At 33.5% G+C, this 72,089-nt stretch overlaps 7 protein-coding genes across 7 annotated transcripts in view; 3 read left to right on the top strand and 4 right to left on the bottom strand.

Moving 5' to 3' along the window:
* Positions 1–23,677: 23,677 nt before the first annotated feature.
* On the bottom strand, positions 23,678–29,095 carry LOC130648533 (52 kDa repressor of the inhibitor of the protein kinase-like). Its single transcript, XM_057454588.1, has 2 exons — positions 25,466–29,095; positions 23,678–25,413 (listed from the first exon to the last, which is right to left on the bottom strand). The coding sequence occupies exon 1, from the start codon at positions 28,850–28,852 to the stop codon at positions 26,042–26,044; it is 2,811 nt and encodes a 936-aa protein (XP_057310571.1). The 5' UTR covers positions 28,853–29,095; the 3' UTR covers positions 23,678–25,413; positions 25,466–26,041.
* Positions 29,096–35,997: 6,902 nt separating this feature from the next.
* On the top strand, positions 35,998–37,969 carry LOC130623322 (uncharacterized). Its single transcript, XM_057438827.1, has 3 exons — positions 35,998–36,002; positions 36,915–37,433; positions 37,531–37,969. The coding sequence occupies exons 1-3, from the start codon at positions 35,998–36,000 to the stop codon at positions 37,967–37,969; spliced, it is 963 nt and encodes a 320-aa protein (XP_057294810.1).
* A 2,688-nt stretch (positions 37,970–40,657) lies between these two features.
* LOC130648522 (E3 ubiquitin-protein ligase TRIM56-like) lies at positions 40,658–46,366 on the bottom strand. Its single transcript, XM_057454578.1, has 6 exons — positions 45,639–46,366; positions 44,815–45,097; positions 43,439–44,358; positions 43,314–43,362; positions 43,015–43,067; positions 40,658–41,287 (listed from the first exon to the last, which is right to left on the bottom strand). The coding sequence occupies exons 2-6, from the start codon at positions 45,069–45,071 to the stop codon at positions 40,830–40,832; spliced, it is 1,737 nt and encodes a 578-aa protein (XP_057310561.1). The 5' UTR covers positions 45,072–45,097; positions 45,639–46,366; the 3' UTR covers positions 40,658–40,829.
* Positions 46,367–51,347: 4,981 nt separating this feature from the next.
* On the top strand, positions 51,348–52,414 carry LOC130623220 (uncharacterized). Its single transcript, XM_057438727.1, has 2 exons — positions 51,348–52,012; positions 52,087–52,414. Exons 1-2 carry the CDS (start codon positions 51,348–51,350, stop codon positions 52,412–52,414), a joined length of 993 nt encoding a protein of 330 aa, XP_057294710.1.
* Positions 52,415–61,491: 9,077 nt separating this feature from the next.
* LOC130623118 (uncharacterized) lies at positions 61,492–62,280 on the bottom strand. The gene is made up of 2 exons (XM_057438641.1): positions 62,243–62,280; positions 61,492–61,945 (listed from the first exon to the last, which is right to left on the bottom strand). The coding sequence occupies exons 1-2, from the start codon at positions 62,278–62,280 to the stop codon at positions 61,492–61,494; spliced, it is 492 nt and encodes a 163-aa protein (XP_057294624.1).
* A 100-nt stretch (positions 62,281–62,380) lies between these two features.
* LOC130623022 (ATP-dependent DNA helicase RecQ-like) lies at positions 62,381–62,944 on the bottom strand. Its single transcript, XM_057438557.1, is given in 1 exon segment — positions 62,381–62,944. A coding segment is annotated over 1 exon segment (519 nt). The 5' UTR covers positions 62,900–62,944.
* Positions 62,945–72,038: 9,094 nt separating this feature from the next.
* Positions 72,039–72,089, top strand: part of LOC130648513 (glutathione hydrolase 1 proenzyme-like) — an 11,655-nt gene continuing 11,604 nt past the window's right edge. Inside the window, exon 1 of the mRNA XM_057454568.1 lies at positions 72,039–72,089. This exon is cut by the window's right edge and continues 203 nt beyond it. The gene's annotated coding sequence lies outside the window, so the exon portion shown is untranslated.

Below are 72,089 nucleotides of genomic sequence, written 5' to 3'. Positions count from 1 at the left end.
AGTAGAAAAAAAGATAAGAAAATAAATACATTCTTGCTTGTAACAAAAGTTACTTCCTTGCAATGATCCCCTTTTAAATTATATGTTATGTTTTTTTAAATTGTCCACCATACACTTTTGTTCTGACAGTTGGATAATGAAAGGCGTTGCTTCTGCAGTAATAGTGATAACGCATTTTTCTTAGGGATCGGCACGTGAAAATAAAAAAGTCGCCTTAACTCGAGCTAATATCATTTTTGTCTAAATTTGAATTAACGGGGGCTTCGTTTAAGTCGAACATTCGTTAAGTCGAACTGTTTTCTCTAGCCCCTTGGAGGTTCGTGTTACCGGGATGTAACTGTATTATTGTAACACAGAAGTATAGTTATTATAGTAATAGAAACGCTTGTTACAGAAACGTGTGATACGTCACAAGCTCACACGGTCACAAAAAGCCGTAGAATGCAAATTTAAAATAAATACATCTCCGTTCTAATTATATATTTTTTAGCGCGTGAGAAAGTTTGCAATATTACGGCGGATGAAAATGGTTTTAATAAATAATCAAGGAAGACAAAAAAGGATCAATCAGGACAAATTAGCCGAAAATGATAATCCTACATGCTGTTCATAAAAAGGCGCTAAAAGACTCATAGAAATCCATTTGAACAGAAATACTTTAAGAACTTAAGTATTCAATTCAACAACTGAAATGGACAATTCTGTCTGTTTTAAGATAAATACGGCTTTGTTTGTGTTTTAGCTTTTGTAACTAGCTGCAACATCTCCTATTGCATCTAGTGAGAAAAGGTTTGATAAACATTGTTTGTTATAACAAGATCGAAACATGGAGACCCGCAAGGTTGCAAATAGTAAAAATTTCAATAGAGGAGTTCGACCAGTGTGCCCCAATGTTTGAGAAAAGCTGAATTTTTTTGAAAATAATAATTATTGTGCGCTGTAATATAAGTTTAGTAAAATCGAAACTGCTAATTCTTCTTTATGTTGAAATTTTAATGCCCAGTTATCAAAGGGTGATTAGCTAAGCATTTGACAGCCATACAGAACGGTACATAATGATTCTATTCTATAGTACTGGAATCAGAACACCTAACATCGTGAGCGCGACATTATAACAGCAAAACCGGTCTGGACGTCAAAGAATTTTGAACATACCACATTTTGATTTATAGACAGATGCTATAAACAAAATGACAAACTTGCATTTGTTGGTACGATTTTTTTGTTTACTTAAAAGCCAAGCTAATATTTGCATTCTTTCTTGGTTTATTACGTACTTTCGTTTAGATCTTCGCGAAAAGCAAAACAAAAACTGAGATGGACCTTTACTGGCGTAAAATATTTCCAATTAATCATGGAAGCCTTTGACGACGTTATTTTTACGGACAAATCCGATATTATAATGAATAACTACGGAAAGATATCCTTCCGAAAAAAACATCAACTTCCCCGATTAAAGCCTGCAAAGAACACAAATTTACGTTGCAATTTTAATAAATACGTTAGTATCGTTCATCTGAGCAGTATACTATGATTCCAGTAAAATAATAATCCAAGGCATGAAAGCAAGTTTTTTTTATTAATTCCATGATTACAAACCTTTTGCAACAATAGAAAACAGTATTAACATTTTGATATTTATCGTTGAATATAGTATTAATTCTATTGTAAATTGCATTTCTCAGAATACACACGCGCTAAGAATTTATATGCAAGTATATTGTATAAGCATCAATCATAGATTTTATATACTTTAGTTAGTATATTGCAGTTTGGCAGGCGCGCACCTATTCACTGCATTCGATGCGTAATGTATTAGAAATTAAAAAAACATATACAGCAATCCAGAATTTGATTCCAACCTCTACTAGGTTCCCTCATTCCTTTTTCCACCTCTCCATAAAATGCTGCTAAACCAACATAAGTTGACTAACCATCGTTCAGTTTGACATATTTTCTATTCTTGCTTCTAAGTTTCTTTGGTCAATCTATAAATGAATTAAAAACAGATGCAGCGTTCTTTGAATCAGGCAAAAGAAAAAAATAGATGATAAATCAGTAAAAGCGCAACTTACCATCGGTTACTCTAACTTCTATCCAACCAATCTTGGTTTTTTTAAGAAAAATTTAGAAACTATTTCTCTCTCACACAGCGTGGCTAATCTCGAAAAGACGTGGAATTAAATCGTTCTGTTTAATTAATTTCTTTTCTTAAAATGTCATGGGATATCAGTGACCGGTATGAATTCCTATATGAACAAGATAAAATGTCATATTTAATTCCTTACTGGGTAGTTTTAACAAAAGCAAAGAGTCATTAAACTTAAAACTAACGCTTGGGAAATATTTCTTTATAATGTAAAAAAATATAACTAGAAATTAAAAAGAAAGGTTGCGAAGCTTTTTGCAAGTTACATGCAAAGTTAAACTATCCAATACTTTGTCCCTACCGCTTCTTGTTTCTTTGACGCTAACATATTCCGAAATATATCAAAATTGAATATCATAGCGTAGAAGAACCCTGGGGACGAGGTAGGAAAATGAATGCTCTGCAGAACAATTCGTTGCGCAAAAAAAGTATTTTTTGTATGTACGTGGGATATTCTTTTCAAAATGGGCGAGAAAATTAGATTACGCGTGTTAAAATTTTGTACCGCATTTTCCTACAGAATGATAAAAGTAAAGACTGCAATACAAAATTACACTTTCCGTAGTACAGTATTCCGAAAAATATGTAATACATCGAGTTGTACAACCCGCAGAAGTTGGTCCTAACGTTAACGATTTCGTAAATGACGTTACAACAAAACAGTATTTTTTTTACGTAAAAATACCGGCACTAGAATCCACAGAATCTGCTGGAACGAATTTCGAAAACTCACGGGAAACAATTAAAACAAAAATAAACAAATCAAAACAGTTTTTTAACTTTATCAAGATTTATTAAATAGCTTAAATTTTGGGCAGAAAAACAATAACGGTTTCGCTTTCTTTTCACCACGAGCATTGGAAGATTACATCACTCACTCCCATTGCACACAATCTAAAAGAAAAAGAAAAGATTTTCATATAGTGAAGCTTCCAGTGCCTTTAAGGGATGGCCATGTCAATGGAATTGAATGCGTTGTTTTTCATCTCATAAATAATTAAGGTTAATTCAGAAAAGTATAAAAGAAAAAACTAAACAATTTGGCAAGTTTACTAATTTTGTATGCAAAATTCCAACCATACCAACAGTTTCCAAATATGACAAAATCATTTTAAAAGTCTTTATTTTTTCAGAATTTGATTGATGCAAGGCCAAGGGAAATTAAATAAGTTTATTGTCCTTGACCCATTCAAAAACACATGCTTCTTATCATTCAGGTTTCTTTCAACCAACATTAATGTAATCACCCAGAGGAGATTAAAATGTCTCTTGTCTGTGTTTTAAAATCTTGAATAAAATGGTAATTTTTACGCAAATAGTTTAAAAATAATGAACCTTTTTATGTGGGTTCTTCTCAAACACACTTGGGCGTTAGCTTATTGTATCTGTACCATATTTTTACTACTTTGTACATCTATATATACATATTAACTAGAATAATCCACTTTCCTTAAAAATATGCTTTTCGTTACTAAGAGTAGGGAGCACCCTTAATCACGTGTCCAAACTTTACAGAAAAATCTTTTTTCCGATTATAAGAATTTAATCGAGATTTAAGGGGTAGTACATTTCCCGTTCCATGTTACCTTTTCTGCTACTTCGGATTGATAAAGTTTGATATCATAAGTTACTTCAGTTTTACTAAAATCTTGTTAGAGAAGATGATGTAAATTTATTAGTTCCTAGGCCTAACTACCCATATACTTCTTTGTGAATCCTTGTATAATCGCATAAGTGTTGTTCGTCTCAGTTGAGTGTTGAGTGTTAAACTAGAACTTAAAATCTCGTTTGAGAACATTAGTACTACGTAAACACATATATTCTTGTTATTTTACGGAATCTGGATGATGTCATAGATAAAGCGTTTGCCACCGTTTTGTTCCTCTTATAAACTTTACATTTCACTAAATTTCATTTTGTATTACACTATCACTAGTTTCCTCTGAAAATAGTTTGATTTAAAAACCCAATTCAATTACGGCAAAAGTGAATGAGAAAAAAGATCTATTCTGTATAATACATCAATAACTTCTCGTGACATAAAAAATATCTTTTAAATGAGTTGCATCTTAGTGGACGGGATTTGCAGTTGGTCGAATTAGAAGGTACTTCATTATTCAATCATACCTATGACAGAATCGATATGATAATGGGAAAATCCACTTCCGTCTGACAACAACGTATCCTGCCTCCATGGTCTAATTGCATAATTTCTCACCTAAGAACAAATAATACACAGCAAGTATACACACAAGTATCTCTTTTCCAGCTTCTTTAATACCAGAATTTGTCACACTGAAGGAGAAGATGAGAGACTTGTTGCACACATTTCAATTAGACATTTGAAATTGATAAGGCGATTTTCTGATGCGGCCAATAAACATCCTAATAGCGACAGTTATAGAAAAGAGAAATAGGGATGTTGGACTTGTTGTGCCGGCCATGTACAACGCCATGACAGAAAACAAATTACATAATAATTCCCCTCGTTCCGGAAGAAGTCATAATTTTGTATTTGCTTAACAATTTGCACAAGCAATGGCCTCAAAGGAATGCATAAAATATAGACGAACAAAGGAGGTATTTCGAAGTTGACGTCAATATTTTATTAAGTGTTAATACTAATATTTCATTAAATAAACACCGTAGTCACCTGAATAAATCTTCAATCAAGAAGAAAATTATAAGAAAATCTAGAATAAATTCAGTAATGAAAGTCTATCAATTTCTCCAAAAAGTGCACTTAATTTTGGAGGCAAAATTTATGATATAGCTTAGTTATCTTAATTACTTATTGTGTTATAAACGCAAATCCTGTCATAGCACTGTTTTTACAAGAACACACATACTGTATAATATTAAATACTGCGGTAGAATATGATACTTTATTGCGATGAATTTTTGCGGGAATTAAATTTCGCAATTAAGGACATCCACGAAAATTAAGCATTTCGCGGAGATTTTTCTTTGCGGTTAGGCCATTTGCTAATATTTCGCGGGGACTAAATCTCGCGTTTTGACATTTTTGACTATTTTTTGAAATCTATTGTCGAACAATCTAAAAAAAAAGCATTTACAAAGACGAATTCTATCCAGGGAAATAGCTTTATGGCTCCACTTTTGATATCGTCGGAAGCTCTTTTCCTCGTTTACAAAAACAATTAAAAAGAAGGGCTGGTAAAATGAATTTTGGACTGGCGTCTGAGTGCTCTAATTGGTTAAGGAGTAAAGTGACAGTATAATTTTGCATCATGGTTCAACTTGTTTTCAGAAAGCAAACGTGATAAAGTCAAGTAAATAACACAAAAAAAGTAGATGCTTTTGTAATCGATTAGTAGAGGTAGTTTATTTCGAAAGATAGAATAGATTATATCTTATAAATTTTAATCGTTCTTTTTCTGATAAAAAACGATGACAAAAGAAGTATGTGAAAGTAGTTTGTGGAAGTGGAGAATTCGACCATGGAAATTTTTCAGAAATTTTCTTATACAAAATTTCGCGGATCAAACAATTATTTAAAAATTTCGCGGGAACAAACCTTTTCGAATTTACACGGTTATTATGCCGAAATCCGCGAAAATTATTTCCCACGAAATTTTTCCTAATAAACTACATTTTATTTATCTTATTGTTAAGCAAAATTTCAAAATTTGGAGATAACACAATTTATTATACCTTTCTATGGAATTCTTTGCTAATAGCTTTCTAGTTCTTGTTTTTATATCATCTAAATTCAACAGAATATGTAAACAAAAATTGGCCGACTAAACTTCACCTTTCTGAAAAAATAGGGACATTGCTTGAAGCTACCCGAAAAACTTTTATAGCAAACTCCAACATAATTTTGTATAAATATTAATGTAAGAGTGCAATAATCATGAAATCATGAAAGTTTGATATATCGTGAAAGATATTTCAAACACTTTATTGATTTGTTAGTTTTGCCCGATCGTTATCCGACTTTTGAAATTATCATTTCTTTCAGGAACCTACACTTCTGTCATCGTTAATTAACATTACCACACGCGAAAAGAAACTATTTTATTCCCTTTAACAGATTTGTAAAATATGGATCACTATGTAGAAAATGCTGACGGAAATAAGCTAATTCTTTCCTTGATTAAGCATTACCTCGTGAAAAGAGGAAAGGCGCAAAGTGACATCGTCCAGCTTATTTTGGCCGGAGTATTATAGGCGAGGGTAATCAACTTCCCTCATATTGGGTTGAAAGTCATGCGTACGACTATGATACTTACTGAGTTTTAATTAGACACATGCGTGCCAGATTTTGTTCCCATACCTATCAGAGGCTTTGATATTGGCTATTACTCGAAACTACCCCTAAATATCTCTATGAAAACCTTATAATCGGAAAATATAATAACTCTTGTTAGGATTATCATTAGAACTTGAAACTTACAACATCACTTTGTTTCATCAAGTAGAATCTTCCTGTATTTTGTGGACAAATGATTAATCCGATTTGTCGTCACAGAAAAAGTAACATAAGCAAAAATATATTGCTCCTATTTTGATCCTTTTTTGACGTGTGTCAAGTTTGAATCAATTTTCAATGCTGGTAAAATATAAAAACAGAACGTATGTATGTAACGGGTATAAATAACATGTATCTGATAAGTGTTCTTAATAGATAGTAAACTGCTTAAACGAAGCGAAAGATAAAAAATAAACATTTTGACATGAAATTTCACTGTCGGTATAAGAACCAAGTTTATAAGAACATATAATTTAGAACATGTTAAGAACATTTAAGGCAAAAAAAGAGTAAAATTAAGAGCAGTTTAAGAAGGCTTTAAATTAGAAAAGTTAAAAAACATTAAAAGGCTTCCTTCAAGATGAGCATTCTTATAAAAAAACATGTGCTTCAATGAGTTTCCAATGTTTACAAAAATTAAAGGGTTTGCGGCTTTTTGCTCATGCTGTAGATAGAAAATATAAACAAAGAAAATTTAAAACATGACTGACTGAAAAAATGTGGAAAACACCAATAAGAACTAATAAGCAACAAAAAAAGTGAATATTTCAGACTATTTGAATTTCCACAAAACTATTCTTCAAATATTCTTAAAATTTCGGATTTTGAGCCTTGATGATTCTTATAAAAGAAATTTGAATGAAAACAATGTGTAGACCAAAAGCGATAAAGCAACAATACCTTCCATCAATTTTTAATTATTTTACAATAGTCAACTCATTGGAAAAGCCTCTGGAAATGTCCAGAGGCTTCTCCAATGAGATTTTAACAGTCAACGTAAGTAAAATGTATGTCTAAACAAGCCACAATTTCGATAACAATTAAATGTCAAGCCTACAGTGTGATATAACAATAGGCCTATTTCAATATCGCCTTTTCAAAGTCATCCGTGGTAGCGAAAAATCAAAACATTGCATAAAAACGAGGTTAGTTTAGATAATGTTCAGGACGCCAAGTTGTTTACTAGCTGTTCTGACCGTAGTTATCAACAAATGTTGGTTTTATAATTTTCAACTGCCGTATTGAAAGAGTCGCAGTGAATAAAAGTATAGAGAGGGTATTAATAGTGGTAGTGTGACAAAAATTATGAATATTTATTGATATTAAGTGTATTCATGGCAACTTTAATGTTGACTAGCTAGCTAGCTATAGCAAGCTAACAAACGTCTTGTTTCTTGCTCCTCCAAAAAGTTTATATTCTATACTGTAAGATCTGAAATATTTACCTAGTTTACTTAAACCTCAAATAACTTATATAATTATAATTTATATATATATTATACTTATATTTTCATCCTAGCCAGATATTATAGGATGAATGTTATCGCTAGCTATGTGCACAGAGGTGAGATCCCTTAATTATTGTCACACTTTTAATATCCTTTTGCATTCAGTATAAATTTATAATAAACATATTTTGGCTCATTGTTTTGGTTTGTCTGTTCAAGTTCATATTAGTATTGTAGGTGTATCATTTATTGAATATGTTCAAGAAGTGATAAACTACTGAACATGCTGCTGTTCTTACGAAAATGTTTTACTCAAAGGTCACACATTTTCATAAATAAAAATATTTAGTAGCTACAGTGTAGCTCCCTTCTTTAAGAAAATAGATTTAGGTTTCTCCTAAAATTGTTCTTATTCTCTTTGTGAAAAGAATAAAAAATGCCTATTGATTATTATTTGAATAAATGTTATGGGGGTCAAGATAATCACTGCAAGGTAATTTATTTCATTTATATTCATGAACTTATAAATTATTTGAATTTATGAAGTCACGTGCGATTTGGATCATTATAACAAATTATGTTCATGTCATGCTTGAAAGAATTTGAATGGAAATAAAAACTATGAATTTTTAAAAGAATAAATTATCATTGTGAAGCCAAATAACACAGAACTCCATCGTCGTGCTATTATATAATTCTTTCGAGTTGACTGTTATAATCAAACTTTGTTTGCACCCGGTGGAGGGCGCGTGCTCTATGATTAATGACTATTTAATGAATGTCGAAACAAAAGAAAATTTTCGAATCATAAAAAGCATATTTGTGAAAACAAATTCACCGCCAAATGTTAGTTTTTAAGAACAAAATAGGCTTTTTCTACGAATTTTCAACCAATCAAGACAAAAATATAAGCTTTTTGCACGCTAAATCAGCCAACCAAAGGAAGAATATAAACTTTTTGCACGCTGTATAAGTAAAAATTGCACTCGTTTCTTGGTTGAAAAACAAAATACAGCATATATTTCGTTCAGACTAGCCAATCAAGTTGCGAGAAAAACTCAAAGTATATGATAATCATAGGTATACCTCACATGGAATAACAACAAGAAATACTACTTACTCAGTGGGCACAAGAACGTTTTATTAAAGTCCAAAAGAAGTTATTTTGTTTGTGGCGCCGTGGATTAGTGGTTATAGCTCTCGTACTCTGTGCGGAATACCGGGGTTTGAATCCTCTTTATGGAGAATCGACATGGGCGAGTGAATTTTACCATAGTCCCGGGTTAACCCAAGCCATGTGAGGGAAATTGTGGAGATGGCACACTGTGTAGCCGTTGGATGTTACCAGGAGTTGTCTAGTAGAGCGCGGGCCCTAATTGGGATTGCGTAGCTCAAAATGAGCATTTAATACTCTAGGACTCTTCATCTAAACCATGGCCCCTCTTGAAAAAAATACACAGGGTATATCCCTCGATATTTGTGAGGCCAGCCATGTGAAATAAGCACATCTATCATCTTCGTTCAATTAACGGTCATATAACGTACCGTTTGCACATTCAATAACAACTTTTTTACGCACGTTCAAATAACGTTCCGCGTGTAACGTTCAAATGACGTTCTAAATTAACGTTCAAATAACGTCATTCCGTTGGTCTAAATACCGTTCAATATCGCACCGTTTACACATGTTTCTAAAACGTTTACTTTGAGTTTGTTTAAATAACGTTATAAAAGAGACGTTACAAAAACGTTTAATCGTTGACCGTTTTAATAATGTCACACTAATAACGTTAAAAATACGTGAATTAGTGACTTACAAAAAACGTTATTCTAGGAACGTTTCTAAAACGTTTAATTTGAGTTAGTATAAATAACGTTACAAAAACCTTTAATCGTATGCCGTTTTTATAACGTTACACTAATAACGTTAAAAATACGTCATTTAAGCGGTATTTAAAGAACGTTATTTTCATACCGTTTTAAAAACATTTAATTTAGGTTTATGTAAAAATCATTGCAAATGAAGCGTCATAAAAACGTTTTTTTAATGTTCAAACCAGAAACGTTAAAAAAAGAAACGTTTAAATAACGTAATTTTTTGGTAACCGTAACATTCTTACAGGCCATAATTTTTAAAGAATCAAGGCTCAAGGGTACTTAAAAGCTAAATATAAAATCCAAATCAATCAACTTTAAGAAACCCAAAGGGTATAAAATAAATGCCATTTTCTATTTTTTTACCAAAAGTTCATAATTTTCCCATTTGACAAGTTAATTTGAGAAATAATAAAGGTAAACAAACTATATGTACATCACTTCGCTGACAAATTAAAATTGTCTCTAAACGAACCTCGTTTTCATGTTAGTATATCTATTCCGGCTGTGTATTGTGCGGAATGGAAATGGATATTGAAATAGGTCTATTTACGTATATGAAGTTTCAACATTGAATATGATGATAATTGTGCGTTTCATATAAACACATTGAACAGGCAGGTGGTATTTAGAAAAGAAATGGTTATACTTTCACACATCGATTAAAACAGCACGCTATTAATACTATTTTTATTTTAAACTACATTTTAGCTACAACCACTAAAACAATGGATGGGAACAAAATGTTTCTCCTTTCACTAAACTTCAATTAAACCAAATAGCAAACTAAATTTCTCTTTAAGAAATTGCAAAACTCTAAATCAACAAAAAACAGTCTTTTTTGTATATCACATACATTGCTGCCCCTTAGGATAAGTTTTGCCTTTTGTATTTTCTCTCCCAAATTGCTTTAATAACTTAACGTTTCATTTGCCGCAGAATAAAATTTTAATTTCCCGTGGAACTTTCATTTTCAGATACTTGCTGTAAAAATACCTTAATTTTCCGTGAAATTTTTCACGGCAGCCTTACTTTTTTAGTCCCATACATTTAATAGTTTTAGCTATTGTTGCGTTGTCTTCCAACTCCAGTAAAGCAACTTTAGCTATTGTTGCGTTGCCTTCCAACTCCAGTAAAGCAATTTCTATATGCAGAACTTTATCACTAACGATTTATTGTGATGTTTGCAGGCTAGTTAGCTTTAACTAATTAACGAAGGATTTTTCAAATGCGGATTTTCTTAGAAACACAATGATCACAAAACACGCTTGGTGCATGTTCTTTTAAATGCAAAAACGTGTAACAAGCTCATCAAAGACTACTACAAACTATATCTACTTTGGTGCTTTTATCTAGTTAGCACTTAGGCTACGTAAGACAGACGATATATATTTCCACTTAATTTTGAATATGCCAATAGAATAGTTATATGCAGTAAAGAATGTATTTTTAACTATATTACAGTCAGCAAAAACTTGCGTAATTTGACGTTAACACCCTATACACATTCTGTCTCCGCTGGTCCATAAAGCGTCACTTTGTATAACTACATATTGTACTATGCGCAAGAATTCAAAAATTCAAAATCTTTTAACGTGAATGGGTTTTTCACTATGTATTAAAAACGGCATATTTGGTGTATAGGGGAGAAGAAAAAGCATTCCTTAATTGAATGTTGTTTTTCCTAACAAAATAAATGTTTAAAGATGTTCCTACGGGATTGTAACATTACTGAGAAAAAACTACTTAATGAATACTCCTTTTCGTTTTTCCATCTTAAGCTTGGTTGGTTATCAATGACTTTTTGTTGCGAAATGATTCAACAACAGTTGCTGTTTCGAATTTATACGAATTTTTTGGCATTTATTTTAGCTGATATGAAATATGAAATATTTATTTTTCTCTCTCTTATAATTTATTTTGCGGTTCCTTTAAATTACATCAAGGCATTACTTTTTGAATATGTTTTGCGCGTGTTTCACAAATGATCACAGATACTTCTAAGACATTTTCCGAAAATCTCCGATAAAAAAGAATCGTTCGGATCTGCAGCGTATTCACTAGAAGTCATATTTTAAAATGTACTAAATAAATCAATAAAATTTTAGGGTGTATTAAATGCCAGAAGTATTAATTCAACAAAACCATTAACTTTGTAATTGAGAAATAAACTGTACCAACATTTTCCAGATTATTTTAAGTTAGAATATCCTAGGGTATATCAAAAAATTAAAAATTAGGAGGTTTGAAAGAGTGGTTACAATTTTCATTTGAAATCTGTATTCTGTACAGGCAAGACTTTTTGCTTTGTGTGTAAATAATAACAAAAAAGAAAACTGTAGGAAGATAACCTTTTGCTTAAACGCATGCCGTTTTTTTTAATCTTTTTATCTTTTCCCTTGTAGATCTATTTTAGGTGTTTTATGAAAGTTATAAAAAAACAAACAAAGATTTTTTTAAGAACTTTTCTAAATTTAATTTACCAGCCATTTCGTAGCACCACGGCAACAACAAACACATATCAATCCCCTGGAAAACAGCAATGTCGGTTATTTGACGTCATATTTTTCTGTAAGGTCTAGATAATAAGTAGATATACAATAGGTAAACATAGGTTATTGAGATTTATTAACCCGAGGTGATTTATATTCAACGACGCGCAGCGGAGTTGAATATAATATCACCGAGGGTTAATAAATCCAATAACCTATGTTTACCTATTGTATATATGTTTTATTATATACCCAAAAGAGATTGTTATAATTATACAATCTCTTTTGGGTATATAATAAAACATATATACAATAGGTAAACATAGGTTATTGGATTTATTAACCCTCGGTGATATTATATTCAACTCCGCTGCGCATCGTTGAATATAAATCACCTCGGGTTAATAAATCTCAATACTCATGTTTACCTATTGTATATCTATTTGTTAGGTGATTATGTTGAAAACCTTCAATATTTTAATCTGAAGTGTCGAAAAGAAAGGCTTGCAACAGTAAGCACAGATCTATGAAATAAGTTCTTTAAGCATTTTAAACATTGTCTTTTCCCTAAATGCTTATACAACAATACAACCTGAACAAAATCAAAAACCCAAACTTAAACAAACACAAAACACCTAAAAACAAAAAGTTAAACTTTGAAAAATCATTTATTCGTTTGCATACCATCCTCTCCCGCAAAAATATGCACAAAATGTAAAAATTAACCGGTTAACAAAACAATTTTTTGTCTAATGATCCGTACTGACTTTACCAAACATTTTAACCTGAAATGTCGAAAAAGCAATGAGCAAGGAGTAAATTTTAAATCAACAAAAATCATTATTTTAAAAACATTGTATATATATATATATGGTCCTTCCTAAAAAAAGTTTACAATAAATGTAAAACACAAAGGTTTATGAGGAGCAAATCAAAATATGAACAAAAATCAGTTCAATTGGCATGTTTTATATTGTCTTCAGCCATAAAATCTTCCGCAAAATTGATATGAAACCCATCAAATTCAACTCAGAAAAAGCAGTCATTTAAGTGCATACAAAAATACAACTTGTAGAATATCAAATTATTATTTTTAGTATATATAATTGCATATGGTCCTCCCTCACAACAGTTAAATTTTTGCACTAAATTTGCAACACAAAATACAAATTCTAAAAAATTCCTTTGGTTTTCCTCAAAAGTTTAATCAAAATATAAAAGATGAGAGGTGAACGACAAAATCAAAGTTTGCAGAATTTAATTATTTTGGTATATATATGTCTATTGATATATGCCCTTTATAACAATATTTCAATCCAAAATGTGAAAAAGAAAAACAGTTTGCAACAAAATCAGTTATTCTGATGATATTGCATACACTTTTTCTCCACAAAAGTGTAAAAAAAGAATGGTTGTAGGAAATACTTCTGATTCAACAAAAATCAGTATTTGCATCTTGTACTCATTAAATATTACCCAAAATTTCAAAAAACTGTGATTTGGAACGCATCAAATTTATAAATAGAGAGGGATCAGTCATTTTGGTATGTTGTACAGAGTCCTGTCCGGTAAGAATTTATAAAAAATATAAAAAAAACACAAGTTTTTTCGGTGTTGTACTCCCTCAAAAAAGTTGAAACTTTTCTTAATTAAGACTAAATGCCATAAACAAAAACATTTTAGTCAGAACATCTACAACAACAAAAATCACTACACTTAAGGTACCAGAACTACTACATGTTAAATAAAAATCGTTTCGTCATATTGCATGTAACCGATGTATATAAGTTTAGTTACACAAAATGTGAAAAATACATTACTTGCATACACAAATTGTGAAAAATACATTATTTGCTTAAAAACAGTCCTTAAACTCTTCTTAAATATTATGTAATACTTTTTTAAAACTTGTTGTGGCTTGTTAATTTAAGCTTAAAATGTCAATTAAAATAAGTTACAGTCACATTCTTAGCAAAGACCACTAAGATTAGCTTACATGTAAAAAGCAACATAAAACTGAAGCTAACATAAGGTAACTACAGCAGCTAATAGCTGGTCACTTAAAAAAAAACTGGAGACTTAGCTAGGCATAAAGAACATGGCTACATATTTATAAATTCCTAGCTACCTAGCTAGTTGTTGTTGGTGTGGTTGATGCTAGCTAACAAACATGTCTCGCATAATAATATCATCAAAACATAAACAAACCTTACAGAAACCTTTCTATACTTCATTTATATACAATGCCCCTTTTTAAATGCTTTTGTAAAGATTTATTTTGAAGGCAAGAGAAGACAAATGCTTAAAAAGGACAGCCATCTTTTTTGCAAACACAATTTCCGTTACTTTGTGCTAGAACTTCATTTAACAAACCACACAAAACTCGCGGCTTTTCACGACAAAGAAGACATATTCTTTTCGGCAACATCAAAGTTTTTTTTTGGCAACATCAAAGGAAAATGACGATACCAACTTTGCCTGTCACAGACACACGGACACACTTAGCGTATTATTATATAGATAATTGTAATTTAGGGTGAACAAAATCGTCTCTGTTTCCATATAGTTTGGCCATAAAATTGATAAAACGAGGCATTTAAAAGAGACGAGTGTTATATATTTGCAAATTTTTGTTTTGATGCAAGATAATTGTCATTTAGGGTCAACAACCTCGTCTCAGGATTTATATATTTTAGCCGTAAAATTGATAAACGAGGCATTTAAAAGAGAAGAGTGTCTTATATATTTGCTACTTTTTGTATTCATACAGGATAATTGTTGCCCAGTAAACACAAAGACGTCTTCAAGAGGTCTTTTCTCATCTCTAGCTCATTCGGACGTCTCTCGACAAGAAAAAGACGTCTTAAAGACGTCTTTATAAGACGAGTTAATCTCGTTCTAAAGAAACGTCTTTATTTGGCCTCCGTTAGACCAGTTATATCTCGTTCTAAAGAAACGTCTTAAAGACGTCTTTATTTGGCCTCCGTTAGACCAGTTATATCTCGTTCTAAAGAAACGTCTCAAAGACGTCTTTATTTGGTCTCTGTAAGACTAGTGAAATCTCGTTGGAAATAAACGTCTCAAAGACGTCCCTATTTGGTCTCTGTAAGACAAGTATAATCTCGTTCGAAATGAATGTCATCATTTCTTTTCGTTTTAAAAATAATTTCACAAGAAACAAATAACTACGTTATTTCTTTGCCCATTCGCAATAATTGGCGTAGAAATAAACGTTCTTGATATTTCAGAATTTCTTATACAGAGGTAGCCAAAAATTCGAATTAAATTTGTCTAAAAAAGGATACATTTTACAATGAAAACAGCGTTCGAAAGACCGCATAGAATAAACTTGTAAAGAACATCGTTCTATTTCAACAAATGTTGCATTTGACGTTTACTTTTGAAGTTAAAGGAATAATGTGCTCCATAAGACAACAAGTAAATAGTAAAGCAAAAAAGGCTGTATTTATCCGAGATATGAATGGACAATAAAGAAAATATTTTGGTGATTAAAAGTATCTTAAATATTTTTTTGTACTTTCTCGGCCAGGAACATTTGTGATTTTTGGTCTTTCAAGGGGAGCTTTCATTATTACTTGCGAAAATAATACTTTAAATGCTTAGTTTTAGCTATCCATTCCGCTTCAAGTGCACGTCACACATGTTCTAAAGCTTTAGACCTGTAAAGTTTGTTCTTGAAAAAAAAAGCAGTAGCTACTATATATATTGGTGTAATGTCTGAAATGCATTTTATTAAAGGGTTGTTTGGATATAACTTCAAGGAATAAACACATCATCCAACGTGACAGATATATTTTGCAAGCAGGGCTCGGACCAAGGTGTTACTGATTGGCGATATAAATTGACGCTGTTGTTCAAGACAACCTTCAAAGATACTAACTGTTACTGTTTATGGTCAACAATATTAATTTTGTAGTATTACACTGTATATTTTGTATAATGCACGCTTTTTTTATAAGCAAAAGAGCAGTTTATCTTAATGCAGCTTAGGTTTTTCTGTTTTAAATGGTTGATTGTTGCTTATCTGTTGCTCATTGAACATTCATCTTTTAGAACAAGAAAAGTTTCCGAAAGTAATGATTTTGTTTGTTTGTTGTTGTTTCTTATACAAAAGCTTGTATGTGATATTATTTTATTCTTATTAAACTGTTTTTTATATAAATGATATAAATATCAAGTTTCTATTAAATACTTCATCATCGTTTTCTTAACCTCCTTTTTGTTTTGGTTTGTCACACCTCCATCAGAATTAAAATTACTAAAATCCTAATACGCATAGGCTAAAACTATCTAAAATTATTTGAAGCAGGCCTGCCTTGGCAGTATAACGTTTGAAAGAGACTAAATAAAGACGTCTTTAAGACGTTTTGGTACCTACGGGAAAGTCTCTTAAAGGTCTTTAAAACATCTTTAACACATTGTCAACAGACGTCTTTTTTACGTTTTTTGAAGACGTCCTTAGGCGTTACGCTTTTAGACTGGTCAAAGACGTCTTAGAGACGTCTCATCTGGTCTTCAAAAGACGTTTTTAAGACGTGTTTAAGACGTCTCGTATTTACTGGGTCGTCTCTTTAACTGCCTCGTTTATCGATTTCACGGCTAAGATATATAGAACCTGACACGTTGCTGTCCCTAAAGTACAATTATCTTGTATCAATACCAAAAATTGCAAATAGGTCACACTCAACACTTTGAAATGCCCTGTTTATCAATTTTACGGTTATAATATCTAGAATCTGAGACGAAGTTGGTGACCCTAAAGTACAATTATCCTGTATTAATACAAGAAATCGTAAATATATGAGACACTCGTCTATTTTAAATGCCTCGTTTATCAATTTTACGGCTAAAGTATAAGAACCTGAAACGATGTTGTCAACCCTAAAGTACAATTATCCTGTATCAGTACGAAAAATCGCAAATATATGAGACACTCGTCTCTTTTAAATGCCCCGCTTATCAATTTGACGGCTAAATTATAAGAACCTAAGACGAAGTTGTTGACCCTAAAGTACAATTATCCTGTATCAATACAAGAAATCGCAAATATAAGAGACACTCGTGTCTTTTCAATGCTTTGTTTATCAATTTTACGGCTAAAGTATAAGAACCTGAAACGATGTTGTCAACCCTAAAGTACAATTATCCTGTATCAGTACGAAAAATCGCAAATATATGAGACACTCGTCTCTTTTAAATGCCCCGCTTATCAATTTGACGGCTAAATTATAAGAACCTGAGACGAAGTTGTTGACCCTAAAGTACAATTATCCTGTATCAATACAAGAAATCGCAAATATAAGAGACACTCGTGTCTTTTAAATGCCTTGTTTATCAATTTTACGGCTAAAGTATAAGAACCTGAAACGATGTTGTCAACCCTAAAGTACAATTATCCTGTATCAGTACGAAAAATCGCAAATATATGAGACACTCGTCTCTTTTAAATGCCCCGCTTATCAATTTGACGGCTAAATTATAAGAACCTGAGACGAAGTTGTTGACCCTAAAGTACAATTATCCTGTATCAATACAAGAAATCGCAAATATAAGAGACACTCGTGTCTTTTAAATGCCTTGTTTATCAATTTTACGGCTAAAGTATAAGAACCTGAAACGATGTTGTCAACCCTAAAGTACAATTATCCTGTATCAGTACGAAAAATCGCAAATATATGAGACACTCGTCTCTTTTAAATGCCCCGCTTATCAATTTGACGGCTAAATTATAAGAACCTGAGACGAAGTTGTTGACCCTAAAGTACAATTATCCTGTATCAATACAAGAAATCGCAAATATAAGAGACACTCGTGTCTTTTAAATGCCTTGTTTATCAATTTTACGGCTAAAGTATAAGAACCTGAAACGATGTTGTCAACCCTAAAGTACAATTATCCTGTATCAGTACGAAAAATCGCAAATATATGAGACACTCGTCTCTTTTAAATGCCCCGCTTATCAATTTGACGGCTAAATTATAAGAACCTGAGACGAAGTTGTTGACCCTAAAGTACAATTATCCTGTATCAATACAAGAAATCGCAAATATAAGAGACACTCGTGTCTTTTAAATGCCTTGTTTATCAATTTTACGGCTAAAGTATAAGAACCTGAAACGATGTTGTCAACCCTAAAGTACAATTATCCTGTATCAGTACGAAAAATCGCAAATATATGAGACACTCGTCTCTTTTAAATGCCACGCTTATCAATTTGACGGCTAAATTATAAGAACCTGAGACGAAGTTGTTGACCCTAAAGTACAATTATCCTGTATCAATACAAGAAATCGCAAATATAAGAGACACTCGTGTCTTTTAAATGCCTTGTTTATCAATTTTACGGCTAAAGTATAAAAACCTGAAACGATGTTGTTGACCCTAAAGTACAGTTATTCTGTATCAATACGAAAAATCGCAAATATATGAGACACTCGTCAATTTTAAATGCCTCGCTTATCAATTTGACGGCAAAATTATAAGAACCTGAGACGAAGTTGTTGACCCTAAATTAAAATTATCCTGTATCAATACAAGAAATCGCAAGTATATGAGACACTCGTCTGTTTTAAATGCCTCGTTCATCAATTTTACGCCTAAAATATAAAAACTTGAAACGAGGTTGTTGAACCTAGAATACAATTATCCTGTATCAATACAAGAAATCGCAAATATAAGAGACACTCGTGTCTTTTAAATGCCTTGTTTATCAATTTTACGGCTAAAGTATAAGAACCTGAAACGATGTTGTCGACCCTAAAGTACAATTATTCTGTATCAATACGAAAAATCGCAAATATATGAGACACTCGTCAATTTTAAATGCCTCGTTTATCAACTTTACGGCTAAAATACAAGAACCTGAGACGAAGTTGTTGACCCTAAATGACAATTATCCTATATCAATACAAAAAATGGCAAAGATATGACACACTCGTTTTTTTTAACTGCCTTGTTTATCAATTTTACGGCTAGAATAAAAAAACTTGAAATGAGGTTGTTGATCCTAAATGACAATTATCCTGTATCAATACGAAAAATTGCAATTATATGATACTCGTCTCTTTTTAAAGGCCTCGTTTATCAAATTCACGACAAATTATATAGAACCTGAGGCGAGGTTGTCGTCCCTAAATGACAATTATCTTGTATCAATACGAAAAATTGCAGATATATGATACTCGCCTGTTTAAATGCCTCCTTTATCGATTTTACAGCTAAAATATATAAAACCTGAGACGAGGTTGTTGACCCTAAATGACAATTATCCTGTATATGCCTCGTTAGTCGATTTCACAGCTAAAATATATAGAACCTGAGACGAGGTTGCTGACCCTAAATGACAATTATTCTGTATCCATACGAAAAATTGAAAATGTATAATACTCGTCTCTTTAAATGCCTCCTTTATTGACTTTACAGCTAAAATATGTGGAACCTGAGACGAGGTTGTTGACCCTAAAGTACAATCTTGTATCCATACAAAAAATCGTAAATACATGATACTCGACAGTTTGAAATGCCTTAGAACGTGAGACGAGGTTGTCGTCCCTTAATGACAATTATCCTGTATCAATACGAAAAATTGCAAATATATGACACTCGTCACTTTGAAATGCCTTGTTTATCAATTTTATGGTTAAAATATCTAGAAACTGAGACGAGGTTGTCGTCCCTAAATGACAATTATCCTGTATCAATACGAAAAATTGCAAATATATGACACTCGTCACTTTGAAATGCCTTGTTTATCAATTTTACGGTTATAATATCTAGAACCTGAAACGATGTTGTCAACCCTAAAGTACAGTTATTCTGTATCAATACGAAAAATCGCAAATATATGAGACACTCGTCAATTTTAAATGCCTCGCTTATCAATTTTGCGGCTAAATTATAAGAACTTGAGACGAATTTGTTGACCTTAAAGTACAATTATCCTGTATCCATACAAGAAATCGCAAATATATGAGACACTCGTCTCTTTTAAATGACCCGCTTATCAATTTGACGGCTAAATTATAAGAACCTGAGACGAAGTTGTTGACCCTAAAGTACAATTATCCTGTATCAATACAAGAAATCGCAAATATAAGAGACACTCGTGTCTTTTAAATGCTTTGTTTATCAATTTTACGGCTAAAATATAAAAACCTGAAACGATGTTGTCGACCCTAAAGTACAAGTATTCTGTATGAATACGAAAAATCGCAAATATATGAGACACTCGTCAATTTTAAATGCCTCGCTTATCAATTTGACGGCTAAATTATAAGAACTTGAGACGAATTTGTTGACCTTAAAGTACAATTATCCTGTATCCATACAAGAAATCGCAAATATATGAGACACTCGTCTCTTTTAAATGACCCGCTTATCAATTTGACGGCTAAATTATAAGAACCTGAGACGAAGTTGTTGACCCTAAAGTACAATTATCCTGTATCAATACAAGAAATCGCAAATATAAGAGACACTCGTGTCTTTTAAATGCTTTGTTTATCAATTTTACGGCTAAAATATAAAAACCTGAAACGATGTTGTCGACCCTAAAGTACAAGTATTCTGTATGAATACGAAAAATCGCAAATATATGAGACACTCGTCAATTTTAAATGCCTCGCTTATCAATTTGACGGCCAAATTATAAGAACCTGAGACGAAGTTGTTGACCCTAAATTAAAATTATCCTGTATCAATACAAGAAGTCGCAAGTATATGAGACACTCGTCTATTTTAAATGCCTCGTTCATCAATTTTACGCCTAAAATATAAAAACTTGAAACGAAGTTGTTGACCCTAAAGTACAATTATCCTGTATCAATACAAGAAATCGCAAATATATGAGACACTCGTCTGTTTTAAATGCCTTGTTTATCAATTTTACGGCTAAAGTATAAAAACCTGAAACGATGTTGTTGACCCTAAAGTACAATTATTCTGTATCAATACGAAAAATCGCAAATATATGAGACACTCGTCAATTTTAAATGCCTCGCTTATCAATTTTACGGCTAAATTATAAGAACTTGAGACGAATTTGTTGACCTTAAAGTACAATTATCCTGTATCAATACAAGAAATCGCAAATATATGAGACACTCGTGTCTTTTAAACGCCTTGTTAATCAATTTTACGGCTAAAATATTAGAACCTGAAACGATGTTGTTGACCCTACAGTACAATTATCCTGTATCAGTACGAAAAATCGCCAATATAGGAGACTCTTGTCACTTTCAAATGCCTCGCTAATCAATTTTACGGCTAGATGCCTCGTTTTTCATTTTTAAGGCTAGAATATGAAAACTTGAAACGAGATTGTTGACCCTAGAATACAATTATCCTATATCAATACAGTAAATCGCAAATATACGAGACACTCGTACTTTTGTAAAATATTCTGAAGATGACTTTGGTAAAGTCGAAACTTGTTAAAAATAAAACGTGTTGTAATTTTTATGAAATTATCATTTTTAAGATCAAAAAATTGAAAAAATAGTATAACTTCGTATAAATATCAATTTTGTTTTTTATCACGTCTTGCGGGTAGTTAGTTAGATCAATTCTTGTCTATACATGTAAATTCCCAGCCCCAGATAAAACTGGATGACCTGAAAAGATGTAAGTGATTGAAAGTGAGAATTTGCAAATAAGGTGTTGAAGAACAGTCGATAGATAATGTGAAATAGTATACTGTGACATGTCACTACGAGAATCACGGAATTCCTCACACTTCCAGGCAGACATATTGTTTTTGTTACCAGTATTACTTTAATTGACTTTTGTTTAATATGCCTTAATCTAAGATTTCTTCTGTTGGTCCAGAAAATTTGTTGACACTCTTCGACAGTCCATTATAGAACACATTAAAAGGCGGTATAATTGGTATAATATTTTAAATTCTCGATTAACATTCGGCTGTAATAAAGTTGGACTTAGGAGGACAGGTTTGAGAGTCAACAACGTCCCTGGTTCTATATATTTTAGCCGCAGAATTGATAAACAAGGATTTTAAAAGAGACGACTGTCTCATATAATTGCGATTTTTCGTATTGATACAGGATAATTGCACTTTAGGGTCCATTGTCTCAGATTCTATATGTTTTAGCCGTAGAACTGATAAAAGAGGCATTTCAAAGTGACAAGTGTCATGTATTTGCGATTTTTCGTATTGATAGAAGAAAATTGTACTTTAGGATCAACAACGTCTCAGGTTCTACATATTTTAGCCATAGAATTGATAAACGAGGCATTTAAAAGAAACGGCTGTCTCATATAATTGCGAATTTTCGTATTACGGGGCAATTGTTCTTTAGGGTCAACAACGTGTCAGGTTCTATATATTTTAACCGTAAAATTGATAAAGGAGGCATTTAAAACAGACAACTTGCTCCTGTATTTGCGATTTTTCGCAGCGATAGAGAGCTAGTCGGGACATTAAACCCGTTGTTGAAACGCCGTGTTTAGAAAAGCTGGATTTAGCCACAAGTGACTGTGCGGCCTGCTGTTGAATACCCAGTGCAGTGCCTAATACGAACTGCAAACAGTGTCAAATATTCAGGTTAAGCGTTTTAGTACAGGTATGGAGTATGTCGTGAATCTAGTAAGGCGGCCACAGTTTCAGTTGCAATGTATTGTTTAAAATATAACTTTAGCTGACACAAAAACACAGTTTGCAACTCATTCTTACCCTTCATAGCAGAAACAACCACCCAATCATTTTGAATTTACAGAGAATGTTCCCGGTGAAAGTTCAAAAATGAATTTTACTTCAGACGTTTACCTTCAACTGGCAATACAACATGTTGAGGACTATGAGGCATTTGGTCCAGAAGGAGACCTGCCTTAAACCAGCTTTGAACTCGTGTATTCTTCCAAAATCCTAAGCGTTGAGCAGGAACATTTTGTTTACAAGGTTTGACTTGCTTATTGTTTCCTCGATAATGAAATTCATCAATTAAGTCAAAGCCAGCCTCTTTTTTCTTTTTCTCTGATCTTGAAATAGGTTGCTTGCTATATATACATTTGCAAATGTATATATAGCAAGCAACCTACTCTCCGCATCACACTTCCTGAATTTCAAAACTTCGTGGCCGCTTTGGTCTTCCAACAAATAAAAATGTAAACACACAAAAACTCGCGGCTTTTTGTGGGCAAAAAGAAGTACACGCTTTTTTTCTTTTATAATAATATACTTTATAAAATTATAAGGCTGAGATTTTAGGTTAAAAACATTAGAAGATTAGAATTAATAATCAGCCTTGTTAGAATTTTTGTTATTTTTGTAAAAAATATGTAATGTTTTCGGCTACATCATAGGAAAATGAACAAATCCACTTTATCTGTTAAAACATGCACACAGCGTCTCCGTAATATTATAGAGAAGATAAGTTTATAATTAGTGATATATGATTGATTGATTGATTGATTTAATTTATTTACCGTCGGTTATTATATACAATAGTTCTTTAAAAAAAATAATATTTTGCAAAAAAATAATCAAAACCGACCAAATATTTTTATATATTTACAATTTAGATGAAAACTATAATGAATAAATAATGAATAAATAATTAATAAAAGATAAACATTCCCCCTCTCCCATTTTCGTATTGATTACGCAAGTTATGGAATCAATTGCCGACACTCTGTGCATGAACAGTGAGAACCATTCCATTTTTTAATCATTTGCTTAAATTTAACTAGATCTTCGCAACTCTTCGTATGAAAAGGAAGTTTATTCCAAACTTTTGGGGCTAAACATCGCAAACTGTTTAGACCAAAGGTGCTTGTTTTTACACTGATGGTTTTTAGGTTGTTCATGTTTTGACTTCTTACCGGCCTATCAGTTTCCTCAAAAAGTAAAATATCTTTTATGAAAGAAGGACTGATGTTTCTCCGAATTTTAAATATTTCTATGCATAAATGTCTGTGCCTTAGTAATTCCATATAATGTTTATTTGGGAGGCAATCAACTGGTCTTGGGTCATCATTAATAAAACTTAAAGCCCTGTTGTGGAGTTTTTCAATTTTCGATTCAGATTTCGAAGAAGAGAAATGCCAAACTAAGAGACAATAAATAAAATTTGCATACACGAAGCTTTGTGCTAAAATAGATCTTGTTTGCAAAGATAGTACATTTTTAAATCTAAATAATGCATTCAGCTGGGCTGAGGCTTTTCGACAAAGATTACTAATGTGCAAGTTGAAATTTAATTTATCATCAATTGTTACTCCTAAAAGTTTTACGGACCTTTCTAATTGTATGACTCTATCGCCAATGTTTATTTGAAGCTTCAATTTTGGCTCTTGATAGAAGGATCGAATGAAATTTGTTTGGATTTGCTATCATTTTGCAAAGAAAGGGCAATTTCGGATTCCCTTTCTAAAGTCTTAATGAGATTTTTAATAGTGTTTGAATAAGCTGATATCGTATTGTCGTCTGCGTAATTATGTAGGTCACTATTTAAAATAAGTAAAATAAATCATTCAAAAATATATTAAAAATACAGGGGCGGATACAGGATTTTTTTCTCCTTAGGCGGATTTGCGAAGCGAAGCGAAGCCCACGAAGCCAAGCGAAGCCCCCGAAGCGAAGAAGTGATAAAACAGCTGGGGGTCTTGGGCTTTAGCTTATTAATCTATTTCAGCACTCAAAAATGCAGCAGACAGGACTTTCACATGTCCATTTCTTATATGTTATTGGAAAAAAAAACAACCATAAAATTCATAAATAAAAGCCAAATAATGTTTTCAGAAAAATTTAGGCTAAAATTAGCCAGCCAGCAAAATTTCTTCTTTCTTCCAGATTCACATCCAGATAAATGAAATCCAAAAATAACATTTTTTAAAGATTAGAGGATTAAATTAATAATCCAGTCAAAATCTTCTTTCTTCATTCAAAATCTTCTTTCTTCTTTCTTCCAGCTTGCACATCAGGTAATATAACCAACCATGAACAAAATGAATCTGTCATGAAATGAGTCAAATTGATCAATTGTCAAAACCAACCAATGAATAAATGAATGAACAACAATCAAAACTGAAAATTTTAAACTAAATTTCAGTACACCAGGTCAACATGAAGCATAAAAAAACATACTCCCTTATATACCAACTTACTTACCTACTTCCCTTACCTACTTACTATACCTACTTACTATACCTACTTCCCTTACCTACTTCCCTTACCTACTTACTATACCTACTTCCCTTACCTACTTCCCTTACCTACTTACTATACCTACTTCCCTTGCTTACCTACTTTCCTTACCTACTTCCCTTACCTACTTACTATTATCATTGCATTAGGGGAATACTCGCACCCACCAGGCTGACAAGTATTATCATTGCAGCTAGCTGTTTTGTTACCTTAACTTAAAGTATAACCGTCTTTAGACAAGTATTATCATTGCAGCTAGCTGTTTTGTTACCTTATTAACTGAATATTATTTATACTACTATCATGGATGTATACAGAATTTATGAAAATAGCCTAAATCTTATCAATCACATCTAAAAAATTTAACAATCAGATGAAAAGAAAAAGGGCGAGGGGAGGGGGGAGAGAGAGAAAAAGAGCAGAGAGGTAAAAAAGATAACGGGGTGGGGGGGTAACATGGTAAGTACTATCTATTAACATTTCTTTATCATTAGTTATATATCTCAAAACATGTCATGTCTTAAAATTTTAGTCTTCTGTTATCAATGGAAAATTTATTTATAACTTCATTTATATCAACGTTTATTTCTTTATGGATGTGGAGAAGAGCTAAGCCATTTAGTCTATCGTACTGCGGTTATAATTTTTTAATCGTCGTAGTGCAGAAAAGGACCTTTCACATTCACATGAGGTGACTGGTAATGTGCCTAAAATTCTTAGGGCCACAGTTATATTTTCAAAGCCAGGAAAATGAATTAATTTAAGTGTAGAGGAAACATTATCTGGTGCATCAAATTTGTACGAAGTCCAATATTCTTCCCACAAGTCCATTTCAGCTTCAATAGCTAAAGAATTAGGCATGTCTTCTTCGTAAAACTGAACAAAATTTCTGAAGTTATCCTTCCAAGATTTTTGGTGATGGTGATGGTAAAGAAGAGAAATCATGTTGGATGGAATTACTGCAAGACCAGCATAAGCTGCTAAGGAACTAGGTTCAAATCGTTTACTAAGTTCAGTGCTTAGGTGATCTAGAATTGGAATTGTTAAGCTGCGCAGGTAGTAACTAGATATAGTATCAGCTGATACATTACTTCTATGTACCTGCCGAGAACAAACTCTAGGTCTATTTTCTTGCACACGGACTGTAGACGCTAGGGAAACAGCCTCTTTGTACCAATTGTTGTGATAATCATTTGCAGAAGCTCTTATAGTTAAGGACATATTTTTAAGACTTTGTATAAGATGCAAGCTCGATAAAAGGTCAATAGTTTTTCCTTGTAAAATATTTGTAACTGGCAACAATAAGTCCATTACTGACTGTGTTACAACTAGTGAAACAATAAAATCAAAATTAGTAACAAGATGCAGAAGGGAGGTAGCTTTTGTAGAAGTATCACGGTTACATTTCTTATCAAGATTCATACTCATGTCCTCCAAAGTGTATACAATTGCAACAAATAATTCCTGAAAAATATCTAAGCCAATTATCCGTTCAATCCATCTAGTCCGACAAACATCAATTAACTTTTTCTTTTTAGCTTCAGGACAATGTCGTAAAATATTTGCCTCTAGGAGCTGTTGCCTAACTTGAGACAGGTTGAAAAAATAGGACAATTCCTTTACTCTTTCTAGGGTATTTTTAACAGATTGGATGGAGCATGAGCCACAAACACTTAAATTTAAACGATGGCTGTGACAGTGAGTGTATATAACCTTCCTATTTATTCTTAAAATGTGAGCTGACAGTCCATTTATATGTCCAGAAACAGACCCTGCCCCATCATATCCTTGCCCACGACAATTTAAAATATCCAAAGATAAATCTTTGGAAACACATTTTAGCAGAACTGAGGCTAAATCTTTTCCTGCTAACCCTTCCTCACAATAAATATATCTTATAAAATCCTCCCTAATATCACAACTGCTGTCCACAAAACGTAAAACCAGAGACATTTGTTCCTTATTAGAACAATCAGCTGCCTCATCTGCAATTATGGAAAAAAACTTACTTCTTTTAACCTCGTTGACAATAGTGTCAGATATCACTGAACCACAACATGATATCAAAGCATTTTGAGACGTTTTCGAGATGTATGTAGCATTCTTACTGGCAGATTGTAAATGTTCTTTTAATACATTGTCTCCTGCACGTACCCTAAAGTTTAAAAGTTCACGAAAATTTCCAGCCCCCCCTTGCGAGTATTCCCCTATTTTTGGTTGTGAATCAGGACCATCTCTGTGGCCACGCAAAGCTATGCCAATTCGCCCACACAAAATAATTGTATCAATGATTGGAATCAGTTTTTGCCTGTTATCGTTAATACTTTTCTGTAAATTTTGGTCAATCAATGTGTCAATTGATGGCCTTGCCCCAGACATATTATCAATAAAAGAATTGAAGAGAAGAGAAGTATTTACATGTAAACCCTGCTTAGACGAACAATGACGTTTAAAAGAAGGTACTGCATCTGGCCAATGTTTTTGAGGTTCAGAAAAAAGTTTGGTGACCTTATAAGATTTACTGGGAAATCTGTCTCCAAATAGGACACAAGGAAGACAAAATGCACCATCCATAGTAGGCGAATATGCCAGCCATAAAAAATCAGAAAGCCATTTATACTGAAATTTCCTGTTACTGACAGGGAAATTGTAAGTGTTATCTGGAATGAATAAATTTGTAATAAGTTTACGAATATCACTTTCCTTTAATTTAGCAACTTTTTTTCGAAAAGATCCAACATCATTTTCACAAACATAAACCATTTCAGGTTCTGTACTATCAACAGTGGAACAATTTTTGGAAATTGTGCTAATACTGGAAGTTATAGCAGGTGATTCATATGTTTTAACTATAGGTTTTGTTAAGAAATTAAGTTTTGTCTGTAATTTACCACCTACACACATATTACCGTCAGTAAATACTTTTTTAGGAAAACATAATTTAAGTGATTGATCAGTCTTTCGTTTTAAAGAAGAATGAACGAGAGGCACGAAATGGTTGGACTGAAATTTTGAAGATAACATAAGGCCTTCATAACAAAACATTATGTGTAGATCAGCCTTCATTGAAACATGCTTACGGGGAATTATTTTTTGGTTCATACAAACCCTAAACTTTTCCTCTCCAATATCAGGATAATATGAGAATATAATTCTCCCTGTAACTGAGGACAAAGCTAAAAGGCAAAGGAAACTTGACCAGTTTTTGTCATTTAAATTTAAGACAGCTTCCTCTTTTATAAGCTCTTCCCCCTCTTTATTGCTGTCACAAGCAACATGGGAAACACAGAAAAATAGAATATTTTTCAGAGAACTGAAAGAACCTCTCTGCTCTTGAAAGATGGAAGAAAATAGAGGATGATTGGAATAAAAATTTGGGAAGAGAAAAAGTTCCAACGATACCAGAAGTCGTAGCAAGTCCACCAACATATTGTTACTTCCCAAACACAAGGATGCTGAACTGTATAAACAATTTCCAGAAGCTTCAGATCTACAAAAGTGAACATAAAAAATTTGTTCACTTCACTCTACTGCAAATCTACAACAAGAATAACAGCTGGCTCTATTATTGTCATTAAATAGTCTCGATGACCCAAATAGAAACTTTTTGTTTATTGTAGTGAACCCCCTTTTGTTTATTGTTTAAAAGCTTAATAGCGCTTTGTCACCACAATACAAATAATTTATTTTTAAACATTCCTTAGGGATTATAAAAAAAAGTAAAAATAGATAGTTACCTCAAAGCGACGAATGCTTTCTCTTTTGCATACCCAGGAATAAAATGTTCGACACTGAAATTTCTGCTTAACAACTTTTTCTCAATCTTTCTCCAATGATCTAATGTTCCAAAATCAGGAAACTCTGTTATTTTATCTTTCAATATCTTGTAAAGACTTTTACATTCGCAAATATCATTGCTTTTTACAGCAAGCACAACCCGATCCCGCAAGCTCCCATCAGAAGACATGTTGGATCAGAAAGAACTTCAGAATTGCAGTTGGCCGAAGCTGGCCGAACCCATTAAACAGACCGGCTACCGCGAGGCAATAACAATAGGAAGAGTAAATTATTCCTACGCACCCATCCCCTAATATCAATCTTTCTTTCACCGTAAATTTCGACTAAAGAGAGTCCAAAAGTCCACACTTCGGCGAGATTCTTTTTACGTCACAAATTCTTTTGTTTTAACCAGAGTCCAAAAGTCCACACCTCGGCGAGATTTTTCTCGACGTCATAATTCTTTTGTGTTTCTTTTGTTTAAGAGAGTCCAAAAGTCCACACCTCGGCAGCCGCCGAAGTCGACTGTTTTTACGGCAGAAAACAAAGGAATCGAGAGAAACAAAGTCAGCGAAATGCGGCAAAATATAGTTCGACTACCGTAAGAACCATAGTACTTCGGCAAAGCACATCGAAGGAGAGTCGAGCCTCGGCAAACACTCCTGAGTGGAGATAAGAATATTACCTCGGATCCTGGGCGCAAAGGAATCTTATTAAACGCTTATAATAAAAATTATGCGTTGCTTTAAATCAATTTCTATATTTAGATACACATGATTTTCTCATTGGCAAAATTTCTCCTTAGGCGAGTGCCGAAGTGGCCGAAGTCTAAATCCGCCCCTGGTTTCTATATATTTTAGTTGCAAAAATGATAAACGAGGCATTCAAAAGTAACAAGTGTCATGTATTTGCGATTTTTCGTATTGATACAAGATAAATATACCTTAGGAAAAACAACCTCGTCTCAGTTTCTCTATATTTTAGCCGTGAAATTGATAAACTATGCAATTAAGAGAAACAAATGTCTTATATATTTGCGGTTCTTCGTGTTCATACAAGATAATTCTCATTTAGGGTCGACAACCTCGTCTCAGGTTCTATATATTTTAGTCGTAAAATTGCTAAACGGGGCATTTCAAAGAGACAAATGTCTCATATATTTGCGTTTCTTCGGGTTGATACAAGATAATTGTCATTTAGGGACGACAATCTCGTCTCAGGTTCTATATATTTTAGTCGTAAAATTGCTAAACGGGGCATTTCAAAGAGACAAATGTCTCATATATTTGCGTTTCTTCGTGTTTATACAAAATAATTGTCATTTAGGGCCGACAATTTCGTCGCATGTTCTATATATTTTAGTCGTAAAATTGATAAACGAGGCAATTAAAAGAGACAAATGAAATGTCTGATATACTTGCCATTTTTCGTACTGATACTAGATAATTGTCATTTAGGGTCGACAACCTCGTCCCAGTTTCTATGTATTTTAGCCGTAAAATTGATAAACGAGGCATTTCAAAGTGACCGGTGCCATGTATTTGCGATTTTTCGTATTGATACAGGATAATTGTCACTTAGGGTCGAGAACCTCGTCTCAGGTTCTATGTATTCTAGCCGCATAATTGATAAACAATGCATTTTAAAGTGACGAGTGTCATTTACTTGCGACTCTTCGTATTGATACAAGATAATTGTCATTTAGGGTCGAGTACCTCGTCTTAGGTTCTATATATTTTAGCAGTAAAATTGATAAACGAGGCATTTAAAAGAGACAAATGTCTCATATATTTGCAATTCTTCGTGTTGATACAAGATAAATGTCATTTGGGGTCAACAGCGTCTCAGGTTCTATATATTTTACTCGTAAAATTGATAAACGAGGCATTTCAAAGTGACTTGTATTTCCGATTTTTCGTATTGATACAAGATAATTGTCATTTAGGGTCGAGTACCTCGTCTCAGGTTCTATATATTTTTGCCGTAAAATTGATAAACGAGGCATTTAAAAGAGACAAATGTCTCATATATCTGCGATTCTTCGTGTTGATACAAGATAAATGTCATTTGGGGTCAACAACGTCTCATGTTCTGTATATTTTACTCGTAAAATTGATAAACGAGGCATTTCAAAGTGACATGTATTTGCGACTTTTTGTATTGATACAAGATAATTGTACTTTAGGGTCAACAACGTCTCAGTTTCTATATATTTTAGCCGTAAAATTGATAAACGAGGCATTTCAAAGTGACGAGTGTCATGTATTTGCGATTTTCTGTATTCTTTTTTTTGGAGTAACTTGTTATATTGGTTATATTGGTTGGTTGGTAGAGTGGTACATCGCGTGACATATTTTATAAAACATATTTCAGATTCATCACAGCTCTTTGCACTTGACATCGACCGACTTGTGACCAGCAACTGGATTAAAAACTTTCTCGGTATCCACGGCCAAATGTGGATTGCATCTTTTGTGCGTATTTTCCAAGAAAGAAAACCGTGAAGCTGGTCACTTTACAGTTGTCGATGTCCGTCTGTTCTTCTTCACGCCGACATTTTCTTGATTATTTGCGCCGGTGCGGTACATAAAACGAAAATTGCATCAATTAATATTAATGATAGTTAAAGTTTGCGATGCTTTCCAAGCGACCGAAGATCGAAGCTTGATCGAGGATACAACGCCTGCATTTATACTATTCTCATGCGCATATGCATAACCCGAAAAATCGGGTTACATTGTAGTGCAGAATCCGAAAAGAAACTTCGTTCCCGACTTATCGCAGAACGTCGGAAACAGCGCTTCTTTTCACATCTTCCTAACAATAAATTAGAACAGAAAAAACAACAGCATTGGAGTAACTTGTTATATTGGTAGGAGAGTTAAAAGAGGACCAATTTTTGTTACAATCCTAAATCTTTTCAGAAAGTCGTTGAGTTTTGCTATCTTTCATGTATCCGTCCCTACTGGAACTTGATGACCACCTGCCGTGTTTACTTATCATTCTGTCAGTGACGCCGTTATTTGCAGCAGCACTAGCTCCACCTGAGCGTAAAGAATGTAACCCAAAATTTTCCGGTACTTTTTGAATTATGTTCGTGAAATGTTTTTCTGGCGCTTTCGTAGGATATAGAAAGATGCCCTAACACATTGTGGCCTGTCTTTGTTTTCGCCAAACGACAAATTAAATAAGAATCCGGCTGAAATTTCAATTTAGTCATACACAGATACTTTCGTAACCAGGTTACTGGACATGTGGAATTACCAGTGTGAGCTATGTACACAATATGACCTTCTCTTAGCTGATCCGTTTTGGATTTTTTAACACTAATTTCAAATGAATCTTGTTTATCTTCCAAGTCCTTAACTTTTAAGGCTAATAATTCGCCAATGCGAAAGAATCCTGCGAATCCTAACACGCATAACACTATAAACCTCATGTGCATGAAGTTTGAACTTTCTCCATGATATGCAATTATCTCTTTAATTATGTCCACTGTGAACGGCTCTTTCTTATTGCACGTTTTACCGACTAATCGTTTTGCGCCTGCAAAGGCTAATTTAACAATTGAGTGGTCTATTGGCGACGAAAAACCTGCATTAATGTGTCCCCAGCGTATTCCACAAAGTGCCGAAATTATTTTACTTATTGAACATCCTTCCATAACCAAGTCATTAAAATAAATACATACGAAAAATGGGTCGGCAGGACAATGGTTGACCTCAGTATATTTAGAGCTCCAATCTACCCACTTTTGCCAAGCTCTTTTGTATTTAATAATCGTTTCCTTCGCGTAAGCCGCTTGTAAAAGTTGTGGTAAATTTGCTGCTTTTGACTTAAGTGCAGTGTTTTGTATCGCGTCTAGTTTTTCCCAAATACCAACATTGATGTGATCTGTTAAGAATAAAAGAATGTAAACAAGCCTCCTATATATGATTTTTTAGAAAACCTAACCTTTAGTGGTTCTGGCTAATTTAATGCACACGCCCGTCCGGCGATTTAAGACATACGCCCGTCCGGCGGTTACTCAGATACGCCCGTCCGGCGATTTAAGACATACGCCCGTTCGGCGGTTAAGTAATATACATAAGTCTGCTAAGGCGTTTTTCACCCGTGCGGCAGTTGTCCTTGTGTCAAATTCGTTACAGAGAAAATAACAAAAGTTGATTTTTTAATCTGTATTAAATTCCACTAACAAAGCTAAAGATTTAAACTTAGCAAAGCCTTCAAATACGGTTTTACTGGCGGTATAATTATAAAAATAAGGATCTAATAACAAGTAATCTTTTACAAATTCGTAAAAATAGATTCCGTTCGGAGTTAACAATGGCCAGAAATATGATGATTGCCACATAGGGACTAATAGAACGCCTCGACCGTTACAAAGTTTTAGATGATTTAGAACATCGCCCACTAACGAAATAGGGGGGCACAACCAATTAAAATCACCGAACCAATTGTAAGTGAACGCGTTAACACCACGCGAATTCGGACAAAAATATTTTGAGTTAAAGTTGTTAATTTTCTTATTTATGTCATCGGCGAAACGATCGACTGTAAAAATGCCAAACTTCTGTTGCATGTAATTAAATGATTCGTAATCTATCCCCCAGTTGTCGGAATCAATTATTTTTGATAAAAAATCTGCTTTGTTATTTGCCTCCCTCGGGATCCATGACGATTGTAATTTGATATTATAAATCATTGAAGCATCAAAAATTTCTAAAGCGAGTTTTTGTAAATGCGGTCTCCTGCTGCCTACTTCTATAATTTGAGTGACATTAACATTATCGGAAAACCATTGAACTGATTCATTTTTTACACGTGGGCATACCGCTTGCAGAATGAGTTTAACAGCTAAAGGTTCCCGGTAAGTAGAACTTGTACGTCTTTCTTCCGCAGTAAAATTTCCCCTGGCGATAATATCTCCCAACCGTTGCACAACATAACCCCCATAACCACTGTCACTGGCGTCGGAGTAAATAACCTTGGTTGTTAAGGTGTTCTTTTTTATTTGATAACCGTTTGTGTTGAAGAGGTTTCTGTACCAAAAAAGAAGATCTGACTTTAAAAATTCATTTAACGTTTCTAATTTTTGCCAAGTTATACGAGATTCTATAAAGCGGTACATGTGCCTTGTAAAAAGTCTTGTTAAAGGGCCAATAGCTAAAGTCATTGAGATAATTCGTCCGGCAATTTTTGAGATAAATTTTGCGCTTACACGATCGCTGTTTAATGCTAATTTCACAAGTGAGAAAAGTTTACTTAGTTTTTCAGATGGAACGTAAAATTTGCTAGTGCGGGTATCGATGTTAAAGCCGAGCCATTTTACAGTTTTACGAGGCTCAAACTTTGATTTTTCTAGATTAATGGTGAGTCCTGCTCTTGCTAAATCGTTTTGAATAATCGCAGAATGCTTTTTTGTTGTCTCTAATAATTTTGAACCAAAAATACCATCATCTAAATACATAGTACATCTTATACCGTCTTTTCGCCATTTTGTTAACAAAGGTCTTGTCAGCTTTGTAAACGCGTAACAATGCTAGCCAGACCGAATGGTAAAATGAGAAATTGATAATATTTGACCGTGTTATCTGGAAAAGTCCAGGAAAATCCTAAATACTTTCGATCATGCTCATGAATGGGAATGTGATGGTAGCCATGTTTTAAATCAAACGTTGAGAAGTAATAATCTGTTTCAAGATGCTGTGATACGATTTTTAAATCTTCGTATTTAAATTTTGGAAAAGTTAAGTAATCGTTCACATGTCTTAAATCTAAAACCAATCGTAATTTATTTCATTCTGCTACTGTAAGCGGATTGCAACAACGTTAAAAACCTCTTCGATACAACCGTCTTTTAAAAGTTGCTTAATACTATGCGCTACAAACTCTTTATGTTTTAGACTCGAGGCATTGTTCTTAGCGGCAAACGATGGAGGTTGAAGGTTAAAAGGTAGGCGATAGCCATGCTTTATCATACTTAAAACGAAAGGTGACGTATCAAGCTCATCCTGCCAGAATCTTAAATTTTTTTGAAGTTTTCCCACTACAGAATGTTCTAAAACAAGTAAAAACGCAAAGAATTACATTAAATTAAAAACGTGTTAAACTCAAAAAGTAGATTCGAAAACTAAAATTGTTTGTCTCTTTTCAATTCGTTATGAGTGACTTGTGGTACCATCGTATTGTTGCTTCGTGAAAAAGGACAACGTGCGGAATAATGACCCAGTCTACCACAGCCCCAGCATACAATGTTTTCGCTTAGGCGAGGACTTTCTCTTGTTCCAGAATACCTTGGGTCAAAATACGTTTGAAATTGGGATGCTGGTCTACTACGATCAAAGTTCATTCGTTGGGGAAAAGTGCGTTGCTTTAATTTTCTACGCTTTTCGCTTTTAGCATTGGCTGAACGGATTGCTCGATTTATAAGTTTTTCGTCTTCTGAATCAGACGCTAAGTCGTCACTTAAATATTCATTAACCGTTGCCCAATCTTCTCTGTCTGCCAACTTAATGAGTTTAATACGTTTCTCAACTAAGGTCTTGTCGAATTTTTCCATAACGTTTTGGCAAAAGTTAAATTGGTGTTGATTTCCTTTGCCTTTTAGATTGACGCTGGCCAATTTCTTTTGAGATTCCAACGCTTTATCAATCTTTGACTGTTGGCTGTCTAAGAAACGTGAAGCAATTGTTTCAGCAACAGAGGTAGCAGCTGCCAATGTTTGCTCTTGGTGACGTTGAAGTGTATCTTCCACCAGCTGTTGGATACGTGTATCGAGTTCTTCAGGATTCGACATGCTGTTTATAGTTTGCGATGCTTTCCACGCGACCAAAGACCGAGGCTTGGCCGAGGATACAACACGTGCATTTATACTATTCTCATGCGCATGCGCATAACCCGAAAAATCGGGTTACATTGTAGTGCAGAATCCGAAAAGAAACTTCGTTCCCGACTTATCGAAGAACGTCGGAAACAGCGCTTGATACAAGATAATTGTCATTTAGGGACGACAATCTCGTCTCAGGTTCCATATATTTTAGTTGTAAAATTGATAAACGAAGCATTTCACAAAGTGACGAGTGTCATGTACTTGCGACTTTTTGTATTGATACAAGATAATTATCACTTAGGGTCAACAACCTCGTCTCAGGTTCTATGTATTTTAGGCGTATAATTGATAAACGATGCATTTCAAAGTGACGAGTGTCATGTACTTGCGATTTTTCGTATTGATACAAGATAATTGTCATTTAGGGTCGAGTACCTCCTCTCAGGTTCTATATATTTTAGTCGTAAAATTGCTAAACGAGGCATTTCAAAGAGACAAATGTCTCATATATTTGCGTTTCTTCGTGTTGATACAAGATAATTGTCATTTAGGGCCGACAATCTCGTCTCGGCTTCTATATTTTTTAGTCGTAAAATTGATAAACGAGGCAAATAAAAGAGACAAATAAAATGTCTGATATACTTGCCATTTTTCGTACTGATACAAGATAATTGTCATTTAGGGTCGACAACCTCGTCCCAGTTTCTATGTATTTTAGCCGTAAAATTGATAAACGAGGCATTTCAAAGTGACCAGTGCCATGTATTTGCGATTTTTTGTATTAATACAGGATAATTGTCACTTAGGGTTGACAACCCCGTCTCAGGTTCTATGTATTTTAGGCGTATAATTGATAAGCGATAAAACCGAATTTAAATTCAGAGGTAATAAAATACAACATCAATTCAATAGCGATTTAATTCAAAGTCTAGAAATAATAAAACAACTAGTAAAAGATGGTTCGATTACAAGATCTTCCAAAAAGATTGATAATGTCATAGATGATCTCCACAAGCGAAATAAATGTATCCGTTTCGCAGATAAATCTCCGGCTGGATGGGCTGCTGTCGACGAATACTTATCCGACGATCTTGCCAGCGATTCAGAGGATGACAAAAAGATGAAGGCTGCGGAAAACCGGGCTCTGAACAAGAAAAAGGCGACCAAGAGAAAGTCAACCTTCGAGCATGTTCCACGTCGGCCCCCATACCAGTCTTCCTCATTCACACACCCTTCGCAGCAACAAAATTTTATCCCCTTCGGCTCACAATCTGCACCTCCGGGGAGGCCTATCTTCGGGCTATCTCAACAGCAACCAAGATTCGCGAATCAATACCAGCGAAGTTACCAACATCCACAACAGCGATCTCTGTGTTTCGGATGCGGAAAACAAGGACATTGGCGAAAGGACTGCCCTGACCTCAAACAACCCTAAAGAAAAGGCAAAAGTTAAGTGTGATACTGTTTCTACTGTATATAATTTTTTTGAATGCAATAGGTCTTATTCGCGCCAAGCTAATCCTCAACATACCGTGAAGGGGAATCTCAGGTGGCGTCTACCTTACTGGGAGAACATAGGCACTAATAAGACTATTTTAGAACTTATAAAATACGGATACAAAATTCCCTTTTTCACCACCCCTAAAAAGGCTTCTTTCAAAAACAACTGTTCGGCTCATGACAATGAAGATTTTGTAAATAAGGAATTACACGAGTTACTTAAAACCGGAAGAATAAAAGAGATGGCTACTGAGCCACACGTGGTTAATCCACTGAGCGTTAGTTCGTCCAAAAATAAGAAGAGACTTATTCTTGACCTGAGACATGTAAACAAACACGTGTACAAACAAAAAACCACATTCGATGATTGGAAGATTTTCGGAGAATTTGTTGAGGAAAATGGTTTTATGTTTAAATTTGACATAAAACAAGGCTAAAGTTCTTTGAGTCTTCCCTGTCGCAAAAATAAGAAAATAAATAAGGTTATTTTCGGTTGAGCGCAGCGAATAGGGTCAACAAGTCTCAGTTTCTATATATTTTATCCGTAAAATTGATAAACGAGGCATTTAAAGGAGACAAATGTCTGATATATTTGCGATTTTTCGTATCAATACAAGATAATTGTCATTTAGGGTCAATAACTTCATCTCGACCACAGCAGTGTAAAATTAAAGCCTTTTTCTGTGCTTCTTGAGTATTACCACTGGCAGTTAATAATAACTCCAGATCATCCTTCCATACAATCCATTTCTTATCCAAATTCACTGAAGTTTCTTCAATTATAAAGGGTTCAACACAAGGAATATTACTAAGAGCTTTTGCCATATTTTTATCCTTCGTCGCCACTTATTATGGAGCTTCACACAGAGAATACAAGTAATGTCCTTCGTATTATATGCTTAACATAAAACTAACTCTAGATACAAAAATACAGGTTTATATACAAACACGTGACAAACAGTATAAAACACAGACTCACGAAACACAATACTAAACATAGAACATAACATTTACGACTTTTCGTATTGATACAGGATAAGTGTCACTTAAGGTCAACAAATCGTCTCCAGTTTCTATATATTTTAGCCGTAAAATTGATAAAACGAGACACTTCAAAGTGACTAGTGTCATGTATTTGTGATATTTCGCATTGATAAAGGATAATTGTCATTTACTGTCGACAACCTCGTCTCAGGTTCTAACTACTTTAGCCGTAAATTTGATAAACGAGGTAGTTCAAAGCGACGAGTGTCATGTATTTACGATTTTTCGTATTGATACAGGATAACTTTACTTTAGGGTCAACAACCTTGTCTCAGGTTCTATATACTTTATTCGTAAAATTGATAAACGACGCATTTAAAAGAGACAAGTATCATATATTTGTGATTTTTCGTATTGATGCAAGATAATTGTCATTTAGTGTCGATAACCTTCTCTCAGGTTTTATATATTTTAGCCGTAAAATTGATAAAGGAGGCATTTAAAAGTAAAAAGTCTCATGTATTTGCGATTTTTCGTATTGATACAAGATAATTGTCATTTAGGGACGACAACCTCGTCTCAGGTTCTATATATTTTAACCGTAAAATTAATAAACGAGGCATTTAAAAGAGACGAGTGTCTCATATATTTTTGATTTTTCGTATTGATACAGGATAATTGTCATTTAGAGACGACAACCTCGTCCCAGGTTCTATATATTTTAGCCGTGAAATTAATGAAACGAGGCATTTGAAAGTGACGAGTTTCATGTATTTGCAATTTTTCGTACTGAAACAGAATAATTGTACTTTAGGGACAACAACCTCCTCTCAGGTTCTACATATTTTAGCCGTATAATTGATAAACGAGGCATTTAAAAGTGAAAAGTGTCATGTATTTGCGATTTTTCATGTTGATACAAGAAAATTGTTATTTGAGTACGACAACCTCGTCTCAGATTCTATATAATTTAGGCGTAAAATTGATAAACGAGGCATTTCAAAATGACGAGTGTCATGTATTTGCGATTTTTCGTTTTGATACAAGATAATTGTCACTTAGTGACAACAACCTCGTCTCAGGTTCTATATATTTTAGCCGTAAATTTGATAAACAAGGTATTTCAAAGCGACGAGTGTCCTGTATTTGCGATATTTCGTATTGATACAAGATAATTTTACTTTAGGGTCAACAACGTCTCAGGTTCAATATCTTTCAGTCGTAAAATTGGTAAACGAGTATTTAAAATTAAAGATGTCTCATATATATTTGCGATTTTTCGTATTGATACAAGATATTTGTAATTTAGTGTCAACAACTTCGTCTCAGGTTCTTATATCTTAGCCGTGGAATTGATAAACGAGGCATTTAGAGAGGACTGTTACATATTTGCAATTTTTCGTATTGATACAAGATAATTGTCATTTAGGGACGACAACCTCGTCTCAGGTTCTATATATTTTAACCGTAAAATTAATAAACGAGGCATTTAAAAGAGACGAGTGTCTCATATATTTTTGATTTTTCGTATTGATACAGGATAATTGTCATTTAGAGACGACAACCTCGTCCCAGGTTCTATATATTTTAGCCGTGAAATTAATGAAACGAGGCATTTGAAAGTGACGAGTTTCATGTATTTGCGATTTTTCGTACTGAAACAGGATAATTGTACTTTAGGGACAACAACCTCCACTCAGGTTCTACATATTTTAGCCGTATAATTGATAAACGAGGCATTTAAAAGAGACGAGTGTCTCATATATTTTTGATTTTTCGTATTGATACAGGATAATTGTCATTTAGAGACGACAACCTCGTCCAAAGTTCTATATATTTTATCCGTGGAATTGATAAACGAGATAATGCGAAGTGACTAGTGTCATATATTTGCGATATATGCATGTCAAGAAAACTTGTTTGGTGCTTTTTACGTTCTTGATTAAAGAAAAAGGTTTGACGATAAGTCCAGAAAGAGGCAGTGGTGTTTCTTTAAACAAATTCTGTTCGAAATGTTTTTTCTAAGGGTTTATTCTAATACAAACCGCAATCCGTTCTTTTTGTCAAACTACTGAGGTGTCTTACTCATCTCTGTTGGTGAAGATGGCACATAAATTTTTTGTATTTGATAAATTATACCATTTTCTTCTTAAGAAGTCATATTTTGAAATTTGTGAACGTATATTTATGAAATAAATAAGAAATCTATTCTACTATAACCTATAGTTCTAATAAAAAAGACGATATATGCTTTTCATAATTTACTTACGTAAATTAAAAAAGTATAATTGTCTGAAAATGTTCTTAATTTCTCTAATGTTCTTGTAATAAACGTTTGATAATGTTATTACGAGTAACATCATAAGCAGTTCTGTTCCATATGTTACGTATATTGACATCGATGTGTGGTATCGACAACAACAACTTCACACAATCAATACGACCGAAATAAGATGCAAGATGTAATGGTGTGTCATTGTTAATGCTTACGTTGTTAATGTTTGTGACGTCATGATTAATTAAAACTTTCAAAACATCATGATGACCATAAGTTGCACTGTAGTGATATGCATTCCCTTTAATTTTATCCACAGCATACACATCACTACCAGCATCAATCAAAGACTTCACTATTGATGGTGTATTAAAACATACAGCTTCCATCAGAAGTGTTGTTTCATTAACACTTCTCATTTCAACGATACTTGGATGATCAATCAGAATTGTTTGAAATGTCTTGACATCACCATTTTCAATGATTTTTACAAGTTCTAAACACAAATTATGTGGTAATAATTAAGAACAAAAATGATAAGGGTGTAAATTTTAAATAAAAATTATTGTCATGGAATACTTTCTTTCTCACATTTCTGACTGGTGAAATATATTTCACTAAATGAAATAGAGCTGAAGTTCGCAGTCGGCGCAAAATTTCAATAGGATTCTCTAATTCTAACCTCTTAAGTTTTAAGAACATTTACATAGTCAATTGTCTAAATATTAAAGCTTTAAGAACATAATTGTTAATAAGTTTATTTGGGTTATGTTATTTTTTCGTAAATAATAAAAATTAATCTCATCATTTTTTAAACCGATATAAACAAGTTGCGAGTTGCAAGTTACGACTTAGTGTAAAAATTTAAGGTGCGTATTTGATATTCTGTTTTTTTATTGATGTAATTCGCGGTTTCGCAGTTGACTGGAGTCACGTGAAATCTTCGTTCAATGTTTCCATTTTTTCCACGCATTACTTTTATTTACAGTCCTCTGAAAGAAGAACAATGCTGTTAGTTTTTATTCTCGATTTTGATTAGGTGCGAACTAACAGTGTACAAATTTTAAACTGCAAGTTTATCATATCTAGTGCGAGTTACAAATTTTAAACTTCGAGTTTAACATGTCTAGTGCGAGTTACAAATTTTAAACTGCGAGTTTAACTTATTTTGTTCGAGTTACAAATTTTAAACTAAGAAAGGAAAACAGGAAAATAAAAATCATATAAAAAACGAACTTTTTTTATAAAAAGAATATCCACATGCTTTTTCAAGCTACTCTGTTTTAAAACCGCCTAACTATTGAAGAAAGACGGTTCTGGGTGAAAGTTATTGAGCGTCAAGAAAATTTACATTCTGTATTGTTCTTACTTTACGACGAAAATCAGGTTGTTCTTAGTTTTAGAAACAACGATTTGAACCTAAAGTTGTTCTTTTGTTATTTGTATTTGCGAGAAAGAAAAGTCTCATGTTCTTATAAAATTATTTATGTAAGAAAACCGTGGAAGTCGCTGCTTATAGCATATATTTAGTCGAAATTAGCAAGCAGTAGTTGTACGGGAGGGCAGGGATGGATTGTTCAGCGAGAAATTATCATTAGTAAGAGTTATGCAGGGCGGGAGTTTTATGTGGATTCTCAAATAGTTTTTTATTTTAATTTTTAAAGTGAAAAGTGACACAACAATGACACTGTAAGTTGTTAAGGATCGAAATGGAAGTAGGAAAACTGGCTTTGATTGGGTCAGCGAGTATGAATATTTAGCGGACTATGTGGGAAGGAGTGGAAAAAGAACATTTATTTTGCTACAAGTGGTGGAAATTGGAGTAATAATACTACGGCAAACTACAAGTGGTTAAAAATGGGATTGACAGTACTGTTAATCATCAAAAACTACATATAGGGACGAATAAATTAAGTCTAATTTCTGCGTAACGCAAGAGAACAAACCCCAGTCTTTCTTGCCTTAAATCTCTTTTAACATATTGATTTTATCTTAAAATAATATAACTTTGGTGGGAAAATTTTTTTTTCCAAAGCCGAGTGCTCAAAACAGAACAGTTACAAGAAAAAAATGTCAAACTTGATGAGTGTTTTGAATTGATTGTATTGGAGTAATACTTGTGCTCACGTTATTACAAAGGCAATCCGTTTTAGGTAGCAATACCACAATTTACTGCAGATTGAGAAAAATTAACCTATCTCCACCACATAAAGAACTTCATACCTTCGAAAGAGTAACTCTTCTTAACATGCTGGAAACTTTTTGGCTTTACATCACTAAATAAAAACACCGTTCAATTACATTGCTACGCTTTCTTAATCTTAATCAATCTGTAGAAACATTTAACAAACAGGCTGTAGAAACATTTTAATTGTATGGAACAAATATTGAAGCAGTTGTAATGATATATCAATCATTTAAAATAGTTCAATGACAACGAAGTCTGATTCTGATAATTATGGTGATGACTAGTGAAGATGACAAGTAACACATAGCTCTCCGAGGATTTAAAATATACCTACTTCTGTTGTTGTTTTCCAGAAGAAGGATTTACAATTGGTTTCTCATACTCTATAAAATACAATAACAATTTTTTAAAATTCGCACAATTTATGTTAAAACTTTAATCAATAAAATGAAAACTCACTTTTCAGACTTTCAACTAAGTTCATTAGATCAGTTGTTAATTGGGAATAGTTGGGTTGGGTTTCAACTTCATCAATCAAGTTTCTATAAACAAAACATTCATTGGGATCTACACCAACAGTGGTGACATCATCTATTGAAATATTTATTTCGCCCAATGGATTTGACAAAATATCTGCTTTGTTCATTTGATGAAGATGTGAATTGAATGTTGGGATAGTTCTTGGAAACGAGGATAGCCTGCGAAGTTGTCGTTCAATTTCCAACTTTTCAGTTACTAACTCAAAATGAGATTTTAAATTAAAAGCTTGAACGTAATTTGTAAATTCTTGTACTTTCTTATTGCCGACAAAACCATCACAAATCAATTTTGCTTTAAATTCTTCAGATTTCTCATCGAATATCCGCAATAGATCTTCTTCTTCTTCATTTAATATTTTGAAAAATTCGTCTAGTCGCTTTAACTTTCTTTCTTTTAATTTTTGAACAAATATTTCCCTTTCTTTCTCCAAATTTGTTAGAGCGTCACTGTATTTTCTTGTTAACTTTTCCAACACCACTTTTGTTTCATTGAATGATGTAATAAACGACTGAAACCACTTTTTGGCTTCCAGGCCAAAATCATCTATCGATTTAATTCTGTGATTCTTATGTTGTCGGTGTTTGCAATAAACACATGTTAACAAATTTTCACAATCAATACAGGCAAATTTTGCAAGCGAGTCATGTTGCTTACAAAATGGTTGAAGTTCTTGCAATTTTTGACTGAAAATGACATTGATATATGATTTTTTGGAACAAGAATGAAGGTTTTGACATTTCTCACAGATCTTTAAACTGCATGTTGTACAGGAATAGTTGATCATCTGGTTGCAGTCTTTACTTTGCTGACATAAAGAATTAACTTTTTCACCAGGGGAGCTATGAACAAAGTAATATCATTTTTTTTACAAAAACATTCTATGTAACTAAATTATATATCCTTATTATCCATTATAGTAACTTTCTTGACATATGCTATACAATTTTTATGACGACCATGAGCTGCTATTTTTGTTAATTTTTTCTTATTTTTTGAACACTTTGTACTCACGATATGAATATTTGGTATAAAATTTCTGCTTTAAAATATAATTTCCCTATGTTTATTATTCTTTTATGAAGAGCTTTTAGATTTGTAATTGTATTTTTTTGTTCACATACAAACCACATTTGTGTATAGGTAACTGAAATGTTTGAAACTAAAAACGTTTTCACAAAATTATGTCTGTGTTATTTCCATGCGCGTTTGTCTAAGTTAAACATTCTGAAAATTACTGAGAGAAGTACTAAGTAGTATTGAGCGTTTTCAGTATTATGTACATAGGATTAACTTACACTTTTTCCAAAATGCCAGTTAATGTGAACACTTTCATTAACGAGGATGTTGTTTGTTCGTGAGTAATTGTTGTCTTTTTGGTACACCTCACTGGACAAGGCAGTTCAGCACTCCCATCTTCCATAAATACTAAAATACCATCTAGACAACCTTGACAATAAGTGTGCCCGCAGTTCAGTTGTTTAGGCTCATGATAGGTGTCCAAACAAATCTTGCATTCCAACAACGCAGCAAGCTCAACTTTTGATAAAGCCATTTTATTACAGAAACTTGAAAATACTTCTAAAAAATAAAATTCGAGCACCTTTTTAATTCCAGATAAGTGAGATTGTTTAGTATATTTATGAGTGAACAGCTTTCCACTGAAAAATGCTTACGTGGCATGAAAAAAAAACTACTAGTAAAGCGATAAAAAATCCATATGAAGCACACAATCTTTCAATATCAGCAAAGGTGATAAAAACATGCCACGCAAAATGTCAATGTCAAGAACTCCAACTCCAACCAAGCAGAAATTATCATATATGTCAGAGAAAAAAAGAGTGAGAATTTGCAAAAAGTTGTTACAGCCTTTATTACAGCAAATGCAATATATGGCTTTCTGTAAAATAATTATCATACATGTCAAAGTGAAAAAAGTAAGAAATTGCGTATTCCATAGATTCTGTTTCATATCACTCTAATAAAGTTATTCAAAATATTCTTTATGAAAAAAGAAATAAAAAATCGATATTATGAATCAAAAAGTATACTCCGCCAAGATTCAGCATAATCAACAAACAGTAAAAATTTAGATATTAAGCTGAAATAATGTTTTACTAACAGCACAATCAATCGAGTACTTTTTAGATTGAAATTTTTCGGTGTTATGTTTCCTTTCTACAATGCTACACTTATCAACAAACAGCCTTTCTATGAAGCAAATGCAATATATGGCTTTCTGTAAAACAATAAATTTCCAAACCAAGTATATAGTAAACGTTTAAAGTTATTTAATATTATAGGTCATAAGATATATACAAAACTTTTTCTTCTAACTTGTGTTTTCAAAAATATCTTTCACAATACTGAAACTACAAATGACACGTCAGTGTTTGTGCAGTAATAAAAATATTTAATTAAACAGTGGAATAAAAGACCTCTTTTGTTGCCATAGTTCGTATTTGATTTCAGAAGCTCTTCATCGTAGATAAGACACTCCTTTATTTGTTTGTCTTTAAAAAGCTTAGTAGCTATGACGTCAAACGCTTGTTACTTCTTATCCATGACAACATGATTGTTGAGTCGCTCCATAAATAAACGGAATCGATATAAAATACTAACGAAAGTGTCTTTGTGACCTGATTGATTAATTTCGACAACATTACAGCAGATTGAAGCTCTAACCTGGGGATTGTACATTTCGAAACGGTGCTACACGGAATTGTGATGTAACCAACGAGACTTGTGCATTCCCTACTGCATCAACAAAACGAATATATACACAACATCCAAACCCCTTTTACACTGGCGTCACAAAAAGCGTGTAATTCTACATGATTAGCATTAACATGGTCACCATACCACCGTGGAAAAACAATCTCACTACAACTCTCGATGTCGTCAGTGACTGACTTCCATTCAGCCAAACAATCACCATCAATCAACTCATCCAACTTTACACCAGCTATACAAACGTTCTGAAACAAAACCTTCAACTTCATAACAAATGAGATAATTAAACCTAACGGGTCATATATCGATGCGATGAAACTGAGCACCTTTCTTTTGGTTGGTGTCGGCTGCGTTAAATGCAATAAATGTTTAAGGTTAAATACTGTATTGTCCTTCTTTTTGTCCCATGCAACACTCAATACTTTGGTACGCGATATTGAGCTCGTATTTGATGGAAACACGTTCGATACTATATCCTCCAATTCACGGGAATTAGACTGAAACTTTTGTAAATGAAAGGATGCTTCTGATAATCTTGTTCACCATTTCTTAAAAAATTCAAACGCTTCGGTGACATTATTAGCTTCTGAATCAAGATCGTCGACATGCAAAGAATTTAGGATTTCAGCGACAAACTCGGGATCGGTATGGTTGTATGTGTGAATGTGTTTGATTAAGGTAGCTGCCAGGAGGAATGGAGACGAAGTTACTCCAAATAAAACACGACATATACGATACGATGCGACGGGTTCATTTGTTAAATTCAACGCATCCAAATTATCAATATTGACATACCATATAAATCGACCATAATCTTTGTGTTCAGAAGTAAGAGATATTTGCAAGAATGCCTTTTCAATATCTGCTACGAATGCTATTTTTAGTAGCGTAAGAGAACATCTTGTAATGCTTCGGTTAACGAAGGGTCAGGATGCAAACAATCGTTGAGAGCGGGCCCGTTAGCTCTACTAGTGGCGTCAAAAACCATACATATTCTTGTTGTTGTCACTACTGGTGGATGGGGAAGATAATGTTTCTCCTTCAACTCATCTTCGCATGGATCAACAACCTTCTCGACAACGCCCTCCTGCAATTGTTCTTTAATAATACTATGGTAACCGTTTAAAAAAAGCGTCCCATTGTTTTTAAATTTATTTTCCAGTGTTTTAAATCTTTAAAAACAATAGTTAAAATTATCTTGTAACGGATCGTGATTTTCCTTGAATGGCAACGAAACTTCGCACCGGTGTGAGTTAGCATTACAAATAATACACTTCTCATAATCAGCATAATAAATAATCCTTTGTAGTAAAATCGTTTACGTCATCTTCTTTGATCGTAGGCAACGCCTTCTCGAAGTCGGCTTTTAATTGATCTTTAGTGGCAACAAGGTCGGCTTGAACTTTGAAAACATGTGATAACAAAACTTTTTGATATATTGTAGAAGAACTACTTTGTTCATCACTAACACACTGCCTGGCAGTGAGCGGGATTCGATCCGCGGTCCCCAGAACTGGGAGCCGCAGACGAACACACTACACTACGTGCGGCAATATGTTAGTGATGAACTCAGATAGTTTATCCGGATGGTATGTATACATAGGTGAATATTTATCATTGCACATCCGTATTTCATTCTCAACAGAGAATGCTTCACCCCGATCAGACCTCTGATCATGACGGGCGAGTATAATGCGTGTAAGTCATATTGTAGAAGAACTACTTTGTTAATCACTAACACACTGCCTGTCATTGAGCGGGATTCGATCCGCGGTCCCTAGAACTGGCAGCCGCAGACGAACCCACTACACTACGTGCAGCAATATGTTAGTGATAAACTCAGATAGTTTATCCGGATGGTATGTATACATATGTGAATATTCATCATTGCACATCCGTATTTCATTCTCAACAGAGAATGCTTCACCCCGATCAGACCTCTGATCATGACGGGCGAGTATAATGCGTGTAAGTCATATTGTAGAAGAACTACTTTGTTCATCACTAACACACTCAAAAGAGAATGCTCTCTGTTGAGAATGAAATACGAATGTGCAATGATAAATATTCACCTATGTATACATACCATCCGGATAAACTATCTGAGTTCATCACTAACATATTGCCGCACGTAGTGTAAGGGGTTCGTCTGCGGCTCCCAGTTCTGGGGAGCGCGGATCGAATCCCGCTCACTGCCAGGCTAACAAACTTTTCATGTGAGAAGATACCAACATTTGTGTATTTTCGTAACTTTCTTTTAACAATTTTAGGGCGGTTTGATAATTTTCGTTCGATAATTTACTGCCAGCATTAACAGCGGCTGCACTTTCTTTGACAAGATTTTTTAAGTAAGTCATCTTCTGTACATCGGATAAATCTTCATTCCTGTCGACGGCACACTCAAAGTTATCAATAAAACACTACCAGTTTTATGGCTGTCCGTGAAAGGGTTTAATTTCTAATCTTGAAAGTTTGACTATGTATTTACTTGTACTCGATGTGGTGATAACGCACGCGGTTTCCTGTTTCTCTTTAACTACAAATTCATTAATGTTCAACATACGTCTCTTAAATGCGATCGCATATTCTGTAGCTAAATCCCTGTCCATATCATTTCTGTCTTTATCTAAAATATTACCAGGCTCAAAAAAGCAGTGGATGACCGATTTTTCGTATTGATACAAGATAAATGTCATTTACGGTCGAAAATCTCGTCTCAGTTGCTATATATTTTAGCCCTAAAATTGATAAATGAGGCATTTAAAAAAAGAGACGACTGTCTCATATATTTGCGATTTTTCGTATTGATACAGGATAATTGTATTTTAGGGTCAACAATTTCGTCTCAGGTTCTATAATTTTTGCCGTAGCTAGTGTGTAACAGTTTATGGCTCTAACTTCTTCTGCTTATTTTAATGCCAAAAAAAGTTGAGGCAACTCACGTCTCTTCCGAATAGGTAACTTAATCGGACCAATTTCTTCAAGTTTTGTCAACCCACCCGTTTCGAAACGGACGGGTTGAGTCCAGCATCTGTAAAAATGTGTTGGTATTAGCGAAGTTTTATCGGACGTGAGAAAAGTTTTTAAACCCTAATATTTTCTTAACCGTTTGTCAAACACATGCTTATTTTGATCAGCGGCCTAGCTCTACACAATAAATGTAACCGGTAGCCAAATATCTAAAAAATAATATGATGTATTAAAGTGTCTTTGCTGGCGTATTTTTCCACAGAACATATCGACAGCTTGCCTAACGGGAAGCTACAACAAGTAAACAAAATGTATTTATTATCGAGTGCGAAAGGCCAGAAATTCCAACGCGATGTCTTGTTTACACCTTTCATTATGTGAAAATAACCTAAAGATATTCATTACTTTGTAGACTAGAATCAAAATCTTATTCGAAGCAATATTTGACGGTAAATGGAGAAAAGATTTGTGTTAAGACTGAAGAGTGGCTGTGTATCAGGTGGCGGTATCGCCATTTCTACAGTGGTTACATTAATGAACTAACCAAGTAGAAAAATATAATTTAAATTTGTAACTATTTTTTCATTCTTGATATTTATTTAATTTTCGCTACGCTCTTTACTGAAAAAAGACACACCTCCAACAACTATCAGATTATCGATTATTCCAGTTCATGGATGCTGTTCTCGTAGCATATCTATAAAATCTATATTTTCTAATATGTTATAAACGCAAGTTGTATGTTATGTGGACACACTCGCTTATGTTATGATTAATAACTAATTAATAATTAATAATTAATTAATTTACTAATTTCTTAAATATAAAAGTTCCAAAAAAATCAGTTTAACTTCAGTCAAAAGAAAATATCCAAAAGCAGAGAACCGTAGGTAGAACTTTCATTCAATAAAGAATTATTATAGTAATATTAATTTGGTTTGAGACAAAAATAGACAGCCTTGGATTAATACCTTCACTTTTAAAATAATACATGTATTTTTCAAACACATTCACTTTTTTCTCCCAGAAGAAAAAATACTTTTTTTCGACAATCACCACAAGAAACAGCACATTTTCACATTTTACAGTAATTTTTTCTCACATAAACTTTTTTAAAAAGGTGAAGCATCCATGAACGGGAAACCAATCTTTCTAACGGGAGAAACTTTGTGTGATTGAAACAAAACCAAGACGTGCGGACTGCATTTCACAAACTTTCTTCATACATTTTGTATACCATTTTTTTCGCCCGAGTGAACCGAAAAAAGTATACACCAGGCCTGGACCAAACTTGTCGTTTATTCATTACTGTAGGTTTTTAGCACCTGCAGAACTTAATGTAATGTAATATGTAGAGCTTGAAATGCTGATGCAAAAAATGCATAGAATCACATGCTTTTGACGAGCAGTTAAGACATAAGGCTTTGCAAGTTTTGCTGAATCAGCAAGCATTTGCCAAAGTACTTATATACCTTATATTTTGCAAGAATTTCTTTATGTACATGGTTTTATGCAATGTGTATAAAATTTTGCATGACAGACAGTGCAATTTTTAGTGAAACGCAAAAAAAAAATTCTTTATGCCACAATTCCACTTTACATTGAGTATCGTGTACTACTTCAGGTAAGATGGTAAGTGAATACGCAATTTACAAACTTTTATTTTCACATAGTTTTTTATTCTCTGTGCTTAGTAGTTGCAGTAGAAGGTTATATTTAAACTTCATTATTTTGTAACATCCGAATAAATGAAATTAAATTGCAAACTATGGAAAGCATTTTTCTATAACTTTAGTGAAGACAACCAAGTCATTTACTACTTCACAATGAAAAAGAATATGCTATTCTCTCTCTGATATACGATTAATATATCTTTATATCTTTTATATGTATTTAATGACTCTATTTTTATTGCTATTTTAGACCAGTTTTGTTTGAAATCGTATTCTAGCAAAAGTTACCTTTTTATCAAAGAATAAAAAGCCCATCGTATTTTGACTTTAATTATTGATTTATTTAATTATTGATCACGTTTTGTCTTTTTTTTATGAAATGAAATATAATTCGTCCTCCTGGTGGCACATTAAGAAAATTAAAAAAATGGGCAAAACCTATGCTGTTTGAAGCCATGGTAGAACAGCAGGGAAGTAAACGGAAACCTCCTGTCAACAGACCCTCTCCCCGCAAAAAAATTAGAAACACAGTGTCAGATTATGAACCTCCGAGAGAGTCATTTATGATAGATATGCCAGATGTTAGTTGTGATATGTCAAGCCAAACAGAAGAAAGTTTTTTTGACTCACAAAGCAAAATCGAAGCATTGCAGAAGGAAAATGAACAACTTAAAAATGATTTGTTGCACAGAACTGTATCTAAGAAATGTAAATTTGTTGAACATGTGCTTTTGTCAGACGGAGCATGTAACCACTACACTGGCTTACCAAATGTTAAAGTTTTCAAAGGCATACTAATATTTTTGAACACTGGTGACAATGGAGAAAATGTGGTATTATACAACAACCAACAGGTCAAAGGTGATTCACAGAGAGGGAGACCCCGAATGCTATCCCCTTTAGAAAGTTTTTTGTTGACCCTGGTACGCATTAGAAGAAACTTCGATATTTTTCAATTATCTTATATCTTTCAAGTTTCTGAAGCTACAGTCACCAATACAGTGTTGACTTGGATAAATTATATGTACGTTAAATTTGGATCAATATGCATATGGCCTACCCGACAGCAGGTAAAAGATGTAATGCCAAAATCAATGATGGAAAAATTTCCAAATGTACAGTGCATTATAGACTGTGTCGAATTCAAAATTGCAGTGCCTGCTTCACTTGTTGTCCATAAATTGATGTATTCAGATTACAAAAGTCACACTACAGTAAAAGTTCTGGTTGGAATGCACCAGGGGGTGGCTTCACTTTTATATCCTCAGCCTTCCCTGGGAGCATATCTGAAAAAAATATAGTAGTGAAAAGTGGAATATTATACCCAGAACTCTGGAAGCCTGGTGATGCGATCATGGCAGATCGAGGTTTTTTGATAGCAGAATATGTGAATCCAATCGGTGTGGAGCTGATAATACCATGTTTTTTGAGAGGACGAGATCAGTTCAGTGAAAGCGAAGTTATTCAAAGTCAACAAATTGCCGCTGAAAGAATACATGTCGAAAGAATGATAAGAGATTGAAAACTTTTCACATATTTGATCGAGTTATTCCTGTTAACATGCTAGGTTCTCTTAACCAGATCATCACTGTTTGTGCAATGTTAGCAAATTTTCAAGAACCAATTTTAGGTATAGAATGTTTAGAAAAAGAAAATCTTTACAATTATATGCAGAAAAATATCTAAAAAGTTTTTTACTGCTACACACACATTATGAGATATACCTCAAGGAGATGATTTTTTCTATAGCTTATTTTTGTGGTAATGTTGCAAACTCGTAAAAATCAATCCTTGCAAAAAATATCACTTTGAAGTATATTTCATATTTTACAAGGTTATGATATGTTTCAAGTACTTATTTATATTTATATATAAAGTATATAAAAATATCTAGATAGGTTCATTCCTCTAATTCCACAATTTCGGGTAACATGTACGTAAAATAAAATTTCAAGATTCGGTGCTGCAATGTATCCCAAAATTCTGTGTCAAAGGGAACTCTGTCAATGGCTAATCCTTTCGATGTATAAAATACGAAGTCACACCATGTGCGTGTTGTTATAGCAAGTTGCATTTGTACTTGGTCATAATACGTGTGGTTTTTATTTATAGTGATTTGATTGTTTTCTTTGTTGTAAACTATACACGGGTTTGGTGAAATGTGGCAAATTGTTTTTGGATCAACATCCCTGTACTGTTCGCTGCATTTCACCTCCAATATACCAAAACATCCATCACATATAACTTTACCATCAGGTGTAGCACCCAACACAAAATTGATCGGATCAATGACTAAACCTGATTGTTCTACAGTTATGTTAAAATTCTTCAACTTCATATATCGCTCATAATGTTGTATTGCTATGGGTTCGTAAAATCGACCGTACTCCATTTTCATTTTCATAATCCTGTTCACATTTTTTTTTAATCCCTGTCACAATGTTATGGGCTAATGTCTTCGAAGATTTTTCAGTTTTTCGTCCAGTTTTACCCAATTTGTTACATAAAGATGCTGTTAATCTGTTCTTGCGGTATAAAAACCAGTTCGGATCATCAGCTTGATTTCTTGTACTCGTTTCAATCAAGTTAACATCTTCGGAGTGGGATTTTAAATTTTCTAAAATAATGTTTTTCTTTATTTCAACAATATGAATATCCTTAGTAAAAGTGTCTATAACATTTTCCAATGATTGGAATGGAAATTGTGGATATCTTTGATACAATGGGTACTCTTTTCCATCTGATCTGTCAATGCTACAGTATACTGTAAAATCAGGTGGCATAACTGAACACTGATATGAGAGGTACGAACCTGATGGTAAAGTTCCAAATTGTGTCTGTCTGTGATGAACTGGATTGGGATTAAGTAATTTGGTTGCACATATATTTGTTGGTGTTTTATGTTCCATATGTCTTATGAGAAAATTGATATCATCTTTTAAAGTGTTTTTAACTATTCGAGGTTCGTAAAGAGATGAAACAATACCCTTTTTGTCTTGAACATTGTCAGTTTTTTTAGTTTTTTTCGATGGAGGAGACTTGATCATCATTTCCATGATAGGAACCTTTTCTATTCTACCTCTGGACTGCGGAACATTCCACACGCATGGCTTTGAAGTACATGCTTTAGTTGCCGGTACCATAGATAGGCCATCTACTACCCACTTTGCTAAAAGTTTCATCATAGCATATGCATGAGAACATGTCCCACAACGTCCAGCTGGACACTGACAGTTCGCAAACTCAATATTGGAGGTTTTTTTCTCTATGGCTAAAAAAACCCATCTATTTGCTTTTTTCAAACTAGCTGCAGCTACACCCTTCAAATAAAATATTGTTTCATCTTCTTTAACATATATTGTATCAGTATCAAAAAATTCTCTTTGAGGAATTGTTCGCCACGTATAAAATGTTTCTTTATTATTGTTGAATTTTTACAAAATGTTCATTGGCATGTTCATGATAATTTTGAATATATTTAACTGTAAAATTTGGCATTCCTTTCAAGGATTTCGACCAACCTGTTAAATCAGTTGGTTTTGACATATCAGCTTTGAGTTTCAAAGGGACTGATGGAAGCATTCCCTCTTTCCACAGCGGTTTCAAAATAACTCCCATTTTTTCTGCTTTTTTACGTAGCCAGATTTTATCAGGTGTAGGATCTGCAATTTTGGCTTCAGTTTTATTTTCAAAATAGCTCATAACACGAACTTGAGCTTCTTTCAAAGTTGTAATACCTTGAAGTGTGTCTCCTCGGAATACCAGCCATCTTTTTAAATGTTCGACTTTGTAATTTGAAAGTTTTTCAAAATCTATATGAATATGTGGGTCACTAATGTCATCTTCTGTTAATATGATACTTTCGTGAGCTAAATAAAATCAAGAGAAAACTAAGCAGAGGATAAACTATTATATATATTATGGTGTGCTGTGGTAGTTTTTAAATTTTGTACAAAATTTGATGTATATTAATCACCTATCTGCTGACAAAATATATAATATCAGTGTGCACAGTTTGGTGAATCTCCCCTTTCTCGTATACCATTAAAATTTTAATATTAACGTGTTTACCTACTGACTTTTCTTCAAATAGTTCGTTGAAGTCTTCTACTATCATTTCATGGTCTCCGTCATTGTTTTCCATTATAATAAACTGTTCTTGAGTTTTTACACAAACTACTGAGTCTGTGTAGAGAGTTGTTGCTATTAAAATAGCAGTATTATTGAAGTTTTAAGTTTTAAAAGTAATAAAGTTTGATAGTACGTCTTCTCTCTTGAAAAAAATTCGTAAAATGGTAATTAGCAATGCTTATCATAAAATACGTGCATACAATTATGGAGGTAATCAAATAGTCATCACAAAATACGGAAAATTACGGGAAATTATTATTGAGATAATTAATTCTCCATTATTCGTTGCGCGTGATTTTTCAATGTCCCCGTATCGTAAGAGATAATAAAATATAAAAGATTTGGAGCAACGGCTGCCTCTTTTTCATGATGAGGCTGAATATTGCGCAATAATTTATAAAAAGGAGTATTGAATAATAACAAAAAAACAATAATAGCGGCTAAGTTTATGTGCGAAAGGGACGCTGGAATGTTTGTTCTTCTGGACTGAATTTATTTTTGTGAAAAATAAAATATTTGGCATTGTTGGTATAGCTTAACGTGTAAACAAAATTAAATAGCTTTTAGTTGTACTCAGAGGCTGTTAAGGTAAGCTTCTGTTTTTTTTGCAGTGCAGTTGAGGAGGTATAGCTACTAGACTCTAAAGCTAGCTCTAGCTTTTGTGCACAGGGTGTAGTAAAAAACACAATGAAGGTTTCCTTGAAGACATGCTTAGCAGCTATCTAACTAGCTTAAATACAACACAAGGTATATACAGGTATACATAACTAATCCTATTTCTCCCGAACGGACCTTCTTTTACACTCTAGCTAATATTCTTTCGGTGCAGAACACATAAACAAAAAAATAAAATCATATGCTGTTGATTTGGTTGAAAATGATTAAGAAACTGAATTAGGAATTTCAGAACATTTAATTAACTAAATAGTTATACGCTTAATTAAATCGGTTACAGATTAAATAACAATCGATTTTACAGATTAAATAACATTTTCTCTGACTGCATGAAATGCAACATCCTATGTTTTATGACTTTAATCTCTTAGTAAAGCAACAAACATAAAATTTATTGAAAAAAGTTAATTGGTTTGACCATAGTGGCCATTTAGTTGTCAATGAGTTTCCAAGGACCCGTTTCGTGAAAACCGAAACTGCAATATGATAAAAAAGAAGGATGAAAAAGAAAGATATTGAGTTAACACTTGTTAGGCGGTTGTCTAGTTGAGTGATTGCTGTGCTTGCACAATTTTTGTAGCTCAAATGGCTTTAAATGTGCTAGGACTTCCTTCGCAGGACCTTTGTTGATAGCAGTACCAACAGGAACTGAAGAGGCTACCTTGGTTTGCACAACCTTTGTAGCTACAAAAGTACGTCTTGGACCTTTCCTAGCTAGCTAGCATAGATGGCTGAAAACTTTAAAATAAATATATATTTAAAATTTGTTCGTAGCTAAAAAAAAGCGAAGGCAACACTGCAATCATGTTTTCTTGAAGCAAAAACTCAAAACACTTTAGCTAACTTCTTTCCGATTAAAAATAAAACTCTATCCTTGATTTCGATCCAAGATTGTTTTGCATAAATTATAGCAATACGGTGTTCTCAGCGGTTCGCATGCAATTCTTAACAAAATGACCAAGTTTTGCATAAATTAAAAATCAACACGAATCGTGCTGATTTTAACCAGCCTGGCCCAGGGTCATTTCTTCGCGCCGTCTAGGATATCAAAAAAGCGAAAAATAGCCCTGGGAACGAGGTTGATTTAAGGTTGCATGGGCGAGTAGCAGAACAAAGAAGTTCATTGTTCCTATTGCCGAAAACACAGTAAGAAATGAAACTATACTGAAGTATTTAATACGTTCCCAAAATACGGAGCATATGTGCCTTTGGAATTACGTGAAGTACTTCAACACCAAAAAAAGTGTAAAAGATTTATTCCAAAATTTTATAGTTTTAGGTACCTACTACCCGTTGCTACTAGCATAAGCACAAACGGTGTTGAAGTGTCAAGGTATGTTCCATAATAATATGCATAACGATGAGGGAAAAGCTAGATGGTATATGTTATTCTGTTTGACACAGGGCAAACTATGAATCACATCACTTGGGCCATTGATCGGCAAGACATAGGGCCAGCGCTGGGGTACGTGATTCTGTCAAGAGTGAGACAAGATAAACATGTGGAATTTGCAACAAAGCTGAAGTCGAGTCACATAAAACTGATTGGAATTTAAAGTCTACATATTTTATATTGTACATATTCTATAGCAATGTTGTTTTACATAAAGTTATATAGTTATAAATTTATGAACAAGTGACCTTGAAAGCTTTTTGCATAAATATGGAAACCAGGCTATATCAATATTCTTTCTTTTTTTTAAAAAAAGATTGTCGAATACACTGAAAAAGAAATTTCAGTGTGGACCACATACCGTAATGCTTCGAATAAACGCCCCCCTCGAATAGAAGCCCCTCCAAGATGTCAAAAATATGTAATAAAAGGCCCGGGCGTTTATTCAAAGCATTACGGTAGCGTGTTCTACAAAGGTTTGACTGGGGGCTAAAATTTAAAGTCAAGATATCATGGACTGTGAAGTTTTAGCTCACAGTCAAACCTTCATAGAGTACCAAATTTCGCCCACACCGAAAATAGAGTCGGCCATTAAAGCTTTTAGTATGAAATTTTCACTAGTTATTCTTTGTAATAAGAGCTGTAAGAAATTTGTTGACATACTTTGATTTTTTTGCGGTACAACTTTGCGCCTCCTACAAACATGCCACGCCTAATTTATAAAAAATCTATTTCACTTATATCACAGATTTGTTGAAAGACCGATATACATACAATCCAAAAGAGAATGTCATGGTGTCAAACTGTTCATGATGTGTGGGAGCAGTAGTGGGTATTTGTCTCGCTTTATTATTTATGCAGGTGCAGACAACAAAGTACAAAGATTGTTTTGATATCACGTTCCCGCAAGATAAAGGACGTAACTTACTGGCAACCTTTGACTCATTGAAGTCCCCATCTAAGGTGGTTTTATCAGCAGAGTTAGTATTGGTTTTAGATCATCATAAGACTCCTCGCAAAGAAGGCGTACCGAAAAACGTCTAGTCTTGGAAACCTGCGAAAGGGGGTGTCAAAATCAGAATGCATGACGATCTTATGTTAATGAGGTGGAATGGCATTACTAAGACAAAACTACAACATTGTTAGTATGCTGTCTGCAATATCTACTGGATAATTCGCTAATAGTGGCAAAAAGAACCGAATAACTGGTGATCCTGTTATGAAGCGAGACGTTATCAAAAATATAACAAAACCATAAGCGGTGTGTTTTGAAGCTTATTATACAATAAAAGATTATAGTTGTGAGAACAAAAACCAAATTTGAAAATAAAACTAAGATGTTATGACTCGTTTTTTTGAGATTTACACTAAGTGTAAAAGTAAATTGCGCAAAAACTTTTTATCAAAATTTTCTATGAATATTCGATATTTTCAAATGTCAGTTGTGCTTCAAATTGCAAGATTGTTCTGATTTTTTGCACTATCTTTACAATTATGTTAGAGAATGTGAAAATATAAAAATTTTGCAGAAACTTTCGCAGATTTTTTTCATGAATTTCCAGTTCTCATATTTCTTGTAGAGTTTATGCTATGTAATTAAAATTTTCACTTTTAGATACCTAAGCTTATAGGCTTTTCAAAATGCATTTGTTTGTTTTTTCTGAATACAAGCAGTCCAAAAGCTATAACCGGTCAAGTAAACCGTTAATTTTAGTTAAAAATGGAGCGCGCTGGTGGGGTAAAACCTGAAAATGGAGCGTTTGCTAAAGGTTAAACTAGCTGATCTTCTCGAAACCGATCTAAAGGATGTTGAAGTAATGCAAATTAAGTTGCTGACATATCTGAAAGTGTTGAACTCGTATACTCCACTAAAAACTTTTTTGTCACTGATGTTGTGAAAACGTGATTAAGTTAAAAAAGGTTAACTAAAAACCATCTCTAAATTGATGTTTCTAACCTCGTTCCCAGGGCATTTTGCCTTGTTGATAAAGCTGATAGCGGCGAAAAGGCCCTGGAACAGGCTGGTCACATGATTGCTTATAATTTATGATAATTATACCCAAAATATAATTTATGCATAGTTGTCTTTCGCGGCAGTAACAACAAACATGGCAGCTGGGCTGTTGGTCTCCAGCTTTAAAAAATTGACTCAACATTAGAAAAGATTAGGGATTGTGATATTATTTATATATATAGCTAGTTATTATTAATATATGTAACATAAGACACCAGCCTTTTTTTTCCTTCTGTATGTGAAACAGCCTACTATGTTTAAACTACTTTATGTTGAGTGTACAAAGGAATATAGTAACTATATTGTTTTTTTGTTTTAGTTTAGCTAGCTACATATTGCTAAGTTAGTAGTGATAACAGTGCAAATGTTTCAAGTCAGTTTTGGAGTACTTTTGTCAATGTCATCTTCACATTGTAATGGCTGAAGTTGTTAATACACCAACAAAGATATATACACACCATCTGACCGTTTGGAACACTGTGCTCCATTTAAACCTGTGATGTGGCATTGCAAAGCGTCACTATTGCAGTACAGTTATTCCCTGCTTTATGCACCTGAATCAGTCAAAGAAATTGGAACTCTTAAATATTTCAGGGAAAAGTATAACCGAAAGGATGCGAAACCGTCTAAAGTATTAGATTCATATGAAGGTAGTGAACAATTATTTTTAAGTACGGGTCGTGCCTACATAATCGTCGCATTAATGAAATTTCTGGGTATGAGCTCTCTAGAAGACAGACCATCAAATTATTCGTTTCCAATCAACATTACACATGACAAAGAAAAGCAAAGAAGGTATTTTGATGATGTGTTAGGTACATTTGTTCAAAATTTTTTGTTCCAAAAAAATCCAAATGTCACAGGAGGGGATGATTATGTCAAGAACTATGGGTTATGTTCGATTTTTCTTACTATTTTAATTTCGCAAATGAAGGATACAGCCAAAGAGGGTGATGGTAAACGTAACCTTATTAATCAAAAGCTTTTGTTAACTGTATTCAGATCACTAGGAGGTTTTAGTAAGTATTCTATTGAAATGTTCGTTAGCATTGCACAAATTGAATGTATGTTGACACCACGTTTATCAGAACAGTTTAAACATGGCTTTTTTGTTAATTGGAGAGGTGGTCCTGGAAATAATATGGAAGAAGATCTTGCTCAGGAAATTTGCAACAAGTTAAGCAAGAGCATTGTTCAAAGAATGGGCCCTAATAAAACTGTTCAATCTATTAGCAAGGTATGTAAAGCTGTAAGTGGTATCAGGGAAATTTCAGAAAATTATGACAACACATCAGGGATCCATCCTCTGTCAGTACAACATCAAACCCGTGATTCAAGTCAAGACGAAAAGGAAATGATTGCTGATCTGCTGACAATTAAGCCTTTTGACCATGCACCATTGCGCCACCATTCTAGTTTTCCGAATATAAGACGATCTCCACTTCGATATATCAACGTCATGGAACATCAAAAATAGATTAAAAAACATCTAAGTGAACTACCAGAAAATTAGAAGTATATAAGTTATTTGTGATGGTTTTGGATGGGTCTTTTTCTACTTTATATATTTTACTAAACTTTTACTCTCTATATATATGTTTTTATTTCAAATTTTTGGACAGTTTGTTGCGTGAAATTAAGAAAATCAAGAAAAAAAATATATACACTCTTTTCATAAAGCATAGATATAAAAGGCTGGTCATACTCTTCTTTAAACAATATAATACTTTACTGACCTCTGTAGGGAGACTTTTGGTATTTTTTTTGAAACAAAGTGTATATGTATTTTTTCAAAAATACTTTGACAAAATATTTTGAACTTCTTTAGCAATGTTCTCATCTAACATGGATAAATCAGGGGCACCTGTGTTTGATTGTGAGCTTGTGTAACAAATGTCAGCGGCAAGCTCTTTGGGAGTCCCAAACAAAAATATCGAATTTTCTTCACTAATGTTGGATAGGGCCATACATAGTTCCTTATTTAATTCATTTCTTAATTTTGCTGTTAAACGAGTTCTTACAGTGGTTGGTTTTTCTACCAATTCCACTTTTTCACAGATTGAACAACATTTTTCTTGAAGTTCGTGCTTGAAACCAAAATGTTTTTGAATATGCTCCCTTAGGCAAGTTGATGTCTGGCAGTACAATTTCATATTTTTATCCACATTTGTTTTATTTGTTGAAACATCGGAATTATTGTAAAACAAAATAGCTGTTGCAGGTTGCTCATTTTTGCCAGCTCGTCCTATTTCTTGAACATAAGCTTCAAGATTGCTGGGTGGGGTAATGTGGTAAACATTTTCTACATGTGGAATATTAACACCCATTCCGAGCGCAGTGGTAGCAAAGATAACTCTGATCCGTGAGTTCTTCTTAGAAATTTCCTTTATGATAATTTGTTTCTCAAAGCTTTTGTCTGCGGTGCATGGTATTGACAAAACAAACGACTAGATGGTGTTTTTTCAAATCCCACGTATTGAAATGTGCTTAAAATTCTTTCAAATAGATTAAAGGCAAGACCACAATATTTTAATTTCATATAAATGATTGTCATTGGAAATTGTTCTCTTACTGAATTTAATGAATTTGCTATAGGTAACAATATATTCTCATAGCTTTCGAATCCAGAAGCATTACTTTTGCGGATCTTTTTGTCAAGAAATATGTTTTTGCGGTTGGGATTTACTCTGATAACTTTTGCTGTTGACATATTCAATGACTTCACTAAACTTGTTATATGATGAGGTGAGGCAGTTGCAGTAAGGGCTAACATAGATGCTTTTGGAAAATAAGTGCGCACTGTGGAAAGTTCTTTAAAATCTTTTCTAAATTCTTCCCCCCTGAAATGTATATTTAGATATTTTATTGGTTAATTTTTTTTTATATAAAAGTACATAGTCCTTTTTAGAGCAGCATCTTATTAATTTATTTTGTTATATATTTTTTATTAATTATTTTCTTTGTCAACCTGACAAAGAAATAATCGAAACGTAAAATCAAAATGAAATGAATAGTTTTTTTTTGACTCCATATGTATAGCTAGCTATTCAAGGTAATTTAATGACATGACCAGCTATTGTACAAAAACCCAATCAGGACTTGCACCCGAACTGCAGAGTTGCAGGTAGCTTATCTACTTTAGGTTTTCCACAATACAGTACACATAGCTAGTCATAACATTGTAAATTACTTTAACTTAGTCAAAAATGTTTCTAAGATGTAGCTAACTTGTTCTTAAATATATATATCAGAAGAAAAAAACAGTATATATATACTTACCAAAATTCTACACAATGGGTCTCGTCAATAACAATTCCAACAACATTATCTTGATACACAGTTGACTTTAATAAATTTCTGCCTTGCTCGGAAAGTATTGCCTCTGGATGAGCGAAGAGTAGATTTATATCCCCTTCTTGCACCTTTTTTGATATATTGATTTCTTCATGAGTTTTCATTTCGGCAAACAAACTTTCATAAGAGCTTGTGAAACTATTATTGCAATGAAGTGACATTGCTGAAATACCAATACTGTTTAAAAACTGCACTTGGTCTTCTATAATTGAAGATAAAGGACACACCACAATAACGATATTCCTTGTACTTTTTTGTGGTATAACGTCAGGAAGAAGTTAAAAAATTAACGACTTTCCATAACCCGTAGGAAGGACAGCTACAACATCCCTGCCCTTTAAAAGAGCTTCAAAACATTGAACTTGTTTAGGCTTAAGGCAGTGAGAAGGAAAACCTTCGTGCAAATTAAATACAAAATCCAAACGTTTCAACACATCCATCTTTTGGCTATCTCCTATCTCGCTTGTATTAATGCGTCTCTGTTAAAGCTTGAGACGACCGTCAAATTTGCATCTCATTATATCTCTGGAATTTCAAAAATGCCCAGTATATCTGGGCATTTTTGTATCACATGACCAGCCTGTTCCAGGGTCATTGTTGGCCACTCTGAAATAACGGCTCAGGGGCCACAAGACCCTGGGGACGAGGATGAGGATAATTGTAATTTAGGGTCAACAACCTCGTCTCAGGTTCTATATATTCTAGCCGTAAAATTGATAAACGAGGCATTTGAAAGAGACGAGTGTTATATACTTGCAATTTTTTGTTTTGGTACAAGATAATTGTCACTTACGGTCAACAACCACGTCTCATGTTCTATATATTTTAGCCGTAAAATTGATAAACGAGGCTTTTAAAAGAGACGAGTGTCATGTATTTGCGATTATTCGTACTGATACAGGATAAGTGTCATTTAGGGTCAACAAAATCGTCTCAGTTTCCATATATTTTGGCCGTAAAATTGATGAAACGAGGCATCTACATCAGACGAGTGTTACATATTTGCGACTTTTCGAATTGATATTAAGATAATTGTCATTTAGGGTCAACAACCTCGTCTCTGGTTCTACATATTTCAGCCGTAAAATTGATAAGGGAGGCATTTCAATGACACTAGTCTCATATATTTGTGATTTTTCGTATTGATAAAGGATAATTGTCGTTTAGGGTCGACAACCTCGTCTCAGGTTCTCTATATTTTAGTCGTAAAATTGATTAAACGATGCATTTGAAAGAGACGAGTGTTATATATTTGCAATTTTTCGTATTGATACAAGATAATTATCATTTAGGGTCAACAACCTCGTCTCAGGGTCTCTATATTTTAGCCGTGAAATTGATTAAACGATGCATATAAAATTGACGAGTGTCTCATATATTTACGATTTTTCCTATTGATACAGGATAATTGTAATTTAGGGTCAACAACCTCGTTACAGGTTCTATATATTCTAGCCGTAAAATTGATAAACGAGGCATTTGAAAGAGACGAGTGTTATATACTTGCAATTTTTTGTTTTGGTACAAGATAATTGTCACTTACGGTCAACAACCACGTCTCAGGTTCTATATATTTTAGCCGTAAAATTGATAAACGAGGCTTTTAAAAGAGACGCGTGTCATGTATTTGCGATTATTCGTACTGATACAGGATAAGTGTCATTTAGGGTCAACAAAATCGTCTCAGTTTTCATATATTTTGGCCGTAAAATTGATGAAACGAGGCATCTACATCAGACGAGTGTTACATATTTGCGACTTTTCGAATTGATATTAAGATAATTGTCACTTAGGGTCAACAATCTCGTCTCAGGTTCTACATATTTTAGCCGTAAAATTGATAAAGGAGGCATTTCAATGACACTAGTCTCATATATTTGTGATTTTTCGTATTTATAAAGGATAATTGTCGTTTAGGGTCAACAACCTCGTCTCAGGTTCTCTATATTTTAGCGAGGCATTTCAAAGTGTCATGTATTTGCGATTGTTCGTATTGACACAGGATAAGTGTCATTTAGGGTCAACAAAATCGTCTCAGTTTCCCCATATTTTGGCCGTAAAGTTGATAAACGAGGCCCCTCATTGACGCGAGTCTCATATATTTGTGATTTTTGTATTGATACAGGATAATTGTAATTTAGGGTCAACAAAATCGCCTCAGTTTCCATATACTTTAGCCGTAAAATTGATGAAACGAGGCATTTGAAAGAGACGAGTGTTATATATTTGCAAGTTTTCGTATTAATACAAGATAATTGTACTTTAGGGACGACAACCTCGTCTCAGGATCTACATATTTTAGTCGTAAAAATGATGAACCAGGCATTTAAAAGAGACAAGTGTTATATATTTGCAATTTTTCGTATTGTTGCAAGATAATTGTCATTCAGGGACGACAACCTCGTCTCAGGACCTATATATTATAGCCGTAAAATTGATAAACGAGGCATTTAAAAGAGACAAGTGTCATGTATTTGCGATTATTCGTATTGATACCGGATAAGTGTCATTTAGGGTCAACAAAGTCGTCTCAGTTTCCCTATATTTTAGCCGTAAAATTGATAAACGAGGCATCTCAATGACACTAGTCTCATATATTTGTGATTTTTGTATTGATACAGGATAATTGTCATTTAGCTTCAATAAAATCGCCTCAGTTTCAATATACTTTAGCCGTTAAATTGATAAACCAGTCATTTAAAACAGACGAGTTTTATGTGTTTGCGATTTTTCGTATTGATACAAGATAATTGTTATTTAGGGACGAGAACCTTGTATCAGGATCTACATATTTTAGTCGTAAAAATGATAAACTAGGCATTTCAATGAGACTAGTCTCAAACATTTGTGATTTTTCGTATGAATAAAGGATAATTGTCATTTAGGGTCAACAACCTCGTCTCAGGTTCTATATATTTTAGACGTAAAATTGATAAATGAGGCATTTCAAAGTGATGAGTGTCATATATTTGTGATTTTAGTATTAATACAAGATAATTGTACTTTAGGGTCAACACCCAGTAAACACAAAGACGTCTTAAAGACGTCTTTTCTCGTCTCTAGCTCGTTCGGACGTCTCTCGACCAGAAAAAGACGTCTTAAAGACGTCTCTATAAGCCAAGTCAAATCTCGTTCTAAAGAAACGTCTCAAAGACGTCTTTATTTGGCCTCTGTAACACCAGTAAAATCTTGTTCGAAAGAAACGTCTTAAAGACGTCTTCATTTTGTCTCTGTAAGACCAGTAAAATCTCGTTCGAAAGAAACGTCTCAAAAACGTCTTTATTTGGTCTCTGTAACACCAGTAAAATCTTGTTCGAAAGAAACGTCTTAAAGACGTCTTCATTTTGTCTCTGTAAGACCAGTAAAATCTCGTTCGAAAGAAACGTCTCAAAGACGTCTTTATTTGGTCTCTGTAAGACCAGTAAAATCTCGTTGAAAATAAACGTCTTAAAGACGTCTTCATTTTGTCTCTGTAAGACCAGTAAAATCTCGTTGAAAATAAACGTCTTAAAGACGTCTTCATTTTGTCTCTGTAAGACCAGTAAAATCTCGTTCGAAAGAAACGTCTCAAAGACGTCTTCATTTGGACTCTGTAAGACCAGTAAAATCTCGTTGAAAATAAACGTCTCAAAGACTTCTTTATTTGGTCTCTGTAAGACAAGTAAAATCTCGTTAGAAATGAATGTCATCATTTCTTTTCGTTTTAAAGATAATTTCACAAGAAACAAATAACTACGTTATTTCTTTGCCCATTCGCAATAATTGGCGTACAAATAAACGTTTTTGATATTTCAGAATATTTCTTATACAGAGGTAGCCTAAAATTCGAATTAAATTTGTCTAAAAAAGGATACATTTTACAATGAAAACAGCGTTCGAATGACCGCATAGAATAAACTTGTAAAGAACATCGTTCCATTTCAACAAATGTTGCATTTGACGTTTACTTTTGAAGTTAAAGGAATAATGTGCTCCATAAAACAACAAGTAAATAGCAAAGCAAAAGGCTGTTTTTACCCGAGATATGAATGGACAATGAAGAAAATATTTTGCTGATTCAAAGTAAGTATCTTAGATATTTTTTGTACTTTCTCGGGCAGGAACATTTGCGATTTTTGGTCTTCACGCGGAAAATTATGCTTACGACTTATTTTAAACCAGTTTGAAATCAAGGGGAGCTTTCATCAATACTTGGGAAAATAATACTTTAAATGCTTAGTTTTCACACTTCAAGTGTACGTTACACATGTTCTAAGGTTTTAGACCTATAAAGTTTGTTCTTGAAAAAAAAAAACAGTAGCTACTTTATATATTGGCGTAATGACTGAAATGCATTTTATTAAAGGGTTGTTTGGAATATATCTTCAAAGAATAAAAACATCATCCAACGTGCACAATATGACAGATATATTTTACAAGCAGAGCTCAGACCGAAGTGTTAGTGATTGGCGAAAATAAATTGACGCTGTTGTTCAAGACAACCTTCAAAGATACTAACTGTTATTGTTCATGGTGAACAATTTTAATTTTGTAGTATTACACTGTATATTTTGTGTTATACATGCACGCTTTTTTATAAGCAAAACAGCTTCAAATGCTTGATTGTTGCTTATCTGTTGCTCATTGAACATTCATCTGTTTTCGTTGTTGTTGCTTATATAAAAGCTTGTATGTGATATTATTTTATTTATATTAAACTGTTTATTTATATAAATGATATAAATATCAAATTTCTATTAAATACTTCATCATCGTTTTCTTAACCTTTTTTTGTTTTGGTTTGTGACACCTTCATCAGAATTAAAATTACTAAAATCCTAATACGCATAGGTTAAAATTATTTGAAGCAGGACTGCCTGGGCAGTATAACGTTTGAAAGAGACTAAATAAAGACGTCTTTAAGACGTTTTGGTACTTACAGGAACGTCTCAAAAACGTCTTTAAAACGTCTTTAACACGTCGCAAAAAGACGCCTTTTTTACGTTTCTTAAAGACGTCTTTAGGTGTTAGGCTTTTAGACGGGTCAGAGACGTCTTAGAGACGTCTCATCTGGTCTTTCAAAGACGTTTTAAAGACGTGTTTAAGACGTCTCGTGTTTACTGGGTTGTCATTGTTAAATTTCAGGTTTATGTACTGGAAGAGATGCAATGTTATTTAATTTTTTCTCAATGATATGTTAAATTCTAAATCAATTGTCAAAAAAAGTTGATTCATCTGATTATTTGAAAGATAATTTGCTTATTTTCAAAAGAATAAAGGATGACAGCGTGACTGTCAAGTATTTAACTGTTCTCAGCCATTATCAACCAAACAGTATTCCTGACTTAAAAATGAAATACAAAATTTGTGTTGCTAATGCAGTCAGGTATGCATTAAATACTTTATATTGTTCTCTGTGTTTATTTCAAAAATAGATTAAGAACAGCTTCTTAAAATGTTTTTGGGGAATAGTGAATTAAAGATTTTTTCACCGATCTGTAGCATAGTTGTAGCTCCATTAAGTGCTCCTCCAGTTAAAAAAAAAAAAATTCAGACTAGCAAAGTGACATTATTTTTGTGTGGAAAACCTATACACCCTTCACGGTTCCTTATATTTGGCTAATTAACGAGGAAATCGACTTCGCTACGCTCTGTTCGCTGCCGCTTTGCTCCGCAAAAAACCCTGGGGACAGGAGTGCGTTATTGTTTTGGGCGTGTTAACCCAACGATAAATAATCCTTGTAACAACGTTGTTTTACGCAAATTTTACGCAATGTTTAAGGAATTCACAACCAGAAAAAGATTTTTACCTAAAACACAATAAATCTAATTTTATTTCGGTTGTCCACCGAACTCCCCCGCGTCTCCTATCAAGAAGGTTTGAGAGGGAAGTGTATATCTAAAAATAGTAATTTGCCGAACTTTTGAAAACATTCGTTGCGAAGGCTATCATTTTTATTCATTTATTGGACCGCATTTAACCCAGCGCGTACTCTTCTGCCGAATTTTTGGAAAGGTAGAATGTCTGGGAACAAAGTTTGCGCGTATTAAATCCAATTTTTCTCAAAGCACGCATAAATTCTTAATCAAACGGACACAAAAAGGCTGAAGGTAATGGGAACTTGAAAAAGATTCTCAGTAAGATTTGTTGCTATAGTTAACTAGCTAGATTTTCGCTTAATATTTAACAAAAAAAGCTAGCTAGCTATATAGCAACCAAGCTGTATAAGGGGGGGGGGGGTCATGTAATTTGTTGTTATTTTCATGCAGTTTTAAAAATCGTAGTTATCTAGCTAGCTAATATGTACATGTTTTACATGAACAATAACAATAACGATAACTTTATTGCTTATATACCAAACTCTATAATGCATAGAGGAGTACAATACAAGGATGCTGACTTGCCGAGAAGGCATATTATGTAGATTAGTTGACAGGTGAGAACAGACCACGGTCTGTCGTTTATATTTCTTGCCTGTGCATATATGCGTGTACCATCGTTCTCGATGATAATTATGATTTTTTTTGTCTCATTACGGCAAGTCAGCACCCTGCTTTGAAAATTGAAGCATTGCTTTGCGCTGCAATTTAAGTCGGGCGACCTTGAATAAATTAAAAAAATAAAATAAAAAATAATTATTACATAATAAATAAATAATAATCTTGTAACTTAAACTATACAGCTATATTAATTGAGCGAATACTTTACGAGACAAATTGGCAAAGATTAGTTCTGCATTACTTTATTCCACAGTCTTGTTATTCATTCCAGTATCTAGCAAGTTTCTTAGACAATTTTAATTTTAGAAAAAAGCAGTGCAGTTAATAATAATTAAAGCCAACAATAATTTTTGGTTTATAAATATGTCAGAAGAGTTGTTTGTAAATAACTATTTGCAGCAACGTAGGGTTTAATTATAGCAAAGGAGGCGGTTGTCAAATTCGAGTCGGAGGAAACGCAAAAATAAAACAGCGATTTTATTTGGAGTAGCAAAATGAACAGCGGTGCCATTTTGTATTTTTGATGCCTTTAACCTTGTGCTGTTTTATTTCATTTTTCTCTGTTTATTTTGTTTTTCTGGTGTGGTCAGTGAAACCTGGAACGAGGTGGAAGGAGAAGACAGACGTAACCGTGAAAGACCATCAAAGAATGCAGAAAAATAAAGAAAATGGAATAACAAAGAGACATTCTAGTTGATTGAAATTTTGGACGCCAAGTGTGTCTGTACAATGCCATGCGTAAAATACATCTTCGTATCTTAGAAAAGAGGCGAACTGCGACCTGCTGAATAAAAGTTCGTGATTACTGTGTTAATCTTGAAGACCACGCCGGCTGCCATGATCTGCTCTTTAATAAATCAATTTAAATGTTACAGCCATCATAACAAAGAAATTCCGGAAACAAAGACTAAGAATGTTTTGATATATATATTGTTCGTAGAGTTGAGGCCGTTTCATATTAAAGCAATATATTGCTGTAATGTAAAACAGCCTTTACAAAAATTTGTATTTTCACGTAAAAAAACAGTATTTTCACCTAAAACTTTGCAGAACGACAACACACTAGACCCACAATATAAAACAGTCTGACAGATAGATATTTTTTTCGCCATTATATAACAGATACAGGTTAAAATTGTCTTATCAACAAGCTCTCTTATAAATACCAGTTTTGTTTATATCTTTGTGAATTATTTTTAGTTTTTTTTACATATTTACCATATGTGACTGAATTAAAATACAATGAAATATATTTCTCTTTATAGTGATGGTCACGGGTCAACACGCATAAAATAATGAAAGAAGAGAAAGTTAAAGATCAAAATAGCAAAAATGACAACATGTGACGAACTAGCCGAGTTAACTAAGCATTCTTTGAGCATATCAAATTCACTTTCTATCAAACGAAAGATTAGACGCAAACACATGTCAAGGTAAAGCCCTAAAAATCGAATCCACCTCATAGCAAACCTTGAATTATAATCAACCAATTAACACAAAGTCGACGTGGTCACATCTTACCCTCTTAATAATGCAAGAATTAATTATATTTGTTCGGGTGAGTATAGCCATGCACGCTCCAAACAAAGGATTTCCTGATATTGACCACGTGAGTAAAGAACAATAGAAATAACCAATCAAAAAGCGCGGTTGTAATTCTGACTGCAGAAAAATTGTTTGTATTTTTTCCCACCTAAAATATTCCGGTGGTAAGAAAATTTTTGCTGTTTCTCCTGGCTAGTGACGTATATATTTTTATTTTTTTTACTACTGCACTTACTGAACAAATTTGTGAGTGAAAAAAATCTAGAAATATAAATATGAGGCCTCCATTTTGCACGTTCAATTTGTTGTTTAATGAATATTTGGCGCCATCTCATCATCGCGTTGTAGAAAAGAGACTCAAACATGAAAGAAATATTGTGGTTGGTCATAACTACGATAAAGACTTAGTCTTTATTTATATGCCGACATAAAAATTTTTGACACCCTGAAATTTTTATTTATTTTCGTTGTCTAGCCTACATAAAGTAATCTGGAAGACCTTGATTCGTCAAATAATGCATTTACTGTAACAGCATGGCCTCAATAATCATTTCGATTTTGGAAGAACTGTGGTATCCATGTTTTTCTGTTTTTCATCGTTTCCTCGTTTCCTTGAAGACGCATTGCAACTGAACAAGCCAAATTCGTGTAAGTTAACTCATTTTCTGCTATTTGTTTATCTCCCATTTTGAAACTTCCCTATTGAGACGCTATGTTTAAGTAAAACTTGTCGTGTATTAATCTTCAACATATTCTCAAGCATATTAGTCATGTGACCACTTTTGAAAATGTTGCAGAAAATGTTACCCAAAATGTTATCGTCTATCAGGGCCTTAACTACGTGCTCAAAAAATACTATTTTAATATTTTTGTTGTGGATTACATTTGAAAAGTGGTTAAAAATTATAATTTTGGAATGGAAAAAATTTATCACATTGTTAACTTTTGTTTTTGTTGAGTTATTTTTCTTACAGACTGATAAGAGAGAGGTAACCATAACATACAAGTTGATTTGCACAATTGTCAATGGCGAAATTGTTTATCTAACGAATAGCACTCACTAAATGTATAGTGTAAGTCTTCAAACTAATTTTAGTGAATGCCAGGATGAGACAGAAAAAATATTATTCTTTAATTGAACAAGTTTGAGTAAGTTTTTGAAAAAAACAAAATGAATTTGATTAAAAAACTTCCAAGCTGAAATCTTTGGGAAAAATAAGGATAGTGCGGCACCGTTAGGAGACAGTAGGCAGTGTGGTGAACATGCCCCCTTTTATTTATTAAAATTTATTAAAAGTGCCTTTTCTGGTGACATGTTTCTGTTGACATGGAAAACACCTAAAATATTCAAGGCCATTTTAAAGCGATTAAATTTTCTTCCATTTATATTGACTAACAGCTTTACTTTTTCCGCAAGTACATTACACCGTTTGACATGTAAAAACAAAACATAAACAAAAATAAAATTTAATAAAAATATCTGTGTGTACTACCGGATGTGCACGTGACGCACTCATCATTAATGTATTAAAAATAAAAAGATGCCATACTAAAAGGTTATCTTAATGGATTTACAATGATGTGTTAAACCCAGCTGGAATTTTG

The sequence above is a fragment of the Hydractinia symbiolongicarpus genome, chromosome 1, assembly GCF_029227915.1.
Source record: "Hydractinia symbiolongicarpus strain clone_291-10 chromosome 1, HSymV2.1, whole genome shotgun sequence".
Classification (NCBI taxonomy): Eukaryota; Metazoa; Cnidaria; class Hydrozoa; order Anthoathecata; family Hydractiniidae; genus Hydractinia; species Hydractinia symbiolongicarpus.
This window is presented reverse-complemented; position numbering and strand designations above follow the sequence as displayed.

Bases quoted from the DNA above. Each gene is read 5' to 3' on its own strand.
- LOC130648533 (XM_057454588.1), bottom strand. From the start codon at position 28,852: ATGTTGGTGGACTTGCTACGACTTCTGGTATCGTTGGAACTTTTTCTC.
- LOC130623322 (XM_057438827.1), top strand. The intron at 37,434-37,530 runs GCGAAAGGACTG...TGAATGCAATAG, and splicing joins TGCGGAAAACAAGGACATTG to GTCTTATTCGCGCCAAGCTA.
- LOC130648522 (XM_057454578.1), bottom strand. From the start codon at position 45,071: ATGGCTTTATCAAAAGTTGAGCTTGCTGCGTTGTTGGAATGCAAGATT. The intron at 43,363-43,438 runs GTGAGTTTTCAT...TGTATTTTATAG, and splicing joins CTTAGTTGAAAGTCTGAAAA to AGTATGAGAAACCAATTGTA. The intron at 41,288-43,014 runs GTATGAAGTTCT...ATTTGTGTTTAG, and splicing joins GAAGAGTTACTCTTTCGAAG to AACTTGTAAAAATCATTGAA.
- LOC130623220 (XM_057438727.1), top strand. From the start codon at position 51,348: ATGGTAGAACAGCAGGGAAGTAAACGGAAACCTCCTGTCAACAGACCC. The intron at 52,013-52,086 runs GTGCATTATAGA...TGATGTATTCAG, and splicing joins GAAAAATTTCCAAATGTACA to ATTACAAAAGTCACACTACA.
- LOC130623118 (XM_057438641.1), bottom strand. From the start codon at position 62,280: ATGACTAGCTATGTGTACTGTATTGTGGAAAACCTAAA. The intron at 61,946-62,242 runs GTAGATAAGCTA...TATACATTTCAG, and splicing joins TGTATTGTGGAAAACCTAAA to GGGGGAAGAATTTAGAAAAG.